Here is a 72,089-nt window from a genome sequence, read left to right as displayed (position 1 = left end):
AAATTAACTATCCAGTCTGTTGTTCTATCCAAAATTGACTATGATAAAGCCCTTCTCTCTGGCACCCCCAAAATCCACCAGGCCCCCATCAAATCTGTTCTCAACCTCGCTGCCAGGCTAACAACAAACGGTCGACCACATCTCCCCTGCCCTCAAGTCCCTCAAGTGGCTCCCCATTGAAGGCAGATCCTCCTATAAATTGCCTGTATTACTCACCGAGCCCTTTACCAGAAGACCCCATCCTACCTCTCAACTAAACTTAAAAAAGCTGGCTGTGCCCGAACACTGAGAAGCACCAACACTCTTCTTCTCATACCCCGCTTCTCAAAAAAGCTGCTTCGAAATCCTGCTCTTTCTCTGGTAAGGCCCCAACCATTTGGAATGCCCTACCCAAAGACCTTCGTTGCAACCGCTCCTACTCTAGATTCAAAAAACACCTTAAAAGTCATATATTCATTACATTTTGGGGAAATTAAATCCCGGACCTCCTTTATGACTACCTCTCCTTCTCCCTACTTAGACCTCTCCCCTTTCCCAAATTCACCTCCCCTTCTTTTTCTCTTGCCACATCACTCTCCCCCTCCCCCTCACTTCTCCCCGCAATACCTACTTTGTCCTTTGAACCCTCCTTGACATACTGTTAAATTTACTATTTTCAGTAATCATCCTGGTTCCAGCAACTTGCTTCTCTTTCTCTATCTCCGGCTATATGTACCTCTAGTCACAATGTTCCATAAATTACCCCCTGTATTTTTTATTGGTTTGAGCACCTGTATAACCAGTTTTGGTTCAACTGCCATGATTGTTTTTATTATGTGCTTTCATTGCTGATGTAAAGCGCTCTCATACCCTCGGGTGGAGCTAGCGCTATATAAAACCTTCAAAATAAATAATAAATGAAATAAAAATTCCTGCGCATAGTTCTGTGTATGTGCATAATCCCTGAAACATGGTGCCCAACATGGGGCTGAGGTTGGTTGGAGTGTTCGACGTAGTTGCTGATCTAATCCTTGCTAACGGCAAGGGAGATGCAGTTAACTTTCAAGTGTCTAATGTTTTGCACCTTGTCCCAGAGGACGATAAGCCATGCAAAATACCAAAATGTATTGCAGATACTTATAAGACCATTTGGCGCAATAGCTTGGGTGTTAACCCTTTTGCTAGACTACAAGCACAATAGCAAACACAGACGGTGCAGTCTGATGAGGACAACCGTCCTATCTTTCCTAAATAGAATTGGAGGATTAAAAAACAGGGGTAGCAACAACAAAAACAAGGGTTGTGAGCATCGTCAACAGTACCAGTGTCTTCTGAGTGCACATATGATTGGCGTGACTGCGCGAGAATTAGGTCTCCTGACAGGTTTCAGGTTCCTAATCATCGTTCTCCTCATTCTTCATGGGAATGTTGGGCTCACAGGCCAGCGGCGGGGAAGGCCAGGATCGTGGCTGAGGTCGGGGTGCCCCGCAACAACGTGAGCAACCTCGTCAGACTGACAGAAAGGGGAAATAAGATGGTTTTCCTCTTCAGCGCCCACAGTTTCAGAAACAGCAAGATATGCCACAGACGGTGAGGACACAGGTCTGGAACCTAACATGGGCAGTAACGCTGCTAGACAGCGCAGTGGAGGTTACAATAGTGTGGAAAGCACTGCGTCCATTTCTGGAGGCCACAGCAACTGAAACTTTCATCACAGTTGAAACGGCTGACACCCGAGTGGCTACCTCTGACAGATTATATGATATTGTTCTTCTGATTGAAGATGACATACAGTGTGTGATTAAAGGGATTTTTTGGGAAAATCTGACTTCTTCTCATGACATTTTGTTGGCAGATTGTCCCTCACCTTTTGTTCTGGCCACTCCGAGGGGTGAGGATGTTATACTCCCGAGTTTTTCACACAACGTTTCCAAGGAGCAAGCAACAGCTTTTGCAGAAGAGTGGGCTTTGGTGCTTACACCGGCACTGTACCATACTCAGGGGGGCTGGGATACAGATTCGCCCCAGCATGAGAACAAATTGCGGTCTATGCCACAGCCACAACCCCAATATCCCCTCTGGCGGGAAGCAAAAGCTCCCGCTTCTGAGATTCAAGATCAATTAGAGTATCAAGGAGTGATTAAGACATGTGTGTCACCAATGAATAACCCTCTTTTTACTATTGACAAACCCAATGGGTAATACAGCTGAGTTTTGGATTACCTGCATTTAAACTCTCATTGTCGCACCTTTGCAGTTCAAAATACCCATAGTTCTGCTCTAGTAGACAGTCTTATTCATAAAAAAGACGTTTGATGTTTCCAGCTGCTTTTTCAGTCACAATCTGTCCCCTAAAAGCAGTCAATGCACCGCTTTTACCATCGGCAGAAAACAAAAACTATTTTGGCGTTTGGCCATGGGCTACAAAAACAGTCTTGGTGTATTCGCTGCCCGTGTTGTCTCTTTGTTAGACAGCATAGACCCTGATGCATACTCATACATTGATGATATTTATCTCACGGACGACTAATTATGGCCGCTTCTTTGTCGTGAAAACCAAATCATAGTTTTGTTTGTAGACTATGGTTATGAATTTAACTTTGCAAAATCTCACATTGCAGAGTACACAGTGTTGTTCTTGGGCTACAAGCTAAATAATGAAGGTAGAGGCTTGGAGCCACACTTCTTGGAGAGAGGTGCACGTTTGCGTCCTCCCACAACCCTGACAAAACTACAGTTTTTGCTGGGATTTTTTAACTTTGGTCATAGCTTAGACCTATGCGATGAACTGGGGCAGTTCTTCATCGACAAAGTTAAACTTAGCTGAGCTCGTCATGAGCCACGGCGCTCCGGTGCTCATGACGAGCTCAGCTCGTCATGAGCTGTGGAACGCTCGCATGTGGGGGTAATTCCCCTGCTGCGCTCGCATGCGGGGATAATTCCCCTGCTGTGCTGAGCTGAACGGATGTGGCCGTGATGAGCTGAGCTCGTCATGAGCACAGGAGCGCCGTGCCTCATGATGAGCTCAGCTCGTCATGAGCATGCGAGCGCTGTGCGTGCCCCCCTCCCCCCAACACAGCGGGGGAATATCCCCCACAGCGAAGGGGTTAAGCCCTTCTCTTTTTAAGGTATATGTGGCCTCTTTGGCAAATATTATTAGGAAATGGGGATTTATCCCAATATCCTATACTGACGACACTCAAATTGTATTGTCCATCTCGAATAACACAGGCGAGACAGCAGAGAGGTTTAGGCTTTTCAAGGGCCAGGTTAGCTACTGGATGTGGGCAAATTGCCCAAAACTAAATGGCGATAAGTCAGATGTTTTGTTGTTAGGGGCCGAACATAACATCTGGTCACCAGATTGGTTGCCTGATAGTTTGGGGGCCTGTCCATCACCAGTGGATAGTGTACGGAACTTGGGGTTTGTGTTTGACTCCAAATTAAACTTTAAGGCCCAGATCAACAAGCTCTCCTCCTCAGTGTGGTACACTCTCAAACTGATAAGAAAGCTGTTGCCATTTGTCCCTTTAGGCACCGGAAAAACCAAAGTAACAGTGCTTGCTCTTTCTAAATTGGACTACTTAAATGCTCTGTATGCAGGGCTTCAAAAACAGTTACTATCAAAGCTTCAACGCCTCCAGAATGCGGCAGTTAGGCTTGTCCTGGACATACCTAGATTTGAGCCGGTGGCTCATAGATTGAACAGTCTCCATTGGTTAATAATGGAAAAGAGAAATCAATTTAAGTCAGCATGCCTGGCTTATAAGGCTTTGCAGGGTTCAGGCCCCCATTTTCTGATACAAAACTTAAGACTATATGACCCACCGAGGACCCTCAGGTTCAGTAGTGCCTTGTAACTTAAAACTCCAGATTTAATCAGCTTAGATGGGGGGGGGGGGGAAGCTTCGTTTTGCATATGGCAAAGATCTGGAATCAGATTCCAGGAGCAATAAAAAATAGTTAATCATTGCTATCTTTCCAAAAGTCTTTAAAGACCTGACTCTTTTCGAAATAATGCTGTCCAACTAACACTCTATCCCCCACATTCATCAACCTATTTAGGAAGTGCAAACGGTGCGAATCGGTAAATTCGGCCGTTTGCACTTCCTAAATACGTTTTTGGGATGCATTAAACAATTCGCTATTTTTTGCATTTCTTAAAAATGCAAATGCAATTAAGGAATCGCATTTGTGCGATTCCTTAAATGCAATGCATCAATTTGTAAAAAATAGCGAATTTTGAAATTGGAAGTGCAAATTAACACGAGGTTCACCCTCGTGTTAATTTGCGAAAATTTTTAAAAAAGCAAAAAAATGCATTTTTTAAACTTGCATGTTACAGACACACATGTCCTTAGGACATGTGTGTGTGAAACATGCACTTGAAAATACATTACAGGGGTGCAGGGGGGTCCTTTGGACCCCCCTCTGCACCCTTGCAATGCATCAACAAATTGCGAGTGCAAAAAAAAAAATGCAAAACGGCATTGATTCCTATGGGCCTCTAGGCCCATAGGAATCAATGTAATGCCATTCCTTAATTGCGATTCGCAATTAAGGAATCGCAATTTCCGAAAATTAAGAAATCCTAAAAACTTTTAGGATTTCTTGATGCATAGGATTTTGCATTTCCTAAATAGCGATTCCTTAATTTTCGCTATTTAAGAAATGCAAAACCCTACATTGATGCATGTGGGGGTATGTCCCGATATACCTCTCTTTTCCCTCTGTGAGCATTATTCAGTTATTATTAGCGCCAAGACGCCCTCGGGCATTCGTGCGCTTTACAAATCTGCTAAATCTGCTAATCAAATAATACTTACATTCCCAAATATGCCCAGCGTATCAAGCCGCTGTATGCTTTGAAACAACCTTCCTTTTCAAAAGCCTGCTGGTTTCTGGACCATTCACTTATACTGCAATCTTTGCAGTCTGATCTTGTTGAATCTAAATATTTGTTGACACGTGATAACCATACAAACCTGGAGATACAAATCGTACTAGGTCATGTTGGTTTCACTTACTTGACATTTAATGAAGGTGATACAGTACCTATTGCTTACAAATCACATTTGTACTCTTTGGCAGAATTGAGGATTTCCACTGTTGAAAAAGTCTTAACAGCTGTCCAGATGACGATCCTAAAGGAAAGCGCGCTGGTTTAGGGGAAACGCATTTTGGTAGTTACACCATTTCCTGCTCTAGAAGCAGTGACAAAAGCAAGTGTACCAAACTCCAGGGATTTGCAACCCCGTTGGATACAATGGGCTACATCGTTGACCTCTCTGGATATAACGTTTATCCTTCACTCATCACTGCAAACACAGGAATTTTTACAGTATCAATTTGTTCATCCTCCTCCGCTGTCAATGCGCCCGCTTGAGGAGTACCATTGTATCATTTACACCGACGGTTTGGCGCAACCGGCGACAGTGTCAAAGCATTTGTACTCAGTGGCCTGCACTATTGTGGCTGGTCCCATTTTGAACGGAGGGTTCAAGTCCAGTGTTATTCACACACAGGCACTAGGTGACTGTACCGCCCAATTAGCCCAGTTGCGCGCGCTGGTACTTGCACTGGAGTGTTCAGATTCAAATGTGCCCACTCTCAATGTCAGTGATTCTTACTACTGTGTTCAGTCTTTCAATGACAACTTATTCTTTTGGTCTCAAAATGACTATTGTGATTCTAAAGGCAGCACAATTAAGCAAAAGATGCTTTGGGTTCGAGTCACAGATCTCAAAGAAAGTCTGCCTCTCACACATGTGATTCATACTCTTAGCCACCAGGGTGTAGGAGTACACGTGGTAGGCAAACGTTTGTCTGATGAAGCAGCTAAATCGGCAGTAGCTATGTGTTCAGTTACAGCACTTACAAGATCCATGAATAAGATTGATAATGGCATTTTGGCAACCCTGCGGGTTGGCAAATACCAGCAGGGTTTTCCTTCAAAATGCTCTTATCTTTAAAGTCCTGATAAAGTTCCTTATGTGATAATTCATGACGTTGATGATAGGTTGATTCTCAACGCAGACGGCAGACCTTCTCTGATAACAGCCGCACATGAAGGCATGGCTTCAACGCACGCTGGTGTGTCTGTAAATGTTTCTATCTTGCAGCAGCATTACTGGTGGCGTGGTTTATATAAACAAACCCGTAATTATGTGCTTTCTTGAGACATTTGTCAGCAGATTAAACCATCTACGGTAACACGCCCACCACAAACACAGCTGTGCATTTCTAGTAAACCTTTTGGATGTGTTGATCTGGATCACTGCAGTCTACTTTCTTCAGATACTGCCTATAAATTCATCTTAGTTGCAGTTGATTCATGCACACGTTTTCTTTGGGTATGGCCTCAATGCAGTGCTGATGCACAAACTCTCATCAGAGAATTGCTTGTCTTTGTGGGAATTTTTGCATGTGGCACTTTCCATTCGGACCACGCCCAGCGTTTGCCTCTAAGGCGTACAAAGAAGGCATAAGGTCTTTGGGGTGCAAGTCAAATTTTCGTTTGCATACAGGCCTGATGGCAACTCAGTTGTGGAGCAAATGAACCATAACTTAAAGCAATCCTTGACAGCTACGGTCTTAGGTACTGGCAGGAACTGGTTTGCCCATTTGTATAGCGTACAACGTGTAATTAATAATCTCCCTAGAAGATCTCTGGGTGGGCGGACCCCATACAAAATGCTCTTTGGCATGAAATGTTTGTGCTAAACCATGATGGTTGAGACATTGTGGTGGCTGCTGCATCCATTGATGTAGATAAGCATTCTGCTATAATACAAAACCTACAAAAGAACAGTGACAGTCTTGCAAAGGAACATTTACCTTCTGCCACTGATGCAGCGCTGCAGATTTCGGTAGTCGGCTGGCTACCCAAAGTTGGAGACCTGATCCGAGAGAAGGTGGCAAAGAAATAAGAGTTTGGTCCCTCTTATCGTGCACCTGTCCCAGTGCTTGGCTCGAGGGATACTCGTACAGTCATTTTACCCCTGCTTCCTGGTCGTAAGGACAACAGATACATCTTAGTGGAGAATGTCAAGCTGCAACATCTGGCCGATCCTGAATAGTATCACACCAGCGGCTTTGTGTCCAGCAATATCCAGAAATCTGGTGTTGGGTGCTTCTGACAGCACATAGGGTGACACTGCTATAGAGATGGACTCTGTTACTAATCCCTTGCAAAGCCCCCCTGCTTCCAGTCATAATGAAGAAGCTGAATATGCTTATCCCACTACTGAGTCATTGCCTAGTTTGCAACTGGATACAATTAACCAGTCACGTTTTTCTTTTGACTCAACCTCCACATCATCCTTGACCCCTAACAAATTCTCTATTTTTGTCACCTGGTTTAAACAGACTTACTTGATTCCGCCTTGGACATACATCTGGTTGATGCTCATCACCATTTTTCTGTTCATGTCAATTGCATTGTGACAGTTTTTTTTCCTTCTAATCAATGGTCACTACCTACATGAACGTCCTGCTGTAAAACTGGTTAATGGAACTTTGGCTCTGCATTCGTCTTCTCACATCATGCAAAGAGATCATACTTTTGTCAACATTTCCGCCTGGCCAGTTGCGGATGGCATAGTTTAGGATGCAGTGGAGTTCCACATTTATGTTTCTGCAGAGATGATTAATGCACCAAATGTACTTCATGTTTCAATGGGTAATGTGATGAAACACAACATACGGTCTGATGATTGGGACGTACAAGCCATACAATCTTATTTTTCTGATTTGAAGTATTATGCTGCATTTGATGCTGAAGATTTGTATTTGAATACTGCATATTATGTTGATTTATTTTGCTACCAGCCTTATCAACATAACTACCTGCATTAAGCTAATACATTTAGAAATGTTTTTAATTACACACAGTGGGAACATCGCCCGACTCCATTGGAAGGCAGCTCAAAAATGCTTTTGAAAAAATGTACATATTTTATAGATTTTGATAAGTCAAAACTTGAGTCATTCTATTTTAGATTAAATACTTCATCCAATCCTAAGGTGATGCTCACCCACACTAAAATATTGTATTCGAAATCCTTTTTTAATAAATTGTCGGTGGGTGGCTATGATCTGTTGAAAGCCACAGTCGATCTTAAATCTGTTTGGGGTTCTAGATCCTGGCATGTGAGGGGCACAGAAGCTTTACCTCGCACATGCCTCATCCCAACTCAGATTTTATTTTTAAATGATTAATCTATCAGACTACTTGTTTTGGATTGGCTACTTTGAAGCAAATGAATGTCCCTACCATTCCTGCTCTGGCTACATATCAGAACTGGAGCAGTCATACCGATTATTCCATTGAAGACTTGCAATCATTGTTTACGAATGATACCTTTAATATTTCTAGTCTAGACCACCAAGTTTGTTTGGTTTGGGAGACCAGTTTGGATGCTTGCCAACTCCGTTTCCATGACAATGCTCCGGGCTACACACAGGATAGGCCTGATCCACATTTTTCTAACTCACATTCGGGTACCATCTACTCTGTTGGAAGCTTATGTCAAACTTGGTTACAACACTCATCACTATCGTAAGTAAAACAACATTTGTTGTTATTATCAGGTGACAATAATTTGGCAGATTTTATAAAAGGGCCTGCTGGTCCTAGATCAAAAAGATTTGTTTACTCAACTTACAATGGAATCTGGAAGCTGTCTCAAATTGAAGCTGCTTCGTGTTTAAGGGCAATGGATCAGGCTAATCTATAAAAAGTACTTGCTGTTGTTGATAATAGTATTAACACACTGTCTTCCCGCATTTAAACATTAGATAATATTGTTTCATCTGTTGTTGATATTATGCAGGATGATGTGTCTGTTTTACATCATGGTCAAAATCAATTGCGTTCAGTAATGCAGTTTGCATGGACTTTACAAGCTCTGAAGATGGGGAAAGTGTAGTGGGATTATTTGAACGCATCATCTTTATTTTTGCTTTTAACTTGACAAACAGAGAACAGTTGATATCCATGAAAGATGCAACATACACACTTTTACATATTGAAAAGATAGACCCTTTACTATTCTCTGTGGCCGAAATAGACTCTGCTGTCTGGCTCATCCATGGGGAAATAACATTACTGTTTTCTTTGTTTAAATTTAGCTCCTGCATGAAGCATTAACCATTAGGCACTTTGAACCCTTGGGCAGCACTTTTCTTCATGAGGTGTGGTCATTACCTTTTGCGTACAGATGCCTGCGGGATGACAAAGAGGTTTACCTTACTGGGGAATCATGCGATTCTTCCTAGGTAATTCTCTTGTTTGTGAAAACATACAGTTGCTTGGAGCTTGTAATCTACAGGCCCCAAATCTTGCATGAGTTTTAAAAGGTATTCTAGTGGCAGTCATTACACCTACTTTTACTCTGCTTGCAAACGGCAATTAGCTACTTTTAAATAATGAAGAATGCTGCAGCATGCTAATAGGCATCCCTTACATTGTGACAGTCTTACAACATGTGGTTTTCTGTAAAAATGTACTTTTTTCTACCCCCACACGGGAGAAACGATAACTCAATCTGGCATTCCATTCTGACCTTGCAGGCAGACTTCAATAAGTTGAGCGGAATAAGAGCACTATTATCCCAAAAAGAAGTTTCGCCCACATCTGCCCGTGAGACATTCGTCCTTCATGTGGCTAACACCGGGACAGAGCTGCAAGCCCTTTTTAATACTGACCTCCCACTGCATTTTGTTGCATTTAATCATGGCTTTTTAAATGCCTCTCATACTGCAGACTTGGCCCATATCTTTTAATTTGCAGGCTCTGGCCTTGCGACTTCTTGCCTAACTATGGGGTCGATTAGGATTGCGGACGGATTTGAGTCCGTCCGCGACCCCTGAGGAGGAGGGAACGTCCGCATGGGCTGCGGCGTTCCCTCCAATCAGATTAGGATGTGACCGCCAGGGTGGCGGTCACATCCTCTATCTCTAACATTGCGGCGAGTGCAGCTTCAAGCTGCATTCGCCGCAATGTAAAAAATGCATGCACAGCATTTGCGTGCACAAAGCGGCAGGCACCGCGCCATGCCTGCTGCATTGTGCACGCAAATGCAGGGGGGTACCATAGGTACCCCCCATGTGCACCCCCCACCACCCCTTCACCCAGGGGGCCCGCAACGGGCCCCCGAAGTGAAGGTCCGTATGCTTTTTCACGGCAGAAAAGCCGCCGTGGAAAAGCATAGAATTGCAGACATCCTAATATGCCTGGCGGTGTCTGATAGACACCGCCAGACATGTTAGTGCTTTTCCGCGGAAAAGCTGCGGACAGATTATCAGACCCACCAGCCATCCTAATTTGGCGGTGGGTCTGTGGAGGCTCCGCTGCGGTTTTCCCGCATCCTCCGGGCCGGCGGTGGCTTCCGCCGGCCCGGAGGATGCGGGAATTCCGCAATCATAATGACCCCCTTGATTTGGTGTGATACCGGCATTTATTCATTCTGTTTTTTCCTGCGTCTTTGGTGGGTTGGCACTATCACTTGCCTTAGCTGCTGGAGTTTTGTTGTTGCCTGCTACGAAATGGCTACACCTCCTGTGGCCCTACACTGCCCAGACCAGCTGCAGATGCTTCATAACCAAATGCTTGAATGCTACAGTACTTTGCACCTGGCAAAACTCAGTGTGATATGGATTAACCTTTTGTTTTGCATACTACACTTGCGTGCAACGAGTCTTCTTCTGCTTAGAATGTTCATTTCAATGGGCATTGGATCTTTGCCTCTCCAATACGGTTTCTCCTGCACTAGATTTTGACCTGCTAATGAGTCCCTTAGTGTCCCATGAGCAATAAGTTTCGGGAATTGGAATTATGGCCTGCGCTGCTGTGCTTAGAGTTTTGGCACAATGGGATATCTGTGCAGCAGCACAGGTTTTCCTACAACAAAGTTACATCGAGTATCATGCGAGTCGTCCTGTGATGTTGATGTTCGTTCTGTTTACTTAATTGGATGGTGTCTCTTTTTTTTACGATAACAATGACTTCCTCTTGGAAGCAGTTCCAATTTACTGCTCATTCACTCTGATGGGTTAACTTGGTTGGCGCCTCTCTCTGCCGGATTTTTTTTTCGTGTGTGTGTTACCTTTTTAACGCAATATTCTTTTTTCTGGTATTTCTACAAAATTCAATATTAACTCTCTTCGCCTAATCTGAGGTCACCTAAAGATAGATGCTCTCGATACTTGCTCAGACTTCTTGAACTCTGTGTTCTCCATAAACCTCGGTCCTATGGCCTGACCAGGGGAGGGTATAGTGAGGACATGGGATTAACTGCGGACATTGCTAAAGTTAGCATAAGTTAGTATATGCTTGGCTGCCATTGTGCCACCTTTGCACACGGTACTACTTGGCTCTGTTCTCATAAATACTCTGCTTGCACTTTTTCACATGAGCACTGTCTGCCTTTCACACATCCAGCTATACACTGTGCTCTTCATCTGCACAGAGTGTTCAAGGTCGAAAAACAAGTTAGGCTGTTGATTCACTTTGGTCAGTCCCATGCCCATAGACACAACATAGAACACAGCTGCACTACTGAAAATCAAGAACTTTTAATATGGCATTACATACATGTAGACGCACTTGAAGAAAATCATTCCAACGAAGAAGAGCTGTGTTTGTCCGGAGATGTACATCTTTGCATCTAACTTGGAGTTCTGAGGTCCCCCTGAAAAAGCCTAGAGGTCTTCTATACTTTTAATAAACTAGCTCTTAGCACAGGGAGGGTAGTAAGGCACTGGGGTCCTGTTTCCACTGTCACAATAATATGGTTTCCCCATTCGTGCTTTATGTAATTGTAACAATGCTGATTATATTGTTCTTATGCATGTTGCTTCTAGCAGTGGCTCGTGTACTGCATTATAGAGCACCTTAGTTAAAATAAAAATTTTAAACTATACAGTGCCTTGTTTACTAACGTTGTGTGTAAAAAGGTAGAGAGTAACACTTATACCAAAAGGACCTGGGCACATGACAAAAAGCAAAGGGAATAACCTTCTTTGTTTTTTTTACTCACGTGGTGGACAAGTATGAGTGTTTGAACGAAAGAGTGTTCTCGTTGGCACGATTCCTGAGAGTGTTGGAGTGACATGTTCTAGGATGTCTAATCATTGGTAGCTTTGCTGTAGTACGGAGAACGAATGAGACAGTATAGCTATTCGGATTGGGGTGCTGGGCATCGAGGTTTGTTTTTTGGTACACCACTACACACCAAGACCTGCAGATATCTTTTGCTTTACACCCACAAAAGCGATCCAGTGTACAGTGATGCACATGTAATCAGTTGTCTGATAACTGGTTCACATGTCTGTAGTCAGGTGGATAGTGTGAACAGCACTTTACTGCAAAGCGTGTCTAACCAACTGGAGCACATCATGATACGGTGTTGGAACAGTAACTCTGGCAAAATAGGTCCTACTTGGTACCTTCCATTTCAGGTCAATGGCTGTCACAAAATATTATATCCTACTCCTTCCCCAAAACAAAAGGGATGGAGGCACAGCGCTAACATTTTCCCACCTTTCCATTGTACCAACGTTTTGAATGATTATGGATAGGTGCACCACTGTATGAACTATACCAAATTATGTAAACAGCCGGTAATTCTTTTGTATTACATTCTTTTATTCAAATATAATCATAAAACAGGCTCCAGCCAAAGTGTTTCGTTCAATGAGAATTGAACTTCAGCAGGACTGAAAGAAACAATATAAAAGACATAAATATAAATATACATTTATGCAAAATAGACACATAAGACAAAAATATGACAATATACATGACTCTTTTAGGACAAAATAGTATGACCAAGGACTCAGCCAAAACTAGTGTAAGGATAAACTGGTCAACATCCAGAAAAGAAGAACAAAAGGGAAAAAGAAAGGGGTAATAAAGAGGGAGAAACTGGCATGAAAGGACACATCCAACAATGATAAATATTAACACAAACCCTACACAATATATAGACTGTACATAAATATATACAAAACAAATGGGCAACCACATGACCCCTGAGATATAAATTAAAAGTTAAAAAAAGACCTTGTGTGTATCACATAATCATAGATTGATTATGGATACATATGGGGCATTGGAAAAGATGTCCAAAATAGAGGGTGATGGAACTATTGGGCCTTTAGTAAAGTCCTAATTGACAGCACCATTATACATATTTAAAAGAGTACCCAAAGAACACCAACACACAAACATAACAACAACATCCCATACTGGTGACCTTATAAGCAACAAGTGAGTGAAAGATATACCCACCCAACTACCCTTATGTGAAGGCCAATAGCTCAAATACGAGAAGCAGGCATACCTCAAATAGTATGTATACAGTGAGTAATCCAATGGTGAGATGTTAGATATGAAGGATAAAAAGCCAGTGTACATCAGATTGCACTGTTATCTTGGTCCATATGTGGGAAACAAAATGGAAGTCATTTAAATTAATAACTGGAGATGTAACATGATGTAACATGATGGGGCTCCCATGTATGGGCCTGACACCAATACCTGGCTGATAAGGACAAAAGGCATGATGATTAGAAACACACAGCATCAGAACGCAAGGTACAAAGAAAAGATAAGGAGAAAAGTGGAGAAAAACACAGGCTGCGAGGGCTAAGTATGCTCCACATGACAGGAAAAATGACAGTATTTTAAATACTCGTTTACAATGACAATATTGGTACCAAACATATGGTTAAAATATATATACATGCGACACGGAGCGAAATGCAAAATAAGATAGCGAAATAAGCTATCGCTGCAATAAATAATGTCTGTGCCTAAACGTCCGACTCACATGTTCAGTACAAGTGCACGCATAGGATGAAAAAAGTTCTAAACGATCTGAATAGGCAGGTGATATATAAACCAAGCACTAAGTAAAGAAAATGGCAAGCACATAGGTCAATATAAGGTTACCCATGCATATTGGATTGATCGCTCAAGTAATGCAGCAATGACACACTGAAATGACGTACCTATGCGTGTAGCACGTACAAATGTATTTAAAAAACATATAATATATACAAAGGTGTGTGGGAGAGCCCAAACAAATGTACCAACATGTGGTTGGGTGATTCCTGATGAAGGGCCCCTCCTGCCTAAACATGCCTGTAATAGTAGCCTGGATTATCTTCTTTTCTGGGGCCACTGACATAGGCATCTTTTGAGCAGTAGATGGTGGTGGTAGACTCAATGTGTGTCATAATGGGGCTGGCACTGTATGCCTTGATGTCTCTTTCTCGCTCTGTATCTTGTGCCATTGTGAAGTTGCAGAGATGGGTGATTTTGCTGGCACACTGTTGTGGACTGGGCTGCTTTGTGTGAAGATGTCACCTTCTTCTTCCTCATCATCACCTTACACCGTGATTAGACTTTTTCTTTGTAGCTGATGTTCCCTGGCTCTCCTCACCACCACGTTTAGTAACTTTTTTAAGGTGCTCCTCCCACTTAATTGTGTGGTGTTTTTTCATTAGGGTTGTAGGGCCTCCAGTACCTAAGTGTATACCATGATTACCTCCATGAACATTTGTGTGGCAAACGGTGCATTCTGCAATCTGCTCCCCTTTTTGCTGACCGCAAAAATGTCTCAAACTGAAGAGGAGAACTTTTTCAGTGTGGGACTGCCAATGCCTAAAGAAGAACTGGAGGTAGGTGGGCATGTCGTTGATTGCCTTGCTGCTATGCCTTAGTCAGGGGTTGGTGCAGGTCCCAGCTGGGGCTTTGCAAATATGGGAGCTGGTGCCAATGCTACGTGTGCCACATCCCTAGGAGCAGACTGAATAGCAATGTCAGACTCCTCTGTGTTACATGCCACCATGTTGTAGTTGTCTTTGTCATCCCCTCAACATCCCCTTGGGAACTTATTTTTTCCCTTGTCTCCAGAGGTTGCTCCTCCACTAGGGCAGAGGATCTTCGCCCCACTGCTACTGGCAGTAAAAGAAGCAGAAACATAACATTGTAATAACCTTTGTTATTACCATTTTATGTTTGAATGCTTGTGGGTGGGTGGGTGTTCACGCTGCTCTGAGAGCAGGGGAGGGGAGGACTGGTATGTCTGCCCACTCCCCAGTTCACAAAGACTGTTTGGTTGGCTGGGAGTGAGCCTGGCTGCCTGCTTCTACTTTCTGTTCCTAGAGAGCAGACAACGGACCCAGGACCGGCCTGGTAACTTTCATGATCTTTTAAAAAAAATTAAATTAACTCCCCCTCCCTGCCTAACCTCGTAATCCCTCCCACCCGTGAGTCATACAGACCTCGATATCTTGGTGCTTCTGTTGTCTCCTGGACTCTGCCGGACTCTACTCCATGCCCCTTTCTCAGAAGTGGTACTTGCAGAAAGTGGTGGAGTAGTAACCTTCCTTTTCTTGCTGGAAGATCCAGGAGCCAATGATTCTAAAAAAGAGGTTACATTTTTCATTCAGAAGGATGCTCAACATCCTACTTTGCTCCAACATCACGGAAATGTACTATTGCTGGCGGTGGCTGCTGTCCATTTTTCCCTGTTTCCTGAAACAAGTGTGTACTACTCCGCGAAAGGGACAAATCTAATTCAACCTCACTACTCTTTGACATGATTGCAGTTGCGTCCTTACTGACAGACATGGTAATGAACTTAGATTGCAGGGGTAGTGCTGTTAATGAAGGAGTGCTGTTCTCAGCTTGCTTGCCGGAGGCCGGTGCGGCAGGCAAAAGTTTGCTGAAGAAGGATGTTATTGGCATGCCAGTGGTAGAAATCTGATTCTTCTCCTCCTGACTGGCCACTTTCTTGGCAGCACCTTTCTTTGGGGCCATCTTGAAGATGTCAGTTGGCAGTGGAACGTAGTTTCACATTCTGCAGGGATAACTGTATTTCACAGTCAGTCACGCATATTGTAGTGCACTGGCCTTCTGTCTGGCAGTACTGTGGGTCTCTTCTATTGGGCACCTAAAAGCAAATCAAGCAGGAAGAAAATCAGCGACACGTGGTATTGGTTTAATTCCATTAATAGTACAAATAAACAAAATATCATTTAGTGTGGTTACTTAAGTTATTTTAGTTAATTAGCAATAAAGTGCAATCCATTCTTAAAACCACACCAAGATAAACTATCATGGTGTACACTGAGGAAGGAAAAGAAAGAGCAACAACAACAACATACAGATGCAACTGTTTGCTTAATATCACATTGGGAGGTGCAGTTGACAATGGAACAATCCTTAGAAAACGAATGCTGTTGTGCACCTATAGCAGACATGGGGTTGATGCTAGATGTTAGAAAAAAGGGGGAGGTATTAAAAAAAAAAGAATTACAAAATGAAGTGTAAAAATAAAAACTAAACAATGAAATAAAAAATTATAAATAAGTGGAATTATCACCAAGTATATAATGTATTTAACTGTTATCTCAACCATCCATGGAAGCCTATTGCACAGGGCCATGGTAGTTGGATGCACAAAATGGCTGCCAGCTGGTGACACATTGCCAACAACAACACTGAGCAAGAAGCCATGGGGAACAAGACACGCAGCCCTATGGCAAAAACACACTGTATGTAATGCCTACACAAAATGGCTGCCAGCCACATTGGTCATAACTTCACTACAAAAAGCATGAAGGCATAGGGAGAAAATTAAAAATTCAGCCCTATCGCAAAAGAAAACTGGCTGCCTACACAAAGGTGAAACAGCAAGTAAGGAGGCATGGTCACAAACAATGAACACATGCAAGTCCAAGGGCAGTGATATCATCAGTGATGACATAACTGATGACAGCTCAAATGACATCAGTGATGACATCATCCAGTAACTCAATTTTATTAAAAAGGTTTAATTATTGTATCTATATATATATTCACTGAAAAAACCATAGGTTTCACCCCAGTTATAGTTACTTACTCACTAATATATGTATTGCCTAAGATACACTTATTAAGTCAGTTAACCAATCAATAAAAAAAAAAACATCTAAACACTAATTCATTTTTCCATCAACTTTTACATATACATATATAACACATATTTATTTCTCAGATAAACACACATTCACTGGATGGTGTTATCAGTGATGTCATGAGTGATGTCATTGACCATGTCATGAGTGATGTAATATGTGACGTCATCAGCAGTGCATTGCACGCGCAAGTTATAGTGAGTCCAACTAACTATAACGTGGGAATTTCAATGGGTTTATGCGAGTAAAATTTCCAGCTAACTATAACTGGTGTAAAACCTATGTTTTTTTCAGTGAATTTAATAGGTTTTTTAAATGCTAATTCCTAACTATAACTGGGGTGAAACCTATGGTTTTTTCAGTGAATTTCATAGGTTTTTTAATAGCAAATATCTATAGGTAAGAAAGTAATAATTTTTATAACGAATTTTAAATAGTGTAAATATATTTATTTTTTTATTGTTTGCCCTGGTACGCGCCCCGGAGCGCTCCCGGGGCGTGTACCGGTAAACGCACGGGTAAGCACAATGTTACGGCGCGCCCCGGGGCGCGTACCGGGGAGCGTCCCGAGAGCGCTATTCCCGCGAACAAAAACAACATCATGACGTTTCGCGTAGTCACGTGATGCGTCATATGACGCACTGCGTAAGCGCACCCGGAATCACGCGATCGCATACGATCGCACAACGTCATGACGCGCTTACGCGACGCGCCCCGGGGCGCGTAGCGTAAGCACGTCGGGTCATGTGATCTGAAAATAACACTTTTCATTGGTGCAGATTAGTTTTGGTTTCCAAATGATGAAAGCTTGGATCCTGTGACTTGAAAATAACACTTTTCATTGGTCCAGAACACTTTTGTTTTCCAAATGATGAAAGCCCCCTTTTTTCCTTACTGTGACTTTGTCCTTTGAATGAGGAAGACCTGTTTCGAGTTCTATCTCAGAAAATGGCTACAGTAGTATCAGCAGCTGGAGCATCTGGCCCACCACCACCACCACCACCATCTAAAAGACCACCAGAAGATTATATTGGTGGTGAACAGGAAGAGGAGGAGGATGAGGAAGAGGAGGCACAGACAAGGGAGTTCCTGCCAGAAGATAAACAGCCCTACAAACCCAAAGAGCACTTTGTATGGCAGTTCTACAAACTCCCAAGGGGTTTTAAAAAAGTCAACGCAGCAAAGGTGACTTGCTTAATTTGTGGTGATCAGCTATCCAGGGGGAACCCTAACAAAAAGTATTCCTTCGGGAATCATATGATGATTCGCCACATGATGCGTTGGCATCCAAACAACTACTCTAATGCAGAGTTAAGGGACCTCTGCAGTAAACTACCCCCATCATCGGCTCGAGGCTCAACATCAAAACAACCCACTCCATCGGGTTTGGGGGTAAGAGACACATTGGCTAATATCCAACCAAAGTTTAATGATTACAAAATGTTATGCAAATATTGTAGCAAGTTACTTGCTTATGGTGAGCAAAGCATTGAACTTATTATGGTGTCCAAAAAAACCCTAATTTTTCCTGATTTTTTTTTCATGCTCCAGTTGAGCCAATTACAATTCCCTGTGTTTTGTTTCTCCCCATAAAAAATAAAAAAAATATATAAAAGTGTTCATAAAAGCTAAAAAAAAGTACAAAATGTTCAAAAAAACATATAAAAATATAAAACAACAAAAAGAAGAAAAAAACAGTTCTTTTTAGAACTACCTTTACTTTATAAAAAATAAACCTATATTTTTAAAGAATCTGTGTCAATCTTTTTTCTGCAGGGTACGCGTACCGGTACGTGCACCGGGGCGCGCACCGGGGAGCGCACCCAAAAAAAAAAGAAAAAAAAATTAATGAAGGAGTTAGCATGAGGGAAGAACACAAAGAGAGTAATGTTAAGGGAAAAAGAGCTAGAGGGAGAAACATAGAGGGATTGTTTACTACATAGTTAAAAACAGACGATGTGTAATAGGGTGAAAATGAGAAAAGTAAAATCACCAAAGGAGTGAAAGAAGGGAAGAGAGAGGAAGAACACTAAACTAGAGATAGTGGGAGAATGTGAGTGGGTGTTGAAAGAAAACGATAGGACAGAAAAAAATTGAGAATGAACGGTAGTGGCGTAACTGGGATAAATGAATAACGGTGAGGGAGGGTAAGAAAAGACCAGTTAGTATAAGTAAAGAGGGGTGAAAGACAGTGAAAAATTGAATTAGGATAAGAGATGGGGAGTGACAAACACAAAGGACAGAGAAAATAAAGGTAACAGTACCTGAATGGGATGTGTGTGTGTATGTGAAGTGTGTGTGTGGGGGGATTTTTTTCTGTGTATGAGGTGTGTGTGATGTGTGTGTGTGGTGTATGTCAGAGGTGTGTGTATGTGTTGGGACGGGGATGAGGTGTGTATGTAGGAGTAAGGTAAATAATTAAGAAAAACAGAATGAGTGAAGAAGCAAAGGAAGAGAACAGAGGGTAAGTGAAGTAAAGAATAGAGACTGAAAGAAGTTGAATATGAGAGGGGAAATAGGGAAATTGGAGTAAACATGGAGAATAAGAATAAGTGAGGGAAGCAGATTAAAGAAACAGGAGTGAGGTTGGTTGAGAAAATATTAGTGATCTTAAAGCAAAGGGTGATGACAAACTACATTTTTTTTAGTCACACTTACCATATAATAAATGTAACTGCGAGCGCAGAAGATCTTGAGGTTCACGGTTGGCTGGATGACGAGAAATCGGTTAAAGATCAATCCAGACAAGACCGAGGTTCTGGTAATTCCATCAGCCACCTCACCTTGGAACGATCTCTACTGGCCTCAGGAGCTAGGTCCAACTCCGATTCCAAAGGCAAATGTAAAGAGCCTGGGGATCAAATTGGACTGCGACCTATCAATGGGCAGTCAAATATCTGCCGTTGTCGGGAGCTGCACAAATATCATTAGACAGCTACGTAAGCTAGCGCCTATCCTTTCTCAGTCTATGCTGCGAACATTTGTGGCAGCAACAATTATGTCAAGAATAGACTATGGAAATGTCCTCTATTTGGGCCTCCCTAAAACGATCATGAATCGATTGCAAGTCGTCATGAATGATGCAGCGCGACTGATTTTTAGACTCCCCAGAAGGACTAGAGCATCTCCTTTGTTACGGAATTTACATTGGCTCCCGATAAAGGAGAGGGTAGAGTTCAAGAGCATGTGCATGACTCACAAGGCTATTTATGGCAATGTCCCAGCATATATTAGAGATCGGCTGGAAGTATATTGTCCAAGAAGAAATCTTAGATCCTCTGAATCTCAGCTGCTGACCTGCCCGCGGTTTAGGTTTGTAACCAAGGGAGGGAGAACTTTCTCTGTGATGGCTCCTCAATTATGGAACAAGTTGCCTGAGGAGCTACGCAGAGAGGGGAATCTCCTGCGATTCAGAAAATGTCTTAAGACAATATTGTTTGGGAGGGCATTAGGTACAATGTAATCTGGCTGCTGTACTACCTTCTTGTGGGACGTATAGTTATTGTATGAATCCGTCGATTTCCGAGCGCCTAGAGACCTGCAGGTGATTGGCGTGATATAAATCTAAATTAACAATAACAATAACAACAATAACTTTAATTTCATTTTTTTAGTACACTTTATATCTGTGAAAGAGAGCAGAAAAAATAAGTTATAATTAGTAAAATATGTATTTTAAATTAAAAGATACAAATGAAGAGGTTAAAAATCATAACAGTGTGAAACATAGGAAATGAGAGATACTAATGGAACCAGAGTAAAAGAAATGGGATGTAGAACGATGAGAGAGGAACAGTGAAGTTGTTGTAAAAGAAATGATAGAAGGTAGATAAACACAAGTGAACATAACACAAGAAGAGTGAGGCACTGAGGACATAGAAGTAGTGAACGAAAAATAGATAGAAAAGGTCAAAAGTAAGGAGCAAACAAAGATAAGTGAGGGAGAGTGGGTGATTTATAGTGATAGAGTGCGATAATAGTGCTGAGTGAGTAAACAGGAATTACTAAAAGAGCAAAGGAGGAAAATATGGAAAAGGGAAGTAAAGCAGAGAGACTGAAAGCTGAAAAGTTATGCATGGGAGAGAGGTGATGCAGACAGTTGAAATGAAAATGAGGGGTTGTCAAAGAAGTGGAGTAAGGGAATGGGGGTTACAGAGAGTGAGAGAAAGACATTATAAGTGAGTTAAAAGAGCTGAAAGAGGACGGGAAAAGGAAAGTGAGTGTCAGAGAATGGGAATACAATTTAATTTACACAATCCAAAATATAGAATAACTTGTAGAACATGTTACATAGTTTATTTTTGCTGTTCTCAGAATATATTGAATTTCACTTAAACCAGTGAGTTCAAATTACTCATCATATGACAGCGGGGAAAAAAAAACACAATCTAAAAGATTGTGTTTTTAAAAAAAACTTAGATACTAACAAATGACAAATGTGCACTAATCTTTGATTGACTTACTTTTCCTTGAGGCCAAATAGTATATCATTGAGGTCCTTTTCTCGTTGCAAAGTACTTTGCTGTTCAGTAAAAAATCCATTTCATCGACTTTCTAGAAGAAAAACTCCAAGAACATCTGAAATATTTTCAATATTTTCATATACTCCTTTTTTCAGTCATGACTCTTTACTCATTCCTGCACCTTTCCATTTGGCCAAATAGTGTTGGATGTATGAGTATATATCACTACTCCTCCCGTCTTCATAGGCCAATTACCTTTACCTAAATTTTGGCTGTAAAAACACTAGGTATGAATTTATAAAGCCAAAAGGCAAACGTTGTTTGAAAGTCAAATGAGTGTCGTTACATTGGGTCCAACCTTTAGAAGTTTTTAAATAGCATGTGTAATGCCCTGATGTTGTAGAAGGACCGTCATGAAAAATAATAGCTACAGTTGCAAAGGTTCTTCCTGATATCGATAATTGAGAAGCCATGAAATTTTTAATAGAAGTTGTCAATTTAGTTCCATCAGGTCTACATCGTTGGAACATTAAAATGACATACTGACCATAATTTTGTAGAAATAATGTGGACAGCATTGTAGACTTACATTGGGTACACACCATATTGTGATCAGCTGCTTTAACTAGATTATTAAAAGGCACTGATTTGCAGTCTGGTAAAGTCAAATATATAAATCTTTCACTGTCTATTCTAGTAGTACTTGATGAAGCACAGTTATCACAGTCATGTTGCCATTGATAAGAAAGGTTAAAAAGATTTTTTATATCTACTCCTTCATCTTCCAATACATCAAACATATACATTAAAAATTCCTGACAATCCTGCTGAATTATCTGTGAAAATTGATTTTGACCTGAACATATGTCTACAAGATTCCTAATTTCTGAAACACTTTCTATTTTTCCTCTATCACTACTACATTTCTCTAACACAGAATTCAATAAACAGCACAATGTTTGTTCCCGATTTTCGACAATCTGTTTTTGTACATTTTGAAGAAAAAAAACAACATTAACTACTACATTAGCATAGCAGTTGACACCAGAACTGTTTTCAAACTGAAATCCAACAACATCCTCAACAGAATCCTTTTTCCTTCTGCTTACAATTACAGTTTCATCTACTTTTTGTCTTTTTGCTACTACCTCACTGCAATTACTCTCATTTCTTCTTTTTCGGCCTTCCACACGTTTTTCAATCAGAGGATATTGAGGCAAATGTGGAGCATACTCTCTTCTTAACCTATTGTATTCTGTAACACAATCTAGATCTGCACAAATCTTTGTTTCGTCACACTCAATCAAGTACAATCCTGATAAAGTTCTGACTCGTGATAAAGCCACATATGCCATACCCTCTTTAAACACAGAACTTCCAATGTTCACCAAAGCGCTATCTACACTTAAACCTTGAGATTTATGAATTGTCACCGCATATGCCAAACAAATAGGAAACTGTTTTCGGCGAACATATAAGTCTTTCACGAGCAAAAATCTAGCTGAACAACGACAAATTTGTTCTATTTCATCAATGCCATCAAATTTTATTTTTAAAATTTCAATTCAATCTCTATTTTTGTAATTCACAAAACCAACAACATGACCCATTGCTCCCTTTACCAGACCTCTTTCAACATTTAAATTCATTCTCAAAATGACACGACAATTCAAACAAACATTCAGAGTCTTTTCAAAACCAGCAGTTTTAGATATAGTCTTCTCCAATGAATCCAATTTTGATTTCAAATTTTCTGACAAAATAATTGTTGCTCCCATATGCTCTATTTTATCTATAGCTTCCAGTTTCACTATCTCTTCATTTTCTAACTTCAGCATTTTGTTGTTGAACATGGAAAATTCTTTCAGAGTAGGCATCAGACATATGGCAGATTTCTTCTTGTTAATTTTCTTAAAAATATTCTCTGGAGGAATGTTTTCATTTGGGTACAAATTAGAAATTAACCGTCCATGTAAAGCTTCTTTCCCTTGTTGACTTATTTTTCCTACTCTTACATCTTGTAAAATATTTTTATAATCTTCATCCTTTGCCTTCCGCATATTTTGAAGCAGTTCTGCATATTTGAAGTTTAACCATATATTAACGTTTCCAATGCTTCCTAGGCACTTCCGGGTATCTTCATGTGTGAGCATTTTGAACACAGGTTGTCCTTTCACTGGAGTCAACTGCAGAAGATCTCCAAAAACAATAATGTGTTTTCCTCCAAATAAAACATCATAGTCTGTTCTAAGAATTTCTTGCATTCTCAAATGCTCAAAAGCAAGCATTATATTTGACACCATGCTTACTTCATCAATGATAAGAAGTTTCATTTTCTTCAGGACTCTCGAAACTTCGGAACACGCGTCTCCAGATAGCTTGTGATATTGCAATTTGTTATCATGCTCCACTGGCAGCATCAGTAAACGATGTAAAGTAATCCCTTTAATATTATGTGCTGCCAGCCCAGTTGGAGCGGTAACAACACAAGACAGCGGTGATTCAGTCCTTTTCTGCAGATAAGATGCAATTGCTTTAATCAGAAAACTTTTTCCAGTTCCCGCTTCTCCACTCACGTACAGTCGGACAGGCTTAAATGATGTACATGAGCACTCTTTCTTCTCATGACTCAATCCATGTTCAACCTGTCCTGTGACTTTGTCATATATCAGTTTCTGCTCAAGGTTTAATTGTTTCACCAAATCTTCTAAATGAATTACATCCTCTTGAGCTTGCTCCATAGCTCTTTCCACTTCATCCATGGCAGTGGCAGCTTCATGTTGGATAATTGGTCCTCCTAGTGGATCCTGACTCAATGAAGCAGAACTCTGACTGCCTTGAGTACTATCTCTCGCAATCTCTGCAGCAATTGTTGATTCTTGCTCTATTTCTTCATTCAACATTTGCAGATAATTAGGAAAAACAGGACATTCTATGGTATCCTTCATAGCATTAAAAGAGTCTTCATAACAGAGAAAATCGCCAAGTAGTTCATCTTCTTCTCGCCATGGTTTAAAGAGTTGCAAAAGAGCCAAATAGTAAAATTCTCTTTTGTCTGGATTTTCACAACTCAATTTTCGATGATTAATCAAATGACCTTTTTTCTGTTTCACTAGACATCCTTCACATCCAATGATTCCATATATTCCATTATTGATATCTTCTCTGATGTTCCTCTTATAAATATATCTTTGCAGAACTTCATAGAGACAAACGTTCTCAAGGTGAGGACTTCTATTTGGATAGTATGTATCCAACATGTTTGTCTTCAAAATATCTGTACTTTCTGGTTCTTTCTCCGCCAAATACTCTATCTCTTGTACAGATTTCAAAACTCGATTTCGTGTTGCAGCAAGACCTAGACTCACCCAAATGATGGTTCTAGATTTGGCATAGAGACTTGTTGACGACAATCGATCAGAACATTCATATGCTCCAATTTCTCGATGCGACAACATCTTCAGACTGTAACTGTACAATTTCTTGCTTAGGCTCTTTTCATGTGAAATGTCCTCCCACATTTCCTTCAGTTCTGTCTTTTCCTTGTTTGTGATGTAAGACGTCACATATCGAGCTACAGCAATAGAGTTGTCAGCAACGAATTGAATATCCATGTTAGCATTCCACATGGACAAAATTACCGGGTTCTGGTTCTCTAGGCACAAGTTTCTCTTTTTCAATCGGACAACCGTCTTTCACTTCATACGCTCGACCACTGGTGTCAACTGCATGCACTAAATCATTCTCCTGGAAGTAACTATCCTCATTAAAAAATGGCTCACAACTTGAACTGTGCATCCATTCTCCAGAAAAAACGTAACAAAAATTAGTCCGATTAATTACTCTTTTCCATCTACTGTTTGATTTGAAAACATCAATTGTCTTGTTAAGTGTCCTAATTCTATTGATTATTAAAATAAATAATTTTTTCTTAACTTCAAAAGCCTGATCAACAATCTTCTCTACACTTTTCTTTTTCTTATAAAAAGCAGCTCTCTGTTTACCTTTCCTAATGTTTTTTAAAAATTTAAAACCACTCTATTGCGAAACATTCGTCTACGAATGTCTCTAAACTGATTCTGCCTTCTATTCCTATACATATTATTCTCTCCTGCTCCAGTTTTAGGATTCTTTGAAGTACTCTCCTTCCTTTTCAATTTTACTCTCTCATTTTCTTTTTCTACATGGTGTCCATCATTTTTTTGGGAGGTACATATGTTACGTAAAAAAGACTTAGGGCTCCATTAGGATGTCGGGCGGATTGCCTCCGCCAGGGTGGCGGTGGCCACCGCCACCCTGGCGGAGGCAATCCGCCTGACAACCACTCTCGATTTCCCCTCCGCCTGATTAGGATGGCGGAGGGGACCGCAGCGGTCGGAAACACCGCCCGCCTGTTTTCCGCCCCGGTCGCCTGGCGGCCGGGGTGGAGAAGTGATAACATGGTGGCGGTGTCTATCAGACACCGCCAGCCATATTAGAATAGGCATCCGACAATGCCTTACTGTGGCGGCAATGCCGCCACGGAAAGGCAGGCGGACTTCACTCTGGGGGCCCCCTGCGGGCCCCCAGAGTGCAGCACAGTAGGGGGGTGCACACAGGGGGGTACCTATGGTACCCCCCTGCATTTGCATAATGAAAGCGGCAGGCACCGCGCGGTGCCTGCCGCTTTCGTCATGCAAATGCTGCAATGCATTTTCAGCATTGTGGCGGGCGGTGCAGAGTGCACCGCCCGCCACAATGATGGGAACACAGGATGCGCCCGCCACTGTGGCGGGCGCATCCTAATGCTGCCAACGGGACCCCCGCCCTCATGGCGGCCGGTCCCTAGTACCGTGAGGATGGCGGGCGGGCAAAGTCCGCCCGCCATCCTAATGGGGCCCTTAGTTGTCTTACCAGGAGCTTTGTTCCTGTTTTTTGAAGTATTTGTTGTGGAAGAATGCTGTAATTCCGTTGCTGTTTTTGATTTTTCCCGGTTACGTTGTTTCTTTGTCCTTTCCTTTGTGGGCATCTTTGCTTACTCTTCAAATAACGATTTCAATCTGTGTTAAAGAAAAAAGTACCACATTATAGACCACTATTACCAAACAACAAAGCAATGACAAAAAGCAAACGATCTATACAGGGTTACAGATCAGGTGAGGATTCTCCAGGGGTGCACAAAAGGTGAGGCCTGTATTGAAGAGTATAGTGGAAGACAGCTCTGTCCACAAGTACAAAGAAGATCAGACCTATGTCTAAGTCCACTGCACTCTTATACACAGGCTTCACCACCTATGCTTCCCGAGAAAGTATTGAGTTATATAGTTATATAGAATTGTATTTTATAAAATTGTGAAGCTCCATGAGAAAGCGTTTGCCTCAGTCTTATTCCTGTTGTGAGGCAGGAGCAAGATTTTGCCTCAGTCTTATCCCTGCTGTGAGGCAGATGATTGTAAATAGGATCTGTGCTGTGTTTCCTAAATGTGATGTCAAAAACGATTTTGGAGAAAATGAATGGGTTTTACATTTTTGATTATAATGTGGTGCAGAGGTTTAAAAAGTGACGCATCTACCTACATGCATCAATTTTTAAATATGGAGCAAAAAGGTACTTGTTTGGGTTTTCCTGGGGAGCGTAGGTGGTGAAGCTTGTGTCTAAGAGTGCAGTGGACTAGGCTTCATGAACCAAAATCGTTTTTGACATTACATTTAGGAAACACAGCACAGATCCTATTTACAATCATCTGCCTCACAGCAGGGATAAGACTGAGGCAAAATCTTGCACCTGCCTCACAACAGGGATAAGACTGAGGCAAACACTTTCTCAAGGAGCTTCACAGTTTTACAAAATACAATTCCTCTATGCAAACAAACTCAATATGCTTCCTACACTGATTTAAAACACAGCTAACATCATTGGAAAGAGTCAAATTGACACCTGTGTCTAAGAATGCAGACAGAGATATGCTTCATGAAGCCTAGTCCACTGCACACTTAGATACAAGCCTCACCACCTAGGCTCCCCAGGAAAGCCCAAACATGTACCTTTTTTCCCCATATTTAAAAAGTGATGCATGTATGCGTCATTTTTTAAACCTTTGCGCCACATAATACTCGAAAATGTAAAAACAATTTATTTTCCCCAAAATCGTTTTTGACATCACATTTAGGAAACACAGCACAGATCATATTTACAATCATCTGCCTCACAGCAGGGATAAGACTGAGGCAAAATCTTGCACCTGCCTCACAACAGGAATAAGACTGAGGCAAACGCTTTCACTGGGAGCTTCACAATTTTACAAAATACAATTCCTCTATGCAAACAAACTCAATATGCTTCCTACACTGATTTAAAACACAGGTAACATCATTGTAAAGAGTCAAATTGACACCTGCGTCTAAGAATGCAGACAGGTATATGCTTCATGAAGCCTAGTCCACTGATCTCTTAGACACAAGCTTCACCACCTACGCTCCCCAAGAAAACCCAAACAAGTACCTTTTTGCCCCATATTTAAAAATTGATGCATATAGGTAGATGCGTCACTTTTTAAACCTCTGCGACACATTATAATCAAAAATGTAAAAACCAATCATTTTCTCCAAAATCGTTTTTGACATCACATTTAGGAAACACAGCACAGATCCTATTTACAATCATCTGCCTCACAGCAGGGATAAGACTGAGGCAAAATCTTGCACCTGCCTCACAACAGGAATAAGACTGAGGCAAACGCTTTCTCATGGAGCTTCACAATTTTACAAACTACAATTCCTCTATGCAAACAAACTCAATACGCTTCCTACACTGTTTTAAAACACAGCTAACATCATTGTAAAGAGTTAAATTGACACCTGTGTCTAAGAATGCAGACAGGGATATGCTTCATGAAGCCTAGTCCACTGCACACTTAGATACAATCCTCACCACCTAGGCTCCCCAGGAAAGCCCAAACATGTACCTTTTTTCCCCATATTTAAAAAGTGACGCATGTATGCGTCATTTTTTAAACCTTTGCGCCACATTATTCTCAAAAATGTAAAATCCATTTATTTACCCCAAAATCGTTTTTGACATCACATTTAGGAAACACAGCACAGATCATATTTACAACCATCTGCCTCACAGCAGGGATAAGACTGAGGCAAAATCTTGCACCTGCCTCACAACAGGAATAAGACTGAGGCAAACGCTTTCACATGAAGCTTCACAATCTTACAAAATACAATTCCTATATGCAAACAAACTCAATATGCTTCCTACACTGAGTTAACACAGGTAACATCATTGTAAAGAGTCAAATGTATTTCTATTAAACATGCACACATTCTTTATTCCTTTTAAAAAATTTAAAAACTATTTATTTTCCCCAAAATCGTTTTTTACATCACATTTACAAAACACAGCACAGGTCCTATGTAGAAGCATTCCATGTCACGACTAAAACTTCACAATTTTACAAAATACAATTACTCTATGCAGTAAATACTTTTTACCAAGCATTATCAAAAAGCATGACACAAACCAACATTAAAAAAACACAATTTGCTTCCAAACCTTCTCCATAGAGTATACAAGTCTCTATGTATATTAAATGAATCATAACTCACCTTTACAAATATTTTAGGAGATTCAGAACAGTGTCAGATACACACACCAATATTTCTTTAGCAGAGCAAAAGGTATGTTCTCCAGACACTGCAAACCATAAAGGCACAGAAAACCTCTAATTCTACATACATATTGCTCATGGTAACCAATCAAATCTCTTCGCTCTGTATTTTCAAACCAACACCCTTTCCCCCCTCAGCCCTTTCTACCTGTTACCATAGCAACTCCCTCCTCACTGAGTTCCCAGGGTTAAAAGTTTATTCTACAATATTGCAAATCACCTCATCAAGGATGTTTGACCTGCGAATACACCAGTTTTTCTGGTGCAAGGTTTCTTTAAATGACTTTTTTTAACCATTCAAATTACTTCTTACACAGAACACAAACATGCACCCTAACTTTCAGTTTTCAACTATCTCATTCTACCAATCATTGCTTGTGATTCAAGAGCACTGAAACTCCACAGGTTTTTTTTTGCAAACTCCTATTGTTCCAACTGCCATTTCTTTTCCACACTTCATCTGACTGCATCAGAATCTCCTCTCACCATGTATTCTGTCTGGATTATTGGACATAGCTATATCCACTGGGCTCAAAGGTATGCAGCTACCAGAAATTTTCACAACCTTGACTTACCAAATGTGAATATTAAATGGATTGGCCACAGAGGATTGAAATGTCACCAATTGATACCATTGGTGAAAACCTTTTTGCATTTGCCACACCCTGACCTTTTAATTGTGCACTGTGGAGGAAATGACTTGGGTACTTTGACTGGGGTAGGTCTGGAAATGCTTATAAAGGACACCTTCGATCAATTGATGGCACTTTTTCCTCAAACTGCCTTGGTATATTCCAATATATGCCAAGGGCAGAAATGGAAGTGGTCCAATCAATTTTGTCCACAATTTGAGAAAGCACGGAAACATGTGAATAAATCTGTTTCTGCTTACATGAGAGACTATGGAATGGGTTCAATATACAATAATAACTTGCGTTACAACATGCAAGATATCTACAGGGAAGATGGTGTGCACTTTTCAGATGAGGGGAATAGAATATTCCTCCTGAATGTAAGACTGTGCATTGGTACCTACTTGTAGGTACCTAAATCAGCCACAGAACCCAAAAGCCCTTTTCAGGGCTACCCTATCTCTGATCACTCCAAATGATTATCTTTTTCTAACTTTTTTCACTATTTTTCACCATAGTACGCTCCCCGGTACGCTTCCCGGTGCGCGTACCGGGCGCTTCCCCCGCAAACTTAAAACTTTTTTTTTTTGTTTGCCTATTTCGGCTTTCTAAGACCCCCTCAGAAAACCTAGAGGGTCAAGGAGTGCCTACGATGCCTCCTTATACCCATTCCCAACGTTGTTTGTCCTCCATTTTCTGTCTCAAATCTACCGAAACACAAAATGGAGGACTCCCGTAGCGCTGCCAGTACGCGTACCGGGGCGCGCACCGGGAAGCGCTCCAAAAAATGTTAAAAGTTAATTTACATAAAAACCACTGGAGACACTTTCACCAAATATAGAATAGCTCATACTACATACCAATCCCTACCATTTTCCCAAATTCGATGGAATTCCATTGAGCCATTTGAGCTGTAGCACTGTCTAAATATCCTGAGGTAAATTACTTCACAAAAACACATCTGAAGTGTTAGAATTGACAACCAATTAAAATGTTACTTTCATTTTCTACTTTTTTTACCTGACATTTGATTGGTTATGTACCTGAATATATATAAAGAAAGAGAGGGAAACACAGCTATTTTGACTACTACTTCCTGGTGTACATTTCAAAAGGATTTTCACTAATAACTTTAACTTCTTTTTAAAGGTAAGTTGTTATTTTGAAAACTGAAGTATATTGTGCACTTTAAGTTAATATGGAAAACTTGTTCTGATAGTTATATACTATCCCTCTGTAATAGTTATAGAATTAGATAGACTTCTCTGTTATAGTTATGGATGGATTTAAGCTTGTCTTGTATAATTATGAATTTACTTAGGTTTCATCACATACACTTTTTTATATTTCTACTTCCAGCCTGATACCATACACTGCCCAAAAATAACTTCACTGTTAAAAAATCAAAACTACCTGTCTGAACTTAAACCCAACAGTGCCCTATCTATACTGATATATTTATTTTTATGCAATTTACAGCAACATAATGGAAGGAGATCAAAATAAATGTAATATTTCATTCGAACTTGATCTTCACGACAACCCAGAGGAAGAGAATAACGATTCAGATTTTTTGCATCAGTCTCTTGATGAAGAGTTTCTGAAATATGTGGAAGAAATGGAATCATGTAATCCAAATGAGGACATTCCCGACGACATAATGTTGGAAGTCTTATTACATTTTGAAAAATCAGAGCAATAAATTTATATTTAATAATTAAAAATTGTTCCAGACATTATTCTTTTTTATTTGTAATCAATGAAATAGTACCAAAATGAATATAATATAATGTGAGACTTATAGTATACTGTGCAACTTTTTTGTTTTACATAGTAATTTTGCTCATAGATACTTCCTTTCTCCCACTATATTATCTCCAAAGTGTATTTGACATCTCTTTTTCATCTCCTGCCTCCATGTTCTTTATGTTTTCCTGACAGACTATGGTATGCATTCCATATACCACAATAACTTCCATAACAACATGCAAATTATCTACAGAGTAAACGGTGTACATTGAATTTAAGACTCTGCATTGGTACCTACATGTTGGTACTTAAATCACCCACACAACACAACAACTCTATTCAGAGATACCCTACCTCTAAGCACTTTAAATTATTATTTTAGTGTTTCACTGAGTTTTCCCCATGTGTGGGGGTGGGGGAGGTGTGTGTGGGGGATGTGCGGGGTGTGTCTGTGAGGTGTGTATGTGTGTGTGTGTGTGTCTGGGGGGGATGACGTGTATATCTGTGTGGGGTATGTCGGTGTGGGTGGGGATGTGGGTGTGTAAAGTGTGTGTGTGGGTGTGGGTGTCATTCCATATACCACAATAACTTCTATAACAACATGCAAATTATCTACAGAGTAAACGGTGTACATTGAATTTAAGACTCTGCATTGGTACCTACATGTTGGTACTCAAATCACCCACACAACACAAAAGCTCTATTCAGAGATACCCTACCTCTAAGCACTTTAAATTATTATTTTAGTGTTTCACTGAGTTTTCCCCATGTGTGGGGGTGGGGGAGGTGTGTGTGGGGGATGTGCGGGGTGTGTCTGTGAGGTGTGTATGTGTGTGTGTGTGTGTGTGTCTGGGGGAGATGAGGTGTATATCTGTGTGGGGTATGTGGGTGTGGCTAGGGATGTGGGTGTGTAAAGTGTGTGTGTGGGTGTGGGTGTGTGGGGTATTTTGGTGTAGGTGGAAGTGTGGGTGTGTGAGGTGTGTTTGGGGTGTGTGTGGGTGTGGGGAGTATGTGTATAGGATGTGTGTGTATGTGTGGGATGTGTGGATGTTTCTGTGAGGTGTGCGTGTGTGTGTGGAGGTGAGGTGTGTGGGATGTGTGAGGTGTGTCGGTGAGGTATCTGTGTGTGCGTGTGTGTCTGGGTGTGTGGGATGTGTGGTTGTGGGTGTGGATGTATAAGGTGTCGGTGTAGGGCTGTGGGGTGTTTGAGTGTGGGTGGAGGTGTGCGTGTGTAAGGTGTGTGGGGAGTGTGTGACTGTGGGGGTGTAGGGTTGTGCGCGTGTGGGTGTGTGTGGGACGTACTTGTAGGTACCTAAAACAGCCACAGAACCCAAAAGCTCTTTTAAGTGCTACCCTACCTATAATCACTCAAAATGATTAATTTACACTATTATTTTCTCAATTTTCACCAAAATACGCTTCCCGGTACGCTCCCCGGTGCGCGTACCGGGCGCTCCCACCGCAAAAATCGAAAAAAAATAAATATTTTTTTTTTTACCCGAGGGACCCTTTTATGGCTCTCACATCAAACCTAGGGGGCCCCCTTTTGGTTATTTCCCCCTTTGTTTTTTGCCACCTCTTGTGTCTCGATCCTACCTACCTACCTATGGAAATCGATCCTAACTATAACTACCTACTGGCGACCGCCAGTAGGTAATACATATATATATATATATATATATATATATATATACATATATATATATACATATATATATATATATAGGTAGTTATAGTTAGGACCTATTTTCCATAGAAATCCGCAACATTCTATTAGGAATAACTTTGGCGCCGGTTGACTAATACACGCGAAATTCCCTAAAGAAATGGCCTGCTCTGTTCCGCTCCTTCCCTTAGAGTTTAAGGGTGATTCGTCAAGCGGGGGCAGAGAAAAAAGGGGGGTCCCAAAACGTGTTTTCCCCATGCAATTTTCCATAGGGACCTTTAAACACAGCTACAGCCCAAACTGCTGAATGGAATTATACGAAATTTGGCAGAAAGGTAGAGTTTGGTACGCAGATTACGCATCTTGTTAAATGGTGTAAATCCGTTCAGTAGTTTCAGAGAAAATCTAAAGTAAAATCATAGATATATCTATAGACGAAGTACCATACGAATACTGTCCGAGGATTATACATGTACCTTCCCGAGCATGAGCTGCATGCTGATTGGCTGTCAACTGTCTGTCAATACTCCATACCAGTAAGTGTTTGCAGCCATCTTGTGCCTCGGTAGCAACGAGACACAAGAAAGCAGTCAAAGAACCGTAAAAAACATGCGAAGTGGGTAGGGTCGAAACACCCTGACCCCCTAGGCCTGCTCAGTTGTCCCACAAGGACCCCCAACCCCCCCCGAAAAACAGTTTTAAAAAAAGAAATCATGTGATACGCTGTTACGCGTATCCCATAAAAAAAGAAAAAAAACCTGAAGTCTGCTTTATTGTTATTTAGCCTCCGGGGGGCCAAATCCGGGGGCAATGGTTTTATTTATAATGGGGGGCCCAGAGGGGCCCCCCAGCTCCGGGGACCGCCACCCTTTTTAATGTTGAGAGGGGGCTGCGCGGCCCCCCTCCTGGAGCCTTTGAGGGCCCTAGGGACCGCCACCTCCCAGGGCCGTCTCCTGTAGTGTCCCGGGGTGCCTACCCCGGGACACTGCTGTGTGCTATGGTAGGGCGGAAGCCTCCCAGCTCCCACCGTACCATAGCAAACTGCTTTAGTATTTGAAAGAGAGAGCATGTTAACCTGCTCTCTCTTTCAAGTAGGAAAGCAGATTGTTTTTCGTTAGGGAGAGCAGCATAAAAGCTGCTCTCTGTGACGAAAAGCAATGCCGGCTCCCAAAGGATGCGGGGAGCCGGCTGGGACCGTGGGGGCTCTCCCCACGGTCCCCAACATTATATTTGAGCCCTGGGGGATGTGGTCCCCGGGGATTATAAAAATCAGTTATAGAGGCTTTTTTTACGGTAGATTTACAGTACGCGTAACATGCATGTTCGTACAACGTGCCGTGCGGAGTTTGTCAGTCGTCGCATAAGCGTACCGAAGCAAGAAAAAGAAACATATTTTTCATATATTTGTGAAGTGTATCTGTTTAAATGTTGTTTGGATCTAAAGAGAGCGCTTGTGTTTATTGGGAGATGTTAGTATCGACACAAGTAAGTACCGATGCAGAGTCTAAAGTATAAGAGGAAGACTCTGTTCCCCTCATCTGTAAAATGGGCACCATCTTTCCTGTAGATGCCTTGCATATTGAAACACAGATTGTTGTTGTAAATGGACCCCATTCTATAGTCTTGGAGAAAAGCAGAAAAGTATTTATTCACATGTTTCCTAGCTTTCTCAATCTGTGGACAAAATTGATTGGACCACTTCCAATTCTGCCTTTGGCATATATTAGAATAGACAAAGGTAGTTTGGGGGAAAAGTGACATCAGTTCTGTAAAGGTGTCCTTCATAAACATGTCCAGACCTACTCCGGTCAAAGTGCCTAGCTCATTGCCACCACAGTGCACAATTATGAGGTCAGGGTGTTGGAGATGCAAAAAGGATTTCACCAATGGCAGTAATTGGTGCCACTTTAACCCTCTCTGTCAAATCCATTTAATGTCTACATTTGGTAAACCAGGTCTTTGTGAATTCCTTTCTGTTCTGCATACCTTTGGCTCCAGAAAATATAGCTGTGTCCCACAATCCACACACTAAGCATCTTGAAGAGAGGTATTGATGCACTCAGATGGTGTCTGTAAATGAAATGGCAGTTTGAACATGTTCTTTTCTAAAATGGTGGATAAGTGGTGTTTTGAAAAAAGCAAAGAAATGATTGGTTGCTTGAAAACATTTTATATAGAAAACTAGGGAGCAATTTTCTGTTTTTTAAAAGCGTGTTATTTATTGGTTAACAAAAATTGATAGAAAAGAACGTTACTTAAGATAAGCTTGTATATTGACAAGTGAAGCACACCTGCTGTTTTGATTTGCAACAATGTTTGATTAACTTTTCACCTGTGTGCTCAGTTAGGTGTTCCCTGAAGTGTTTCTATGGTAACTGGCAGGATGTGGAATGGGGGTAGGGTTGAACGTTTTGTCAGTTGGAAAGGGTTGAAAAGTTCAAGCAATAGAAAAGTGTGTTTCATTTTGATTATATGTGGGAATAAATGTGATTTGTTATTTATATTTTTACGTGGGTAGATTAACAGGAAAAGTTTTCTATTTGTTATAGGAATTCTTGACCCCCTACGGCTGCTTAGAGGGTTTCACAATGATCCTCAAGGTCAACATTTTTTTTTAAATATCACAGAATACGCGTATGGTACGCATACCGTGTGAAAAAGGGAAAAAAAACTGAAGCCCGCTTTATGGTTATTTAGCCCCCGGGGGGGGCAAATCTCGGGGGCAATGTTATTTATAATGGGGGTCTACCCCCGGGACACTGCTGTTTGCTATGAGAGGGCGGAAGTCTTGCGGATCCCAACCTATAATAGCAATCTGCTTTCCTATTTCAAAAAGAGAGCATGTAACCTGCTCTCTCTTTTCAGTAGGAAAGCAGATTGCTTTTCGTTAGGGAGAGCAGCATGTAAGCAGCTCTCTCTGACGAAAAGCAATGTCAGCTCCCGAAGGACGTGGGGAGCTGGCTGGGACCATGGTCGCATTGGGGCTCCCCCCACGGTCCCCAATGTTATATTTCAGCCCCGGGAGATGGGGTCCCCGGGATTATAAAAAAAAGTGATAGAGGCTTTTTTCTTTTTTTATGGTAGATTTACACTACGCGTACCATGCACGTATGTACGACGTACGGTGCAAAGTTTGTAAGTCGTCCTGTAAGCATACCTAAGCAAGAAAAAATCAATTAAAAAAATATATTTTACAGATATATATCAAGCTTATGTGTTTATATGTTGGTTGGTTCTAATAGGAGCTTTTCTCTTTATTGGTACTTATAAGTAAGTACCTTTGTAGAGTCTAAACTTGTTGAGGAGCAGTGTTTTACAGTGCGCTGATCCTTTGACCTCTGTGTACAGTTGATTTTTGTATTATCTGTTGGGGGTAGGGTGCAAAGTTATGTAAGTTGGAAAGGGTTGAAATGTTCAACCAATAGAAATGTGTGTTTGGTTTTGAACTAATGTGTGAAGCAATTTGATTTGTTATTAACATGTATATATGTGTAAATTGAGAGGCAAAATGTGCCATTTTTTGGGTTTGCTGCAAACACTGAAATAGAGAGATTCTGTATGAGAATATCTGCTGTGTGAGTGGCTTTCTTCTTAATCTCCAAATCAATTTGAAAGGTGAGTTGATAACTTGTAAGAGAATGTATGCGGTGCATTTTATTTTTAGTAAGAGTAATGTGATTATCCTTCTAAAGTTTGTAGAATCACATTCTGAGTTTGTCTGCATTTGGATAACTATTGTGATAAAATCATTTGGTAAGTTTATGTGTTTAGTGAGTCAACTTTGTGCAATAAAATGCAGTACTAAAAATTGTAGAATGTGTGCAGTGACTTTTTTAGTTGTAGAGTAGTTAATAGAGTTGCTTGCTTAAAATTAGACTTGTCTTCTAAATCTACAATTTTCCAGTCAGTAAACATACACTGCTGCATACACCCTTGGGCTGATTTACAAGCCCCTTGTGCCTCTTTCTTGTTCTATTGTGTCACTTTTTGGATGTAATGTTGGCAAAAATAATGCAGCAAATTGAATATGTATTTGCAAAATGAGTCAGGTTTGTCCAGTGAAATGTAGAAGTTATATACATGGAATGTGTGCAGTCACTTAACCGCTTTAGAGTAGTAAATGTGTTTTGGTAAAAGGCATGGTCTCTTATTTTTGGTCTAAAATCACACTGAGCATCTGTGTACATTAAGGAATTATACTCGCCTCTTTTTCCATATTCTCCCCCCTCTTCCTCACAGTCTCCCTCTCTCTGCTTATACTGTCCCCTCTCTCCTGATATTCCCCTTCTTTCCTTATTGTTACTTTTTTCTCCTCATAGCGCTCCTTGTCCTCATACTCCCCCCTGTCCTCATATTCCCCTCTCTGTCCTGTTACGCCTCGCTTTCTCCTCATATTCCCCTTCTCCTCATATTCTCCACTGTCCTCATAGTCCCGCTCTCTGTCCTCATACTCCGTCCTCTCTCCTTGTATTCCTCCTGACTCTTCATTCTCCCCTCTCTCCCCTTATACTCCCCCCTGTCTTCATACTCTCCCCTCTCTCCTCTTACTTCTCCCTCTGTCCTCATAATCCCTTTTGTCTTCATATTCCCCCCTGACCTCATTAGCCTCCTCTCTGTGTTCATAGTCCCCTGTTTCTCCTCATTTCCTCCTCTTTCCTCATTGACTCCTCTGTTTCCTAATACTCCCTTTTTTATACTCCCTACTCTCTCGTCTTACTCCTCCCTCTCTCCTCGTAACTCCCTCTTAAGAATTCCCCAGCCAGTACATATACATTGCTTCATACACTGTTGGGCAGATTTACAAGCACCTTGTGCCTCTTTGTTATTCTATTGTGTCACTTTTTTGATGTAATGTTGGCAAAAATAATGCAGCAAATTGAATACATATTTGCAAAATGAGTCAGGGTTGTCCAGTGAAATATAGTAGGTATATACATGGAATGTGTACAGTTACTTAACCACTTTAGAGTAGTAAATGTGTTTGGTAAAATGCATGGTCTCTTATTTTTTCGTCGAAAATCACACTGAGCGTCTGCATACATTAAGGAATTATACAGGCCTCTTTTTCCAGATTCTCCCCCCTTTCTCCTCACAGTCTCCCTCTCTCTGCTCATACTGTCCCCTCTCTCCTAATATTTCGCTTCTTTCCTTATTCATACTTTTTTCTCCTCATAGCGCTCCTTGTTCTCATACTCCCCTCTGCCTTCATATTCCCCTCTCTGTCCTGTTACTCCTCGCTTTCTCCTCATATTCCCCCTTCACTTCATAATCTCCACTGTCCTCATAGCCCCCCTCTCTGTCCTCATACGCCGTCCTCTCTCCTTGTATTCCTCCTGTCTCTTCATTCTCCCCTCTCTACCCTCTCTCCCCTTATACTCTCCCCTATCTTCATACTCTGCCCTCTCTCCTCTTACTTCCCCCTCTGCCCTCATAATCCCTTTTGTCCTCATATTCCCCCCTGTCCTCATACTCCTCCTCTCTGTGTTCATACTCCCCTGTTTCTCCTCACATTCCTCTTTCCTCATTGTCTCCTCTGTCTCCTAATACTCCCCCTTTTTTATACTTCCTTCTCTCTCCTCTTACTCCTCACTCTCTCCTCATTCCTCCCTTTTAACAATTCCCCAGTCAGTATATATACATTGCTGCATAAGTTGGCTGGACTGTTCCCATGAGGCACAGGGTCAGACTGATTTGCATATGTGTTACATCCATATATGGTATTAAGGATGTACCTTTAATTCTTTTAGAATGTTTATATTTCTATCTGTGGAATGTGAAGAGTTGCTGTCTGCAGTTGGAGCGGGCAGTTACACGCAGCTGCATCTTGGGGGTTTTTCTCTTAAATAAACTTCTTAAAAAACCTACTTGTGACAGTGACTCCACTTTGTAAAAGTGGCGACGAGGAAGAACTCACCTGATGTGACCCCCGAGAATTTAAAATTTGGATTTACAGTTATACTTCATTGGATTTTATCTAACTTTTTAATTAAAAATAATCTCAAAGACTCAAGAAGATCACCATAAGAACAGCAGTTTGCGTATATACTGTTTCCTGCATCAAGATCAGCATTTTGTACACTATCTTCTTGCTTTAAAAGGATCAAACAAATCCAAGAAAAAATGTTAGATCTGAAAGATCCATCTCTTCAGAAGATGATTAGTATAGCCAGGAGAGTTGAGAACAATTCTCGCTACGTAAAAGAATTAAGTAGCGAGAGCAGCAAGGATCGCAAGATTACTGATGGGAAATATCTAAGTGATGTGTGTGCTGTAGTTAGTAACAAAGCAAAATATTTTGATAACAAATATAGTATGAAACATGATAATGCCAAGGTTAAACCTCGGGCATTTTCTAGTAATAACAAAAATGTTAAGCCACAAAACAAAACTGTTCTCAACAAAACACAAGGTTTCAACAAACTTTTCTGTTTCAGGTGTGGGAATAGCAGACATGTAGCTGAAAATTCTTGGTGTCCTGCATCAAATGTCACATGTTTCAAGTGCAACAAAACTGGGCACTTTGCCAAAATGTGCAGATCTGGTAATCCCAGTGCTTGGAAAAATTCTGTTAATTTAGTTGATCAGTCTTCTTATTTAAGTAGTGATAGTGATGTTGAGGTTATGACGATCTGGAATAATGAGGTGAATGAAATATCCGAGGAAACTCAACCACCTAAATGTGAGATTTTTATTAACAATTGCAGTTTGTTCTTATGGGCAGATTCTTGTTCACCATATACCATAATTGACAAAAACATGTGGGAGTTATGCGGTAAGCATGATCTTACACGTCCAGAAAAAACTCCTGTGGGTTACATGGGCTTCAAGTTACCTGTAATTGGATGTTTTGTTACTGATATTGTATTTAAAGGCAGAAACACACAAGGGATCATTTTTGTTATAGAAAAGGGTAGAGCTTTGTTAGGATGGAAGGAACAAAAGAATTTAGGAATAATTCTAAATCCAAATCATCCTGATCAAGTTCTTTTATCTCATAGTGATAAAGAATTCAAATGGGACACGAAAACTTCTGACCAAGTTTTATTAACTCAAGGTGATGCAAGTCTTAAATGGCATAAAAAAAATCCAGAATTATTCAGTTCCAAATTGGGATATCTTAAAAAATTTGAACATCGTATAATTCTCAAACCAGATTGTATACCTGTTGTCCACAAAGTGCGCAATGTTCCTTTGGTATTAAGATCACAATTGAAAACCGAACTGGACAGGCTGTGTCAACAAAACATCATTGAGCCTATTGAGGCATCAGATTGGCTTAGTCCAGTGGTTTTAGCGCGCAAACCCAATGGCAAATTACGCATGTGCATTGATTTAAGGGATTTAAACAAAAACAGTTGGGTGGATCGTTACCCTTTACCTAGAATTAATGAAATGGTAGCATCAGTTAAAGATGCTGTGTATTTTTCATCTATTGATTTATCTAATGCATACCATCAGATAAAGCTGCACTCAGAATCCCGTCATTTAACATCCTTCATAACTCCTGAGGGAGCTTACCAATTTTTAAGGATGCCTTTTGGGTTATCTTCTGCGTCAGCCGTTTTTCAAAGAGTTATGTGCAAAGTTCTTGAAGGTGTGTCCAACATGTTGGTATTTCAAGATGATGTGCTTGTGTGGGGAAAAAGTAAGGTTGACCATGACAAAGTTTTAAATGAAGTGTTGTCCAAACTTCAGTATGCTGGTTTGACTGTTGCTGCAGAGAAATTTAAGTTTGCCACAAATGAAATTGAGCATCTCGGGCATACTTTATCTGCTGAAGGTGTTAGACCAAAAAAAAACTTGTTAGATGCAATTAAGAATGCCCCATCTCCATCTGACAAGGATCAACTGCGATCTTTTTTAGGTCTAGCGGAGTACTACTCCAAATTTGTGTCCAATTTTGCTTCAAAAGTCTTTTGTTTAAGGTTATCGATGAAAAAAGGAGCTAAATTTGTGTGGGATACTGAATGCCAATCGGTTTTTGAAAATATTAAGGAGGACATTGTGAATGCCGTGGCTCTTAAACCTTTTGATCCCAACAAGAAATCTATCATTGTTGTGGACGCGAGTGCATATGGTCTGAGGGCTGTCTTAATGCAAGGGAAAGACAAGTATGAATGGGCAGTAGCATTTGCATCGCGTACCTTAAAGGGGGCTGAACCTTCATACTCTGTCATAGAAAAAGAGGCACTTGCTTGTTTTTGGGGAGTAAATTATTTTAGGAATTGTGTTTGGGGTACCAATTTTGATTTGAGAACCAATCATAAACCCCTTGTGGATATATTTTCTACTAAAGTGGCTGGGAGAGCTACTCCTAGAATTGCGAAGTGGACTTACAAGTTGCAAGAGTATGATTTTCAGATGATATATTTCCCTGGCATTAAGAATGTTAATGCTGATTGTTTATCTCGTCTTCCTGTATGTGAAGATGACATTGCAATTGATCGAGATGAAGATTGGTCAGTAGCTACAGTGAATGAAGCATGCAATGGTGCTATTGATGTAGAGGAATGGAAACAAGCTGTACAAGGGGATCTAGTATTAAAGCAGGTGATTGCAAGGTTAACCTCAGCGTGCAAACGTTTTCCATGGAATGATTGTGAGCTATCTGAGTATAAAACGGTATGGTCAGAACTTTCTTTTGATCCAATTGTTGGCATTGTCAGGAGGGCCGACAAACTTGTTGTACCATCTGGTCTGCGTAATAGGTTGTTAGATCTTATGCATGAAGGACATTCGGGTATGTCTGGTATGAAGAGAAGGAGTAGATGTGATTTCTGGTGGCCTGGTATGGATAAGGATGTAGAAAGGTGTGTCAGGAACTGTACAGCGTGTACTTGTAGCGACAAGTCTCATGTTTCTCAAGAATCTTACATCAATTCTGTTCCATTCCCAGATAAACCGTGGCAAAGATTAGCTATGGATATTTGCGGTCCATTTAGTGTTGGCAATATTGCTGGGAAGTTTGCGATTGTTTTCATGGATTACCACAGTAAATGGCCTGAGGTAGCATTTGTTAGAGAGGTCAAGGCCTCTAATATGATACATTTTTGTGAAGAGCTGTTCCATAGGGAGGGATTTCCAGAAACAATCACTACTGATAATGGCCCACATTTCGTGGCTGGAGAGTTTCAAAACTATTTGCAGTTGTATGGTATAAAACACATTACTACTGCACTATATTGTCCAAGGGAAAATGGTATGGTATGGTAGAAAGATTTAACCGCGTTTTGAAAGAATGTATACAATTGGCGGTGGTTGATGGTGCTGACTGCAAAATTGCTGTCAAAGATATGATTTGGAGTTATCGCAATAATCCACATTCTGCAACATTAGTAACTCCATTCAATCTCCTTAAAGGACGGTCTGCTGGTAATAAAGTAACTCCAGCATGGATGCTCAAAACTTCTTCAGGTGATATTTCTAAGGGATGTCTTAGGGAAAGAATGGATGTGTATCAAATAAAGTATGTTGACAGACACAACAACAATATTAAGAAATGTGTGAAAGGTTTCCGTGTTGGTGATTTGGTGAGTTCCTCAGGTTTTGGTTTGTCAAAGGATGGTTCTTCCAAATGGTCTCAACCAAAAAGGGTCTTGGAAGTGAAAAGGAATTGTGTATTGTTAAGTGATGGACGTAAATGGAATTTTAACAATGTGGTCTTGTGCAATGGTTGGATAAGAACAGGAATAGTTCTATGCAGTCAAGTTCTGACATTATTACTTCTGAATCATCTGCGGTGTGTTCTAGAAAAGCACAAGATGGAGAGGTTCAAAATACGCTTGCGGATTCACCTGTTCTCATTCATCCTAAGTCAGCTGTACCTGTTGGAAGAACTGTTCCTAATACAAGAAGGTTATCTGGGCGTGTTGTAGAGAAACCAGTTAGACTTAATGATTATTTTTTGTATTCGTAAATTGTACAAGACATAAGCTTATATTCTATTTTCATTTTAATTTTAATTTTAGATAGGGACATGTGTTACATCCATATATGTTATTAAGGATGTACCTTTAATTCTTTTAGAATGTTTACATTTCTATCTGTGGAATGTGAAGAGTTGCTGTCTGCAGTTGGAGCGGGCAGTTACATGCAGCTGCATCTCGGGGGGTTTTCTCTTGAATAAAGTTTTTTTTAAAAACTACTTGTGACAGTGACTCCACTTTGTAAAAATATGGCCATGTCTGAACTGGGTGGCAGAGTGGGCTAAAGAACGGTGAAGGATTAAACCCAGATCTGTTGACTGGGGGTGTGTGTTTGATTGGTTCAGCTGCTCCGTCCATCACCACCCCCTTTTGTACGACTTTGTTTGCCATAAGTTGGCAGGGTATGCTCAGACTTGAGTCCCTTGCTCACTTTGCCACTGGATTCAAGCAAGCCGGGCTAAAGACGGCTGAAATGCCAGAAAACGGTCCTCAGAAGCTTGTTTCCGGTCCAGGGAAGGCATGGCTTGGCAGTTCGGGCTGGACTGTTCCCATGAGGCACAGGGTCAGACTGATTTGCATATGGCCATGTCTGAACTGGGGTGGCAGAGTGGGCTAAAGAACGGTGATGCATTAAAACCAGATCTGTTGACTGGGTGTGAGTGTTTGATTGGTTCAGATGCTCCATCGATCACCACGCCCTTTTGTACCATGCATACACTCTTGGGCAGATTTACAAGCCCCTTTCGCCACTTTGTTGTTCTATTGTGTCACTTTTTTGATGTAATGTTGGCAAAAATAATGCAGCAAATTGAATATGTATTTGCAAAATGAGTCAAGGTTGTCCAGTGAAATGTAGTAGTTATATACATGGAATGTGTACAGTCACTTAACTGCTTTAGAGTAGTAAATGTGTTTTGGTTAAATGCATGGTCTCTTCTTTTTTGTCTAAAATCACACTGAGCGTCTGTGTACATTAAGGAATTATACTTGCCTCTTTTTCCATATTCTTCACCCTCTCTCCTCACAGTCTCCCTCTCTCTGCTTATAATATCCTCTCTCTCCTGATATTCCCCTTCTTTCCTTATTGTTACTTTTTTCTCCTCATAGTGCTCCTTGTTATGATGCTCCCCCCTGTCCCCATATTTCTCTCTCTGTTCTTCCAGATGTAGTTCTTGAAAGATTTATACAGTGTGTATGCACTTCTGTTATCAGTTACATAGTTGTTTTACATACTTAGTCATTTTCCATTGTATTTACTTAGAAATAGAATAGCATATTTCATATATTTATTTTTATAATGTAATATATATGTTTTATAACAGATTCTATTTATCAACACTAAATGAAATTCATCATTCCTTCAAAAAGAGAATTCATCCCCAAGATTTACCTCAATAACAATGTGTGAACAAAAAGAAAAAAGTCCTGGTAAGAGAACAAAGAATGTTTTGAAGAACTTATCAAACACTACGAGTAGTGTGGACAATGTCAAAAATACAAATAGTGTATCTGCAACTAAAAAGAAAAACAAGAAAAAAAAGAAAAATGATGGGAAATCATCTTGTACAAAAACACTGTATAGTAAAAGGAAATTAGAAAAGGAATGTTTTATAATAGAGTTGTGTCCAATTTGACAAAGGAAGTGAAGAAATGTAAAAGAAAAGAGCATTTTATGAGAATAAGAAATGTATAGAAAACATAGTTGAGAAAGCTTTAGAATTGAAAATAAATGTGTTTGTTTTAGTAATTAATAGAATTCGATCACTAGATAAGCCAATCTATTTAATGAAGGCCAAAAGTAACTAGAGAAGAGTAATTAACAAAAGTAATTTTTTCAGATTTTTTTTTGGGTGAATGGGAACATAGGTCAAGTTCTGAGCCTTTTTTTAATGAAGGGAGTTATTTTCAGAGTAATGATTTGTTGCATGCAGTTGACACCAGTGGTCGTGCTTATGAGGTTAGAAATGGTACTCCTATTGAGAAAGAGAAAATTGTTCCTAGAAATGCAGAAGAGGTGTTAGCTGATGAAGTTAAAGGAAGACGTCCTAAAGCTCCAGTGTACAATTGGAATTGCAGTAGTATTTGTGGTGTACGGCAGGAATCTATTCATTTTCTACTCACTTTTTTACGTAACTATACTAAGAAAAGTGTTAAACAAAAGATTAAGATGTTGCAAGGACTTGACCCTTGCAGAGTAAGAGAAAATACTGGTTTGCAAGGTCACACGCTCACACACAGGCTGAAGCTCTCTCCTCCTGGATGATCCAGGCGAGAGACAATTTTGCCCCTCTCAAGGCTTTAAAAACAAAGACACCCCACGACGCCCAACTCTGGTTTACTAAAGATCTTAGGGACAGGAAGCTCGCTTTGCGCCAATTGGAGCGCAAGTGGAGGCGTCACTACTGTCCCCTCAAAAAAACTTTGTTCTTGAAGGCCCTACATGAGTATAAAGTGGCTATCGTGATGGCTAAATCCGCACATTTTTCTGCAAAAATACTTAGCTCCAGTTGGAAATCGAAAACTATTTCTTCCATCGTGGATGAGCTGGTCAAACCTGACTGTGTCACTATTAAATCCCCTCCATTGCAATTTCTCTGCGACTCCCTCAATAGCTATTTTATTGAAAAACATTACAACAATCAAAACCAGTATCCCCTTTGCTGCTACTATTTCACATTCTACCATGGCCCCCCCAATCCCGTCCATTATCTCACGTTCCCCACACTTACGGAAGATACCTTCCTTTTCTCTCCTAGGGAAAGTTAAGTCGGGCTCCCCTCAAGATAGTTGCCCTTCCCACATCAGTCGTGAAATCTACCATAATATTCCGACACCCACTCTCCCTGTTAAATAATTCCCTTTCCTCAGGAGTGGTTCCCCTCCCCTTCAAAACAGCGGTGGTCTCACCCATCCTGAAAAAACCCAGAGCAGACCCCTATTTGGGCAAAGTTCTGGAAGCCTATGTGGTCAACTGCCTGAGCACTTTCATTGAATCTACCCACTTCCTTGACCCTCATCAGGCCGCCTTTAGGCCTCAGCACTCCACTGAACCTATCGCCCTGGCCGTTCATGAGGAGCTAAGAAAGGGGGCTGACCAGAACATCTCCCAACCTTTGGTGCTCCTGGATTTGTCAGCGGCGTTCGACACTGTAGACCACACCATCCCACTCGAACGTGTCAAGCACGCTGGCATCCGGGGGCTACCACTGAAGTGGATTACCTCCTTTCTTCAGGACCGTACTCAGGCAGTGTCCCTCCCACCTTTCTCCTCAGTGAGAAAACATCTCACCTGTGGAGTCCCGCAGGGCTCTTCGCTTTCACCACTTCTTTTTAATCTCTTCATCCGCCCCCTCATCTCGGAGCTCCAACAAAAATCTGTCACTATCCTCAACTACGCGGACGGCCTTCAGCTTATCTTCAGCATCGACCCCTCCCCCTCCTCCATACAAAATGTCCACTCTGTCATGAACTTCATTAGCTCCTGGATGAACCTCAATCAGCTTAAACTTAATCCTGATAAAACTGAGTTAGTTCTCACTGGTCCCCCATGGATTGACTGTTTCTCCTGAGGCGGAAAGCCGGGAGCACGATCTGTGTATATTTAAAAAAATTTGAGTGTCACATATCTTTGTATTTTATTACTCACCCCTGCTCCCTCCTGCACTTCTTGGAGACTTAATTCGCCCTGACTACGCCGCGCAGCGGATCCAGCGCTGCCGCGGTAGTTGAACCGGGACACTCTTGGTGCCATCTCCGGCGCTTGCCATGGTGACACCCCTTTTCGAGGCCACGCCCCCTCTGAACCCTTTAAAAGGCGCTGATTACAAACGCCGGGCTGATTGACTGTTTCTCCTGAGGCGGAAAGCCGGGAGCACGATCTGTGTATATTTTAAAAAATTTGAGTGTCACATATCTTTGTATTTTATTACTCACCCCTGCTCCCTCCAGCACTTCTTGGAGACTTAATTCGCCCAGACTACGCCGCGCAGAGGATCCAGCGCTGCCGCGGTAGTTGAACCGGGATACTCTTGGCGCCATCTCCGGCGCTTGCTGTGGCCACGCCCATTTTTGAGGCCACGCCCCCTTCTTTCCCTGCCCCCTCCGCATAAATCATGTGTCGCTTCCGGACGCGCAGCGGACGAGCGCAGCGTGAGCGCCGTTTGCGCGCCTGCCAGGCTCCGCCACAATACTCCTCGGGGCTGTGCCGAAAGACCTATACCCACACCCACGCAACAATCCTGCTGCCTGACTTGGTAACCACAGACTAACAGAACGGTCCCGTGAGCGCGGGAAAGGAAGGGGACAGCGGGGAGGGAGATCTGAAACGACAAAGACAATGTGTTTAGAATAACACCCCCCTCCCTATCAAATACTGGATTCCTGTATACCACGAGTGCTATAACAGAAAACACCTATGTGTTCACACTCCTACCTGAAAAGGAAAATAGGATGTCTTTATATATATATATATATATATATATATATATATATACAGGAGAGAGAGGCTAGGGTCCTATCTGAGATGGCAACCAACTGGAAAAGAACAATGAACAGTATAAGGTAATGTTATCTTCCTCACAGGGTGCATACACTTATTCCAGTACATCACCTACCACTTCAGTTCAGTGTTCTGCCTTGAGCTGCACGCTTCCCATTGATTAGGCACCCCCCCTTTGTAGTTTCTCTCCTGCACTGAAGAAAAGATAACAAAGGGTGTTGTCGACAAACAAATGATATGCAAAATACTGAAGGTTACTTCACCCTCATTTCATGTCATCTCAGGCATTTATACTGTAAAAGTCAAATTGCAATGACGAGTCTTGATAACCCCTCCGCGATCCACAGAGCGGTGTACGCATATAGCCGTTTGAGCCCAAACTACTTATGTCAGGAGAGCGAGTTGACGAACCCAAAGTACTTCACTAACGCTCGTTCAGCTCCTGACTTGGTCACACCATATAACGTTAATACAAAGTTATTTTCCCCGCAAGAGAATGCAGCCGCACTTCTCCGCCAACAGGGAAAACAGTCTGAAGTGCCTTGGGAATAACTAAGGCACCCGAGAGATACTGGTACACACAGCCGCGTGTATCTCCAGAATGACCCAGCTCAAATCCAGCCTGTCAGCAATCCGTGTAACTCTAAATAGACATCCACTCAGAATGCTAGTACTCCCGTTTGTGCCGCTTTACCGTTCACTACAAACCACTGCACCAACTCGGCATGAATTATCGGCACCGACAGCTTCCGCCTCAATGCTTTAGTTCCGGGTATTGCGTGGCTAGCGTCGTTGCGTTGCGTAACCGCTTGGCCCTCTGGGAAATGTAGTTCTGATTGGGTGGATTGCCAAATGCTACGCATTGCGCGAACAGCGGCCCACGCATAACCACAAACCTGACAGTACACCCCCCCTTGCTAGGGACGCTGTCCAGGAGCCGGCCTATCAGAATGCAGTCTATGGAAACTGGACACAAGTCGGGGAGCATGCACCGAACCTGCCGGTTCCCAGGAGTTCTCCTCAGGACAATAGCCTTTCCAGGATAGCAAGTATTGGAGTCTCCCCCTCACCCACCTGGAGTCCAGCACTTGCAACACCTCGTATTCCCGATTCTGTTGCACCCAAACAGGCACGGGAGCACGATGAACAGGGACACGAGAGGGCTTCAGAAGAGACACGTGAAACACAGTGTGAATCTTGAAATGAACAGGCAACCTCAATTTCACAGCTACAGGGTTCACCCGTTTCACCACCCGATAAAGACCAATGAACCTGGGATTAAACACACTACGTCTCCTGAATCTGATATGTTTAGTGGACAACCACACCAGATCCCCATTTTTGTACACAGGACACGGCCTACGATGTTTATCCGCCTGTGTCTTGTACCTCACCTTGGCCCGGACAAGATTCCTACGCGTCGCCAGTAGTATCTTGCGAATGCGCATCAATCTTGCTTTGACGTCTGGCAGCCGGACAGTGTCTCTTGGGAGTACCAAGGGGTTAACTCTAGGGTGAAGACCATAGGAACTGAAAAAAGGGGAATGACCGGTAGAGGAGTGTTGAGTGCTGTTGTAAGCCAGCTCCGCCACCCATAGCCAATCCACCCAGGAATCTGAATCTGCCTGAACATAGCAACGGAGGTATTGTTTCAGGGATTGATTAAGTCTCTTCGTTTGGCCATCGGACTGCGGGTGAAAACTGGTGGATAGGGACGAGGATATGTGTAACTCCGAACACCAGACTTTCCAGAAACTGGCAGTGAATTGGGCCCCTCTGTCCGACACTATCACCTTCGGAAGACCATGCAACCTCACTACGTATATCAATAGAAGGTGTGCTAATCGACCCGCGGTAGGAACCTGATCACAAGCAATAAAGTGCCCCATTTTTGTAAGATAATCCACAACGACCAGGATGGCCGTCTTGCCTTGATCCTTAGGTAGTCCAACGATAACGTCTACTGAGAAGCTTTCCCGTGGTGTTTCAGGCGTGGGTAACGTTTGTAAGTACCCCTGGGGTTGTTGACTGTCCGATTTCATTCTGGCACACTGTACACACTGTTTTCCCCAATGACTTAAATCCATGCGAATGGAAGGCCACCAGAATTGCCTTAACGTCTTCTCCAGAGTTTTCACATGTCCCATATGACCTGCACTAGGCGTTTCGTGGCACCATTGAAACACAGTTCGTTGCAATGCCTTGGTAGGTACAAGCAATTGTGTTCCCTTCATGGCCACTCCCTGTTTCATTTTCCACTCAGGGTGGTGGCGAAGCCAGGTTCTCCAAACACAGGACTGTACCCCTGAACGTACAGCTTGCAAAAAGTCTCCGGATTGGGCAACACACACCACTTTAGCTGGATCTATGATGGATCTGTTTGGGGGTTATGGCATGCATCACAGGGTTTTCTTGCCTGGTCAGAGCATCTGCCTTTTTGTTGTTTACTCCTGGTCTGTACGTGACGACAAGTCTGTACTCCTCAAAAAACAGCATCCAGCGTAATTGTCTGGGGGTGAGATGACGGGCTGCTCTTATGAATTGTAGGTTGCGATGGTCAGTATAGACCGTCACCTGATGAACCGCTCCCAACAACCAATGTCTCCACTCCACAAAAGCATCTCTTATTGCCAGCAACTCTTTCTCTGCGATGGTGTAGTTCACTTCTGCAGGACTGAGTTTCCTCGACATAAAAGCGATAGGGTGTAGAATTCCAGTGGTTTCATGTCTTTGAGAAATAACAGCCCCTAACGCAACTTCAGACGCATCTGCTTCCACCACAAAAGGTACTTCATTCAAAAAGAATTGGAAAGCCGCAGGGGCGTTACACAGCCCGAAGGGCATCACTAGGTACTCATAAAGCCCATACCACGTTTTAAAGGCTGTCTTCCAATCGTCGCCCCTTCTTATGCGGACCAGATGGTATGCGCCTCTCAGGTCCAGCTTGGTGTATATCGTAGTCGCTCTAACTTGTTCCAGCAAGACCGGGATCAAGGGCAAAGGGTACTGATTTTTTATAGTGATGGAATTTAAAGCACAATAGTCAATACAGCACCTTTTCTCACCGTTCGCCTTAGGGATGAAAAATAAAGGCGACGACGCCGGTGACCTCGAAGGTCGGATGTACCCGATAGCCAGGTATTTATCCAAATAAGCCCTTAAATACTCATTCTCAGGTACTGTAAGAGCGTAGAGCCTACCGTTTGGCACTACTGATCCTGGAAGGAGATCAATGCGACAATCGAATGCTCTATGAGGCGGAAGGGCCTCGGCTTGTTCCTCACTGAACACCTTCGAAAAGGTCGAATAACAGGATGGTAACGCCACTTCTTTTTCTGCAGCAGTGGCGATGTTATGTAACGACGCCAAGGTCCGAGATGGGCGCTCTGTATTCGCTAAGCAATGTTCTTTGCAATAATCTGAAACGAAACTAATCGTCTTAGAAGTCCAATGAATGTACGGTTTGTGTTTTTGAACCCAGGGCAGCCCCAAAATGATGCCATATTGTGGAGCTTGTATTATGTTAAACGAGATAATTTCCTGGTGGCTGCCATTGTAGATGCACATATATTCAGGGGTATGGTATTTTATGGGTCCTGCTATCAGTTCACTACCGTCTACAGCATATACCAGTTCAGGTTGCTTCTTTGAAATGAGCTGTATTCCCAGTCTTTCGGCTTCTGTATAGTCAATAAAACAACCTGTGGCCCCGGAGTCCACCATAGCCTTGACTCTTTTTTCTCCTGACTCCACGAACAAAGACATAGACAAAAACACGTGATTCCTTTCCTGATCACAACCAGGCGTAATTGAAGGGATGATGGTCCTGCTTGAGGGTTCCCCTCCTTCCACTCTCAAGCACTGGAGTTTTCCGTCTTCTTATCTAATGCTCCGGCTGTGGCTTGACCGATCCTATATCTTCCGGGTTTAGGCTTTGCTGGACACTCACGTAGGTGGTGCCCTTTTTTCCCACAATAAAAACAGAGGCCGTTTTTTCTGCGATGTTCCTTTTCGCTGAAGGATAAAGAAGCCCGGACAGCTCCTATCTCCATAGCGTCTTGTGCCGAGGTTGTTTTTTCGCCACCCCCTCCTCCTCGATCATGAACCACCACTAACGTCTCTTTCTTTCTTAGTTCGCCTTTGAGCTCTCTTATCTTATGATCCAGGCGGAGAGCAAGCTCTATAAGAGCCGAACAGGTACGGGGTTGCGGGTCTATGTGTGCCAGCACATCCTTCATTACGTCGTTTAGTCCTTGATAGAATAAAGCAGATTGTTTGACCTCGGGCCAATCTGTTTCCGCAACCAGGCGACGGAAACTATTCAAATAAGTCACTAAATCCATGTTACCCTGCTTAAGGACCAACAACTCCCTGTCCGCTGAAAACGTTTCAGCTCTGCGGTCGAATGCTTTTTCGAACTCTACCCTGAATTCGTCCCAGTCGTAGAGTAAGGGGACGTCTCTTCTACCCACTGGGACTGCCCACTGTGCTGCTTCCACCCCAAGGTAGGAAATTAGAAAAGCCACCCGGGCCTGATTGGTTGAAAACATTTTTGGTTTACACATGAAGTGTAATAGTACTTGTGTCATGAAAACCTGGACTTTTTTATTGTCCCCATAAAACCTTTCAGGGGGAGCTAGCGGTATTTGTGTGGGCATTTCTACGACTAATGAGGGGGTAGGTGCAGTGCTAGCCCCAGCATCAAAAGGATTCCCCTGCAACCGGTCCATGCGGGCCCTTAACTGAGCATTTTCAGTTCTGGTAGCCGCCACTTCTCTATTCGAGGCTGCCAGCTCTGTCTGCACTAAGGCTAGGGCTGCCAGAACGTCATCAAGCGTGGCCATTCTCCTTCAACACAGCCAAGAGGAGGACCGTTTTCTTGGGCCGATAATTCTGTCAGGCTCCGCCACAATACTCCTCGGGGCTGTGCCGAAAGACCTATACCCACACCCACGCAACAATCCTGCTGCCTGACTTGGTAACCACAGACTAACATAACGGTCCCGTGAGCGCGGGAAAGGAAGGGGACAGAGGGGAGGGAGATCTGAAACGACAAAGACAATGTGTTTAGAATAACACCCCCCTCCCTATCAAATACTGGATTCCTGTATACCACGAGTGCTATAACAGAAAACACCTATGTGTTCACACTCCTACCTGAAAAGGAAAATAGGATGTCTTTATATATATATATATATATATACAGGAGAGAGAGGCTAGGGTCCTATCTGAGACGGCAACCAACTGGAAAAGAACAATGAACAGTATAAGGTAATGTTATCTTCCTCACAGGGTGCATACACTTATTCCAGTACATCACCTACCACTACAGTTCAGTATTCTGCCTTGAGCTGCACGCTTCCCATTGATTAGGCACCCCCCCTTTGTAGTTTCTCTCCTGCACTGAAGAAAAGATAACAAAGGGTGTTGTCGACAAACAAATGATATGCAAAATACTGAAGGTTACTTCACCCTCATTTCATGTCATCTCAGGCATTTATACTGTAAAAGTTAAATTGCAATGAAGAGTCTTGATAACCCCTCCGTTATCCACAGAGCGGTGTACGCATATAGCAGTTTGAGCCCAAACTACTTATGTGAGGAGAGCGAGTTGACGAACCCAAAGTACTTCACGAACGCTCTTTCAGCTCCTGACTTGGTCACACCATATAACGTTAATACAAAGTTATTTTCCCCGCAAGAGAATGCAGCAGCACTTCTCCGCCAACAGGGAAAACAGTCTGAAGTGCCTTGGGAATAACTAAGGCACCCGAGAGATACTGATACACACAGCCGCGTGTAGCTCCAGAATGACCCAGCTCAAATCCAGCCTGTCACCAATCCGTGTAACTCCAAATAGACATCCACTCGGAATGCTAGTACTCACGTTTGTGCCGCTTTACCGTTCACTACAAACCACTGCACCAACTCGGCATGAATTATCGGCACCGACAGCTTCCGCCTCAATGCTTTAGTTCCGGGTATTGCGTGGCTTGCGTCGTTGCGTTGCGTAACTGCTTGGCCCTCTGGGAAATGTAGTTCTGGTTGGGTGGATTGCCAAATGCTACGCATTGCGCGGACAGCGGCCCACGCATAACCACAAACCTGACAGCGCCTAAGGCAAGCCCGTCTGCGCCCGTCCGCGCCAAGGTAGCGCCTGGTGCCAGCTACGCTGCATGTCTCGTTCCAACAGACCCCAGTACGCTACCCTTTGGCCCTCCTTACTCTAGAGAGGTGCTCTTACAACTGGGTAAGATATATGCTGATAAAGGAACCTTTACATTGCTACATGCGGCTTTTCCGCGAGCAGATTTCCTGAGCAACAATCTGTTAAAATGTGGGCTTTTGAATGTAAGGTCTCTGCCCAGACACAGCATCGAGATCCAATTACTTATTGAAACTCACGAACTAGACGTCCTTTTCATGACGGAAACATGGACCCGTCCTGACTGCCTGGTTGATCCGGGTTTTACTTGTCCTCCTGGGTTTAAATTCCTACACACCCCTAGGGCTAATGGTAGAGGAGGGGGGGTTGGTGTGATTTTTACTGCATCCTTCAATATTAAGACTCTCGCTCTAGATCCGACCGAAGGAACGGAACTTTTAGGACTATCAATTCAGACTCATTCCGGGAACATTGTTATCGGGATAGTCTGTTATCGTCCACCGGGTGCGTTCAGCCTTCAGCATCAACGAGCGCTTTTGGCCACTTTAACCAATATTGCACTCTCGCATCACACACTGTTTATGTCAGGCTCCACGCTGCAGGATCCGTTTGTAGCACATAGGGCTCCACCTCCCGACCACACCAACACACTGAGGTAAAAGCACAGTGTGTTCGAGGGATAGGGCGAGGGAAAAAAATATAACAAGGAGGGGACGGAAGGGGACTGCAGGGAAGGGACAGCTGAAAGACAAGAACAGAACACACAGGTTAACGTTATTCAATACTCTCAGCCTACTCTCATTGTATTCTCGCTAATAAGACAGCCATGTTCACCTTTGGGAATGAATTGTTCTCCACCTTTCCCCTTTATAACATATCACGGATATCAGTACCTCTGGTCCCTAAAGAACACAAGAAAACAGGTTACACTCTGGCAACAGAAAGAAGTTCCCCTGGTATTTGATGGTATCAATTTTAAACCTACCCCTCCTTGTATAAAGTGATATCCTTATGTTGCTTTCCTGACACACCGCATTCCCCAAGTGAAAATCAAGAAGAAGTGTAAAGCAAGAAAGTTTTCTTTAAAGAACCAACAATAAAAGTTCCAATGTAAACACGGTAAGACTTTTTATCCAACCACTGTCCTCCGCTCTGAAAACAATATACTCCACAGGATTCCAGTAGGATTCTGTTCTCCAAATACGGCAAGGTGTAGGGCCCCACTACCTTCCGCTTTGGCACTTAAAGAACAGGACACTAGTGACCTTCTTCTGAACGGTAGCGTGTAGAAAAGTCCTCCCACTACGCTCCGTTCCACCACTGACCAGAATCAAGAAATCCTGCACAGCCGTGCAAGTTCAAATAAACAATGGCTCTTTCCCAAGAGAATCACACTAGTATTTGACTGAATTCCCAAGGACACGCGTTAACACCACGCGCTACCTTTAAGCTATTGGGATTTGATTCGCGTCCCAACTCTGCTTTACTCACGGTCTGCGTTTCCCGCCGGTATCTTTATCAGCCCAGAGTCCTGGTAATGTAATCCTCACAAAACGAAGGCTACCTTGCTCCGTTTACACAGCTTGGGATCCCAGAACGCCGGCCGCTTTCTGAACGGCGGGTTGAGTACATAAACGAAGGCGCGACCTCTCTCCTTCGCCTCTAGCACCAGGATTGTACTCGCTCCTTTTGCTCTGCTTACAATCCCAGAACGCCGGCCGCTTTCTGAACGGGTGTTCGATTGCTTAAACCAAGGCGCGACCTCTCTCCTTCGCCTCTAACACCGGATAGTTACAGCTCTTCAGCACCTCCAGGAAGAATAATAGGTAGCGCTGCCAAAAACTAAGGACTCCGATTCACTTCAAACACAGATAGCACAAAATCACGAGCAATGTCATGTGGTCCCGCCCCTCCATTTATAGCGCCACTCCCACTACCAAGACTTCTGGGAGATGAAGTTTAACAGTTTAGGTAGGCGCCTTACTAGTTCCTGACAGTATGTCCCCGTCCCTAGCGCCTCCTAGGACAAGGCTTAGCAGGAAACCTTCGATGAATAGTCCGTACCTCCCCAGAAGCAGGCACCTCGGAACAAACCACCCCTTGCATGTACTCCTCCTTGACCTTGTTCACACATACCTGCATCCCCTTGTGAACCCTCTTCAGTTTTAATACCTTTTCCTTAACTAATGGCTGAAAATGGAGATCAACAGGAATAACAACCGGCAATGTGATGGCGTCAATTCCGGAATCAGCTAGGAAGGGGAACATATCAGTGGAACTATGCCTCGCATTCTCACTGGACCTCTCCGCCCTCATCATGCATGTAACCTTCCCTGTAGGAATGATAGACTGTTTATCGTCCACTCCCTCCTTGATTGGCAGTGTCTGTTGGGTTAATGTGTCTATCTTCTGACTTCCCAACCCAGTGCGGACGGTGACCCCCTCTTTCTTAGCCAATGTGGCCACCCTGAACGGACTTGCGACTACCGCTAAAGATGAGGATGCATAAGGTACCAGATGTTCATGACAATACCCAGACAAAAAATGTACTGTTCGGGTTCTCCAGTCTATAGAAGGGTTGTGGTAGGTAAACCACGGCATCCCCAATATGATCTCATATTGAGGAGCTTCTATAATGTTCAACGTTATCTTTTCCACATGTCTCCCTTCTGATACATCTATTGACAAAACTACCTCAGCTGTTTTCTCAACTATTAGACCTGATTTTATAGGCTGTCCATCTACTGCCAAAACCTCCTCTGGTATATCTCTAGGTACTCTGGGTATGGCTAAGCGAGACACTAACCCATAATCAATAAAATTACCTGTGGCTCCTGTGTCCAACATAACCCTAACTTGATGAATTTTCTGCTCACACTCTAAGGACATGTTAAGAACCAGGTGTGACTCGTTCACTCCTATCCCAGGTGAAGATAGGGAAGTGAGTCTCCAATCAGGTATCTCTTTCTCTAGGGATGAAGGTGCTAACAAGTTGTCTGTCTCCCTTCCCATGGTGGAAACAGCTATTCTTTTATTCTTGTTCCAACTAGAGGGGTTCTTGGGCTTAGAAGGGCATTCACGCACGTAATGCCCTTTTCTGCCACAGTACATACAAAGGCCTAGTACTCTTCTGCTTTCTTTCTCATCATTGGGCAGAGGGGGTCTAAGAGCTCCTATTTCCATAGGTTCTGACCCATCCTCCGCTGTCTCTATAGCACCAGGAGGAGTACTCACTACACGGTTGTGGCCCCTGTCCCAGTTTCTTCTATCTCCACTCCTCTCAGTCAGTCTGCCATCCAGCCTTAAAACTAGATTCACCATGTCAACACACGTAGTGGGTTGGGGATCTATATGCGCCACCCCATCTTTTAATTCATCCCTTAATCCCTGATAAAATAAAGACATTCTTTTACCCTCTGGCCATTCTGTTTCAGCCACCAATCGATTAAAAGTTGTTAGGTACGTTATTAAATCACTTCTACCCTGACGTAAAGTCAACAACTCTTTATCGGCACTGAAGTTTGTAGCCCTCCTATCAAAAACCTTTTCAAATTCGTTCTTGAATGCTGGCCAATTAGACAAGATAGCATCGTCTCTCTTTATCAGAGGTACTGCCCAGTTAGCGGCATCCCCCACCAAATACGAAATAGCAAAGGCAACCCTTGAGTGATTAGTGGGGAATGAAGCTGGTTTACAAGAAAAATGGAGCATCACCTGAGTCAAAAACACCTGTGTTTTACGCGGATCACCTGCATACCTTTCTGGGGTAGCCAATGGAATTGGGGGAGGAACTGTAACCTGTATTTGAGAGGGACTAGCAGAAAAGGGATTTTTGGATAACTGCTCTACTCTGTCTTTAAGTACAGCAGCCTCGGTCTTGGATGATGCCAACTCTTGTTGAACCAGGACCAAAGCCCGCATCACGTCCTCCAAGGTGGCCATATGTACAACAACCGGACCAGGCAGAATGCAATTCGTGGGCTCGTGGTTCTGTCAGGCTCCACGCTGCAGGATCCGATTGTAGCACATAGGGCTCCACCTCCCGACCACACCAACACACTGAGGTAAAAGCACAGTGTGTTCGAGGGATAGGGCGAGGGAAAAAAATATAACAAGGAGGGGACGGAAGGGGACTGCAGGGAAGGGACAGCTGAAAGACAAGAACAGAACACACAGGTTAACGTTATTCAATATTCTCAGCCTACTCTCATTGTATTCTCGCTAATAAGACAGCCATGTTCACCTTTGGGAATGAATTGTTCTCCACCTTTCCCCTTTATAACATATCACGGATATCAGTACCTCTGGTCCCTAAAGAACACAAGAAAACAGGTTACACTCTGGCAACAGAAAGAAGTTCCCCTGGTATTTGATGGTATCAATTTTAAACCTACCCCTCCTTGTATAAAGTGATATCCTTATGTTGCTTTCCTGACACACCGCATTCCCCAAGTGAAAATCAAGAAGAAGTGTAAAGCAAGAAAGTTTTCTTTAAAGAACCAACAATAAAAGTTCCAATGTAAACACGGTAAGACTTTTTATCCAACCACTGTCCTCCGCTCTGAAAACAATATACTCCACAGGATTCCAGTAGGATTCTGTTCTCCAAATACGGCAAGGTGTAGGGCCCCACTACCTTCCGCTTTGGCACTTAAAGAACAGGACACTAGTGACCTTCTTCTGAACGGTAGCGTGTAGAAAAGTCCTCCCACTACGCTCCGTTCCACCACTGACCAGAATCAAGAAATCCTGCACAGCCGTGCAAGTTCAAATAAACAATGGCTCTTTCCCAAGAGAATCACACTAGTATTTGACTGAATTCCCAAGGACACGCGTTAACACCACGCGCTACCTTTAAGCTATTGGGATTTGATTCGCGTCCCAACTCTGCTTTACTCACGGTCTGCGTTTCCCGCCGGTATCTTTATCAGCCCAGAGTCCTGGTAATGTAATCCTCACAAAACGAAGGCTACCTTGCTCCGTTTACACAGCTTGGGATCCCAGAACGCCGGCCGCTTTCTGAACGGCGGGTTGAGTACATAAACGAAGGCGCGACCTCTCTCCTTCGCCTCTAGCACCAGGATTGTACTCGCTCCTTTTGCTCTGCTTACAATCCCAGAACGCCGGCCGCTTTCTGAACGGGTGTTCGATTGCTTAAACCAAGGCGCGACCTCTCTCCTTCGCCTCTAACACCGGATAGTTACAGCTCTTCAGCACCTCCAGGAAGAATAATAGGTAGCGCTGCCAAAAACTAAGGACTCCGATTCACTTCAAACACAGATAGCACAAAATCACGAGCAATGTCATGTGGTCCCGCCCCTCCATTTATAGCGCCACTCCCACTACCAAGACTTCTGGGAGATGAAGTTTAACAGTTTAGGTAGGCGCCTTACTAGTTCCTGACAGTTTATTCTGGGTGATTTCAATCTTTGGCAGAACGGCGTCCTTGACTCTGGTCTCCGCAACCTACTTCACTCCTGCGAAAGCCTTGGACTCTTCCAGTTGGTTACCGGAGCACCCACAGGGGCGGACACCTTCTAGATCTATTGTTCGCAGGCCCCCAGTTGGTAGCAATGGGAGAAACTCTACCCATGGATTGGACAGACCATTCACTCATTAAGTTCTTTATAGACCTAAAAGGTGACTATTTCAAAGCTCCTGGGTTGAACAACAAAATTAAGTGCAGAGATTGGAAAGCTCTTACTCATCTACATTCGTCAGGGGAAGTGTTTCAATTAGATCAATTCTTTGACGAGGAAAAACAGGTAGATGATAATTACTCCTCTCTCTGTTCATGGATTACTACTATCCTTGACGTTCATGCCCCTTTAAAAACTCACAGCTGTAAGGGCACCAATTCCGCGCCTTGGTTCAATGATAGCTTAAAAGATCTGAAGCAGAGCTGTAAAAATGCAGAGAGAATGTGGAGACGAAACTATATTGAAACTGCTAAGGAACTTTGGAAAAATAAAGTTCGGGAATATAAGAACGTGATTAAAAAATCAAAAGCCGATTATTACTCCTCCATGATCTGCAACTCCCCCAACAGCTCTAGAAACATCTTTAATATATTGAATAGTGTCACCAACCCGGAATGTGCCAAAAACACCATTGTCCCGTCTCAAGATCTTTGTGAGAATCTTGCTGTCTTCTTCAAAGAAAAAATTGAACTTATCATCAAGGACTTAGAAGTCTCACCTGACTCTATCCCTCCCCCCGATTTCAGACCGAGACCCCCAGCGAACCAGCCAGTAGTGCCATCCTTGGCCTCAAATGATCTTCTTCTTGAGTTTCCATCTCTCATGTATGAGGCCTTCTGTAAACTAGCCAGAAATATCTCCTCTTGGTCTCCCTTAGACCCTGTTCCACATAAAAAATGGAATGAATTTGAGTTGGAACTTCTTCCTTCCCTTCACTTAATCTGCAACCAATCACTTGCAACTGAAACTGTTCCTGTTCAGTGGAAGCGGACATTAGTATCCCCTCTGTTAAAAGAGCCCTCTCTTGACCCGGACTGCTCCAAGAACTACCGTCCTATCTCTTTGCTGCCCTTCCCAGCCAAAATTGTCGAAAGCTGGCCTAGTAACATCCTCTCTAACCATCTGGAACGTTATCAACTTCTTGACGTTGACCAATTTGGTTTCCGGCCCACCCACGGAACCGAGACCGCCTTAATTACCGCTATGGACAAGCGGTAATGAGGCGTGCAGACAGAAGGCAGGCAGCGTTCCTGATCCTGCTTGATATGTCTGCCGCCTTTGACACCGTGAACCACGACATTTTGTTGAAGCGGTTGTTTGAGGCGGGAGTAAGAGGCTCGGCAGTACAGTGGTTCCAATCATTTCTGCAGGATAGGCAGCAGGCGGTGTCTATTCCCCCTTTTCAGTCTATGTTTACTTTGGTCTCGCATGGGGTCCCCCAGGGCTCTGCAATTAGTCCAATTCTTTTTAATTTGTACCTAAGACCGTTGATCACGCTAATTAAAAGCTATAATATTAAAATTGTCAATTACGCCGACGACACGCAGTTGATCCTCTCCCTGGAGGGAGAAGACGCCACCTCAGTTGAGATTTTTCACAACTGTTTGCGTGACATCTCTCGCTGGCTAAAGGACAACTCCCTCCAGTTCAACGCAGGGAAAACGGAGGTACTTTTTAGCACTGGCACCAAGATTCCTTGGCCTTTCCCAGATAACTTCTGGCCCCCTGAATCTGGGACCACAGTTCGTCCAGTAGCTACAATTCGCAACCTTGGGGTTTTGCTGAATCAGAGACTTAGTATGGAGACGCACATTCAAAAGACTACTGCTTGTTGCTTTGCCATCCTCCGTTCCCTAAGGAAGGTACTGCCTCTCCTCCCCATTCATGCACGTGCCCAAGTGGTAAGATATACAATCCTTATTCGATTAGACTATTGCAATGCCCTTTTGCTGGAATCCCCTGGGTTCTTGCTTGACAGACTCCAAAGAGTCCAATCTGCAGCTGCTAAACTGGCTCTGGGGCTTCCTAGAAGAGCAAATGGAGCGTCCTCACTGAGCAAACTCCACTGGCTACCGATGAGGCAGAGGGTACAATTCAAAGCCCTATGTATAGTGTTCAGGGCGCTTCATGCAATGGGCCCTGCCTCCCTCCAATCTAAATTTGCTTGGTACACCCCAGCTAGGCAGCTTCACTCTTCTGAAGCCAAGCTGGCAGTGGTTCCCAGATTCAAAAAGATCAGATCCGGAGGCAGATGCTTCAACGTTGGAGCTGCCAAGCTTTGGAACACGCTTCCAGCTGAAATTACAACAAAAAAGAGCCACCCAATTATCCCAAAAGGACTGGGTATATTCAATAACAAAAATCAAATGTCCCTCCAGGAATCATTTCGTTCAATGTAATTATTCAAAAAACTGTCACATTCGTGATCAACATTTTTCATTAAGCAGGAGCCTCCTGCTTAATGAAAAATGTTGATCACGAATGTGACAGTTTTTTGAATAATTACATTGAACGAAATGATTCCTGGAGGGACATTTGATTTTTGTTCCAGCTGAAATTAGGCACATTTCTGAATTTCTGCCTTTTAGGAAAAGGATTAAAACCTGGCTCTTCCCTAAGACATCTGTCTGATAATCTCCCGTCCCTGATGCTTCTCACCTCCCTGCCCCATCAGATTCAGTCAGCACCAGGATGCCTGCTATGGTGACAGTGCGCTTAATAAATGCCTAAAATAAAATAAATAAATAAATAACCCCTGGAATTCTTCCTTTTGGCCACCCTCACTTGGCCCCTCTCCTTCCCCTGTTGACACTGTTAAGAGCCTAGGTATTACCATCTGCAAGGACCTCTCTATGAGGGCACAAATTAACTCAGTTATATCCACTTGTTTCTACCACCTAGCGCCGTATCCGTAAAATCAGTAGCTCCTCTCTCCTGAAGCTCTCATCCTGGGGCTCGTCATTTCTCGCATTGATTATGCGAATGCCCCATATGTGGGCATACCAGCATACCAATCTAAACGTCTTCAACTTATCCAGAATCAGGCAGCCAGGTGGGTCTATGGTCTGCCAAGATCTACCCACACTAAGCCCCTTTTAATGAATCTTCATTGGCTCCCAGTTGCTCAGCCGAGCCTCTTCAAATTCGGCTGCCTGATTCACAAAGCTCTTTCCTCCCAGGGACCCTCTTTTATTTCCTCTCTCTTGCACCGCTATGTTCCCCAGCGTGATCTCCGCTCCTCCAACCACAATCTTCTCACCCCCTGTTCCTTCAGGCGTAAAAAACATGGAGGCCTGAGATACTCCATTCAGGCCCCTCTCTTGTGGAACTCCCTTCCCCCCGCACTCCGCCTCCTCCCATCCTATATTCATTTTAGAAAATCTTTGAAAACCTGGCTTTTTTCGTTAGCTTACAACTAGCTCACCCGATCTGTACTGGATAGCCCTCCCACCCCAGTGCCAAGAAACCGTAGGTGAACGTGCGCTTTATAAGTCCCATTTATCATACTATATCATATCGTTCTCTTGCTTGTCTTTCTAAAAAAATATGTCGAAGTGTTTTTTTACCATTTAAAGAGCAGTACATCATACTTAGTTAGAAGACTGTATTATGCAAAAAGTCCAGCAGTAATGTTAAAAAAGTTGAACAGTGCTCTTTTGCGTGGATCTGTATCAGATGTATTGAATGTTTGTGAAGAAATTCAAGTTAGTTACTTTGGTCCTGAGGAAGACAGTGCAGAAATTGATACACTAATAGAAGGAAATGTGGAAGAGAATGTACAACATTGTAGTACAGAAAATTTTGAGCAAGAAATTACAAAGTTTAATGTGATTTCAGGTGAAAGGTCAAATTATTCTTGTATTTCTTATCGATGAACTCACTATAAAAATCAGACTAGTACCGTTGATCTGTATTTAAAAAGTGAAAAGGAAAATAATAAAGATTGGAAGGATTTTGCAACTTATTTGTTGGTAGAGAATTGTTTTGATTTGGGTTCTGATCAGCGTATTTGTAAATACTGTTATAACAAATTAGACAAGAACAAAATGCCTGCTAGAGCTGTGCATAATAATCTTGAGTTGGTAAATATTCCTTCTGAACTAATGGATTTAACACCTTCAGCGCGGCGCAGATTCCTGCGCTGTGCTGAAGGTTCTAATGAGCCTACCGGCTCATGACAGAACGGTTCCGTCATGAGCACAGCTCAACCGACGCTCATGACGGAACCGTTCCGTCATGAGCATCAAAGGGGTTAAATACCTAAGAGTCTATTTTTATTCAATGTGTGCATCCATTTCAGGCTATTTTTCGTATGGGGCTTAAGGAAGGGAAATTGCTTCCTTCAGATTTACAGAGAGGATTAAAGGGAAGAGTTGTATATTTGCCTCTAGATTTAAAGAAAAATATTGAAACAATTAGGGGTCGATTCCGATTCGGGAAAAAAAAGTCCGTACGATTTGTATCCGGAGCCCTCTCCGTACGAATCATACCCGTCCGTCCGAGTCGCGAAGTACGATCCGTGTTCCGTGAATCCGTCCGAATCGTCGCGATCCATACGTATTGCAAGGCTGAAACCGTGAACCGTACGACTCGTACACAAACCGTACGACTCGTACACATGCCGTACGACCCGACAAGTACGATCCGGACTGGGGTATGAGGACGTGATTCGTACGGTCCACGTCAGGTAAGGGCAAGTCGTACGGAAAAGCACACAAACACATACACACCGTACGGTCCGTAGCCCCCATGATCGCAGGGGTACGCATCGTACCACTGCGATCATGGGGTATACGAGCCGTACCCCCATTGTACGATCGGTGTACGAGCCATACCCCATGTACGATGGGTGTACGAGCCGTACCCCCATTGTACGATCGGTGTACGAGCCGTACCCCATGTACAATGGGTGTACGAGCCGTACCCCTATCGTACAATGGGGGTACGGCTCGTACACCCATCGTACACGGGGTACGGCTCATACACCCATCGTACAATCGGGGTACGGCTGGTACACCCATCGTACATGGGGTACGGCTTGTACACCCATCGTACAACTGGGGTACGGCTCGTACACCCCATGATCGCAGGTGTACGGTGCCTAACCCTGCGATCATGGGCGGTGCGCACCATACCTGGGGGGGCCGTTACGTACCTGTTTTGGCGCAAACTCTGCTTTTACGGCTGTTTTCAGCTCCCGTAGAAAAAGGGTTGTACGGTGCGTACCCGACACGTATCGTACTTGCTGGGTCGTAAAAACGAGCCGCGAACCATACAGATGTCGCGTACAGCGGGTTCCGAGGGAGAATCGTACGGAGATTAGAGTCGTACGGTGTTTTGTACGACTCGTACGGAGTACGGCTCCTGGTATGAATCGTACTTCGTCGTACGTACGGGGGACGTTGCAGGGTACGATGCGTACGGGAAAACCGCTCCAAATGGCTATTCGGAGCAGTGTTTCCCAAATTGGAATCGACCCCTTAGTCTTATCTTATCTTATCTTATCTTAGGTGCTATTTGTAAAGCGCACTGACGCCATAGGCTTCCTGGGGCTATAAGACAGAGTGAATGAGGGAGGGGGCGAGTGGAGGAATTTTAGCCCAGGGGAGGGAAAAGGTGGGTTTTGAGCAGTTTCCTAAAGTTCAGAAGGGAAGGGGAGGATTTGATGGAAAGAGGGAGGAGATTCCAGAGCCCGGGAGCCAGATAAGAAAAACGGCGTCCGCCGAATTTCTTGGTTTTGGATTTGGGAGTGACTAACAGATGACGGTTGGCTGAACGGAGGTTTCGCGTAGGGCAGTGGGGACGAATAAGAGATTTCAGAAACGCGGGGCCGGAGCAATGAAGGGCTTTGAATGTAAGACAAGCCACCTTAAAAGCTGTCCTCTGGCCTATTGGGAGCCAGTGCAGACTGAGGAGTAAAGGCTTGGCCGAATGCCATCTGGGGGTTTTGTGTATTAGGCGGGCCGCTTGATTCTGGACAACTTGGAGGCGATGTACCAGGAATTGTGGGAGGCCGTAGTAGATGGAGTTAGAAAAATCTAGGCGGGAAAGCACAAGTGAGATGACTACTTGGTGGAGTGCGGTAGGAGGGAGCAAGTGACGGACCTTGCGGATCTTTCGAAGCTGGTACATGCAAGATGAGATTACCGCGCCGACTTGGGCTCTGAGGGAGAGTTCAACGTCAATGATCACTCCCAGACTCTTTACTGATTTTACCGGGGCTGGAGGGGGGCCTAGCTCCGAGGGCCAGAACTGAGGGATCCAGTGAGCATGACTGAGTCCAGGGAGGAGGAGCTCAGTTTTCCCGGGGTTGAGCTTCAATTGATTCTGGTTCATCCATGACTGGATGTGGATCATGACTGCATGGAACGTGTTGATAGTGTGAGGTGAATTGAGCGGGAGAATGATTTGTAAATCGTCGGCGTAGTTATATACAGTAATGTCCCATTTCTGAAGGGAGTGGATCAGCGGCCGGGGATATAGATTGAACAGAAGCGGTGAAAGGGAGGAGCCCTGGGGGACTCCGCAAGAGGTGAGGGTTTTTGTTGCAGTATAGGGACCCAGACGGACCACCTGAGATCTTCCAGTCAGGAAGGACCTAACCCACTCGAGAGCGGTACCCTGGATGCCTACCTGCTCGACACGGTGGAGAAGGATGTTGTGGTCCACCGCGTCGAATGCGGCCGACAGATCCAGGAGCACGAGGGCTTGGGGAACCCCCGCGTCCGCGTTGCTCCTCAGTGTGTCCAGCACTGCCAGGATAACCGTCTCTGTAGAGTGGGCAGGTCTGAAGCCGGCTTGATTAGGCTCGAGGTGACAGGAGGATTCAATGAATTTTGACAGACATCGGGTGACATGGGCCTCCATTAATTTTGAAAAATACGGAAGGAGGAAGATGGGGCGGTAATTCGAAGGCTCCAAGGGGTCGGCTCCGGGTTTCTTAAGGAGGGGTACTAAAATAGCCTCCTTAAAGGAGCTAGGGACAGTGCCGCTCCTGAGTGACCCATTCAGTGGGGGAAGAATACAGTCAGGTAAGCTGAGGCAGATGCTCCGCAGCACTGATGGCGGGCAGCAGTCGTTAGGGGAGCCAGATTTTACACGAGTGGCGAGTTCCGCTAGTGAAATGGGATTTAAGGCAGGAAAGGTGGTGAGAGTCAAGAGATGATCAGAGGAAGTGTCCAGTGGATATGGCTGAGGAAGGGGAGGGATAGAATTTTTAATTTTGATGATTTTTTCCACAAAAAAGGAATTGAGAGTATCACATGCCTCTTGAGTGGGGGTCTGAACTGGGAGAGTTCTGTCATCTGTAGTAAGTTCATTCATGACTCTGAACACCTCCTTAGATTTGTCGACTGCTAAAGAGATCCTGTTGGAGAAATGTTCCAGATTGGCTGAGCCAATGGCATCTTTGTATTCTTTACGTGCAGCCAAATAGGACTGTCTGGCTGAGTTGGAGTAGTCTTGTCTCCAAATGCGTTCTGACTGACGTGTTTTTAATTTAAGATGTTTAAGGTCATCAGAGAACCACCTATGAGAGTTATGATGCCTAGTGCGGGGGAATTTTGTCAGGGGGGCAAAAAGGTCACTGGCCGACCTTAGCCATGATCCAATATCGTGTTCAATTCTATCGATGTTATCAGAGGAGTTATGGACTGGGCGAGTGTCGACCAGGGCCGTGAGGAAGCCCTGGGAGTCGTATGCGCTCCATTTTCGTGAACAGCCACCAGCCATCAGAGGAGCCGGGGTCTGGCCGGCGACAGTGATGGTGGTGTCGACTAGGTGGTGATTGGACCAGACACAGGGGGATACAGCTGGCAAGGACAAGGCAAGATTGTAGGTCCAGATCTGGTCCAAGATATGGCCCTTGTTGTGGGTGGGTTGGGTGACCTGTTGGATAAGATTCAGACTGTTAAGAGCCTCAAAGAGCTCTGTGCCATGGGCACCAGCGTTGGAATCATTATACCAATAGTTGAGGTCACCGAATAGGGCGACGCTGGAATGCAGCGTTAGCAGATTGGCCAATTGTTCACTCATGATGGTGGAGAAGGATGGCATAGGATAGGGAGGCCGATATAAGAGTAGGAGAGCAAGGGTGCCGGAGTCGGTTCTCACGCTGATAAGTAAGTTGTCCACCTCAGGGATGGGGAGGGAGTGGGAGGAGATGGAAGTCAGGCGCTTAGATATGATGGCTGCCACCCCGCCGCTGGGTCAGCCGTCGGGGCAATCTGCATGAAGGATATAATAATCCGGGTGGAGGGCAGCCAAAATATCTGGGAGGGACTCTGATGTTAACCATGTTTCCGTGAGCAGGAGTATGTCAGGATTGTTATTGGACAACAAGATGAAGATGTCCTCAGAGTGTTTCACTAATGATCGAGTATTCAGATATGGCACCCTGAGGGACGTAACTTTCCTGACCGGTATGGCTGTGTGAGCGCGTCCGCCAAGATGGAGTTTGGCAGGGTGCGTGAGGCCGGCTGTGAGTATGCGGCATGTGGCTGTCGGTGACAGCGGGGAGTCGGAGTGTTGAAGTTCTCTTAGGAATTAACAAGAGTAAGAGATAAGATGGTCGGCGGGGGGTGCCCTAGGGCCCGGCTAGGCACGCTCGACCGCTGCACGTACGAGAGATGCACATAATTTGTAGGCGAGGGAAGCGGCGTCGGGGGGCGTGGCCTCAAAAAGGTGCGTGGCCGCGGTCCTCACCGAGATGAAGGCGTGGAGAGATTGTAGGTGGTGGGGGCCGCAGCAGCGCTAAATCCGCTGTGTGGGACCAACCAAAGGTGTCTGAGGGCGAGTGCACACAAGGTAAAGTGACAATTTCATACAAGAGAAAGTTTTTAAAAACGCTAAAATTGCTCTCGGCTTCCGCCTCAAGAGCACGATCTGTCTAGGTGCCTGGTGCTTGTATTCAGCGCTTTATAAGGCGGCGGCGGGGGCCGTGGCCTCAAAAAGGGGCGTGGCCTCGGTCCTCGCCGAGATGACGGCATGGAGAGATTGTAGGTGGTGGGGGCCGCAGCAGCGCTAAATCCGCTGCGTGGGACCAACCAAAGGTGTCTGAGGGCGAGTGCACACAAGGTAAAATGACAATTTCACACAAGAGAAAGTTTTTAAAAACGCCAAAATTGCTCTCGGCTTCCGCCTCAAGAGCACAATCTGTCTAGGTGCCTGGTGCTTGTATTCAGCGCTTTATAAGGCGGCGTCGGGGGCGTGGCCTCAAAAAGGGGCGTGGCCTCGGTCCCCGCCGAGATGACGGCGTGGAGAGATTGTAGGTGGTGGGGGCTGCAGCAGCGCTAAATCCGCTGCGTGGGACCAACCAAAGGTGTCTGAGGGCGAGTGCACACAAGGTAAAGTGACAATTTCATACAAGAGAAAGTTTTTAAAAATGCTAAAATTGCTCTCGGCTTCCGCCTCAAGAGCACGATCTGTCTAGGTGCCTGGCGCTTGTATTCAGCGCTTTATAAGGCGGCGGCGGGGGGCGTCGCCTCAAAAAGGGGCGTGGCCTCGGTCCTCGCCGAGATGACGGCGTGGAGAGATTGTAGGTGGTGGGGGCCGCAGCAGCGCTAAATCCGCTGCGTGGGACCAACCAAAGGTGTCTGAGGGCGAGTGCACACAAGGTAAAGTGACAATTTCACACAAGAGAAAGTTTTTAAAAACGCTAAAATTGCTCTCGGCTTCCGCCTAAAGAGCACGATCTGTCTAGGTGCCTGGCGCTTATATTCAGCGCTTTATGAGGCGGCGGCGGGGGGTGTGGCCTCAAAAAGGGGCGTGGCCTCGGTCCTCGCCGAGATGACGGCGTGGAGAGATTGTAGGTGGTGGGGCCGCAGCAGGCCTCAATCCGCTGCGTGGGACCAACCCAAGGTGTCTGAGGGCGAGTGCACACAAGGTAAAGTGACAATTTCACACAAGAGAAAGTTTTTAAAAACGCTAAAATTGCTCACGGCTTCCGCCTCAAGAGCACGATCTGTGCGATAGTGTGTGAAATGCAGAAGATGAACCTTTAGTTATTCTTGTTCATGGCGTTCCTACTAAGAGTAAGAAACTTTGGCAAGAATTAGTGGATGTTAGGAAAGTGAAAAAGGCAACGTTGTATCTGGTAAAAAATAATCAATACTATAAAAATGTGTATGTGGGAGAAGAAGAAAAACCTGTAGAAGAAGATAGTGACTCGTCATCTGGACAAATTGAAAAAGTGGATGCGTCCAAAACTGAAGAAATCTACGAACATTATAGTGTTCATCCACTTCATTCCAAAGAAGTGATGGGGAATACTATAGAGTTATTTCAAATGAAAGAAGCAGAGGGAAGTCCCATTAGTGTATGGGAAGAAAGCTTGGAAGCTCGTTGTTTCCCTCAGTTGTTTCCAACAGGAAACGGAGGGCGATATGATGACCGACCTGTGCAGATTCCTGCATCTGAATACCGGACATCAAGATTATATGCAGAAGATCCAAGAATTCGACAATGTATTCCGTATTTGTTTCATCTTTTGTTTGAGAGTGACTTGTCTGGACTTTCTTATGCAGTGAACCATATATTGAAAACAGGTGTACATCTGCAAAATGTTTCAGCAAAGGAATTTATGGATAAAGTACAGCAGAAAGATAATGTTTTGGAATCACAGCTAATTAATCTCATGGTATGTCAGCGTGGTACTAATGAGTACTGGTACCGTCGTCATGGAGAACTTATTAACTCCTACATGGTTCCTTACTCTAAGCTGTGCTGAGTACGCTTGGGATGATTTACTGGAATTTCTTCGAGAGGCAAATCCAAATATAGTAAATATTGAATACAAGACACCTGGAGAATTGTGCTCTTTGGATCCAGTTAATGTATGCAGGTATTTTAATCATAGATATGAAGCTATGATGTATTTTATCACCAATAAAAAAAATCATCCTCTTGGAGAAGTTCTGCATTTCTTTCGGAGAAAGGAGTATTAAGTGAGAGGTGCTCCTCACATACATATGTTAATATGGATCAAGGATGCTCCCAAGTTTGGAACAGACTCCGATGATACTGTGTTGTCTTTTATTGAAGAATATGCTACATGTAATATACCCAAACATACAGCATAAAAGGACTTAAGACAACACGTCTTACGATTTCAAAGCCATCGTTGTGGGAAATATTGTCGTCCAAAGTACAAATCTAAGGACAAGTTCTACACCAAATGTCGTTTTGGATTTCCACATCCTGTAATATCGAAAGGAAGAGTGAACAGTTTTATGTCATATTTGCAACATACTATCACAAGAAAGTTTCCAAAATATACCTACAACTTAAGAAGTAATGAAGAGTCAAAATACATAAATGAATACAGCCCAGTCATTTTGTCCATGTGGAATGCTAACATGGATATTCAATAATTCCATTGCTGTTTCTCGATATGTAACGTCCTACATAACAAAATCAGAAAAGATGGAATTGAAGGAATTGTGGGAAGAGATTTCCCATGAGAAAAGTCTAAGTAAGAAATTCTATAGTTACAGTTTGAAAATGTTATCTCATCGAGAAATTGGAACCTATGAATGCTCAGATCGCTTGTCATCTGCAAGTCTATACTCCAAATCTAGAAGAATCATTTAGATGAGTCTAGACCATGCTGCAACGCAAAATCGAGTACTTAAATCTGTACAAGTAATTGCATATTTAGCTGAAAAAGAGCCAGAAAGTACAAGTATATTGTGAAAACAAAAATGTTGGATACATATTATCCAAATAGAAGTCATCATCTTGAGAATATTTGTCTCTATGAAGTGCTGCAAAACTATATTTTTAGACGGAATATTACACACAACATCAATAATAGTATATATGCCGTGATTGCTTCTGAAGGATGTTTGGTAAAAATAAGAAAAGGACATTTGATTAATCACCGTAAACTGAGTTGTGAAAGTCGGTACACAGTCAAAATATCGAGTGTTTTATGTCGACTTGCAGTAATATCGAGTTCCAAATATCAAAGGTAAGAAATGTCGATGTTGTAAATATCGTAGTAAAAAATATCGTTTTGATCTATTGTTTTTAATATCGAGTCAAGTAATGTCGAGATAAACAATATCGACATATAAAATATCGAAATGTCAAAATATCGTTGTTTTATGTTTTATAAAGTAGACATTTTTAATTGTTTAGAAATAATTTTTTATAGTGCATTAAAAAAGTTTTGTAATGTATTATACATTTTTAGGAGCCGGATGTTGGGTTTATAGGGGATAAGGGAGGGGAATGTTTTAAAAATATTTAAATTAAATAGAACATTTGTAAAAAATTATTAAATTGAATTCGGAATTAAAAGTTTCAAATTTCAAAATAAATATTCAATTTTAGGAGCGGGATGTTGGGTTTATAGGGGATAAGGGTGGGGAGTGTTTTAAAAATATTTACATTAAATTGAAAATTTGTAAAAAATTATTAAATAGAATTAGGAATTTCAAATTTCAAATTTTAAAATAAATTTAACATTTTAGGAGCGGGATGTTGGGTTTATAGGGGATAAGGGTGGGGAGTGTTTTAAAAAATATTTACATTAAATTGAACATTTGTAAAAAAAATGTAAATAGAATTAGGAATTTGAAATTTCAAATTTCAAAATAAATATACAATTTTAGGAGCGGGATGTTGGGTTTATAGGGGATAAGGGTGGGGAGTGTTTTAAAAATATTTATATTAAATTGAAAATTTGTAAAAAAGTATTAAGTTGAATTAGGAATTTCAAATTTCAAATTTCCTAATAAATTTTCAATTTTAGGAGCGGAATGTTGGGTTTTTAGGGGATAAGGGTGGGGATTGTTTTAATAATATTTAAATTAAATTGCCAATTTGTAAAAAATTATTAAATAGAAGTAGGAATTTCAAATTTCAAATTTCTAATTAAATTTTCAATTTTAGGAGTGGAATG

The sequence above is a fragment of the Lissotriton helveticus genome, chromosome 1_1, assembly GCF_964261635.1.
Source record: "Lissotriton helveticus chromosome 1_1, aLisHel1.1, whole genome shotgun sequence".
NCBI classification, from domain to species: Eukaryota; Metazoa; Chordata; class Amphibia; order Caudata; family Salamandridae; genus Lissotriton; species Lissotriton helveticus.
This window is presented reverse-complemented; position numbering follows the sequence as displayed.